The 72,089-nt window shown below is 33.4% G+C and overlaps 1 long non-coding RNA gene across 1 annotated transcript; it reads right to left on the bottom strand.

Moving 5' to 3' along the window:
* Positions 1-42,427: 42,427 nt before the first annotated feature.
* LOC134761124 (uncharacterized) lies at positions 42,428-51,552 on the bottom strand. Its single transcript, XR_010139400.1, has 4 exons — positions 51,505-51,552; positions 49,944-51,141; positions 44,476-44,590; positions 42,428-42,676 (listed from the first exon to the last, which is right to left on the bottom strand). It is a non-coding gene; the product is annotated as an uncharacterized LOC134761124 (long non-coding RNA).
* Between the last annotated feature and the right edge of the window lie 20,537 nt (positions 51,553-72,089).

The raw sequence follows: 72,089 nt of genomic DNA, 5'->3' as shown, positions 1-72,089 counted from the left end.
GGAGATGTCATTGAAGTCATATAGCAGTTTGAGTGGGAGTTCTTTATCAATCAAGGTTTCACAGAATAAAAGATTATGACTGGAGTTTTGGAAGTTTGAGTTAGTCTCAGAGGTGTGATAATTTTGAGATGACTTGGTTCATGGCTTATCATTGACCCTCAGTATAAATGTGATGATGTTAATTAGAGAAAGAATGTAAAAGTGAGAAGAAACTTGGCAGAATTTTGAGCAATTACAACTTAATATTGATGATAGAGGAGAAAATGGAAAAACTTGGAGATACAACACAGAGTAATCTAGACTATTCAAACAAAACTAACAAAGATTTTATATCTACAGAAACTTATAACTATATAATTTATATATATCTATATTAAATATATATACACAAATAAATATATAGTTGTGTTACGATGCAAAACAAGAATAAATAGATTTGGTCAAAGAAAACATGATTAATTATGTCAAATGTAGCCAATCAGACAAGCAGAAGAAGAATTGCAAAAGATAATTTAGATTTATAGCATTGGTTTATGATTAAATATAGTTAGGAGAAAGAAATGTAAGTAACTTATGTGAATAACATAGTTTCTGTAATTTATTAATAAATTAGCTACCATTATTGTGCTAGAAAATATAAACATATCAACTAATACTATATGTGCCATTAAAAAGCTTTAAATCCAGGGTATTACCATAAGGTCATGTAAATTAGTGCAATTGCAAGTTGCTTGTATAAGACAGATTCTGAAGACGTTTGTCTACTTAATTTTTGCTCCAGATATTGCAAAGTCTTAGTGTAAAACATTTGAAACAGTAACTATTTCAATATCTTCGTATTACTCACTAACATGTAACTCTATACCTAATCCTCCCCTTTTCTGCAAATATAATAATTTAATTACTGATATCTACTTAAAATAGATATTCATTAAAGAATACTAGCATATGATTATAAAGCATTTCTATTATTTTAATATACTAATATTTATATAATCTTTTAGTAAAAATTATATGAAATTATTCTGGTTTACACAGTGGAATGTGTTTTTTAAGGACATGTAAGAAATGGAAATATAGTTGGAGTTGTAAATAAAGTATCAGTTTTTTTGTTTACTTAAAAAACAGAGCATTTTCCTCAGTCTGGATTTTTCATCAGGTTACAGTTATTGCTTTTTCTTTTATCACTCATTCTTTTTTACTTTGTGTTTGAAAGTATTTGTTGGTATAAACTGTGTGTTTCTGGAGATGGTTAAGATCAATAAAGGCCAAAGAAAGAAGTGAAGTTTCCCAAGAAAAAGCCAAAGACAATCCTTAGTATTTTGGAGCTTCCCAGGAGGACTGAGAATTAAGACCACTTCAGGTAGCTTTTAAAATCATCTAAAACTTTCATATTATGGCAGTGTGCCAAGAAAAAGTCATAAAAATTCAGTTCATGCTGGAAGCTTTTTTGTTTGCTAATCTTTTGAACATTCAGCCCATTAAAAGAGACTGTGTCACTTTTCATTTAAACAATGTTTAATAACAACCATCTGATAAAAATTCCACATATCATACAGCCTGCAGTAAAAGCAATTTCTCATGTCCTCATCGACAGTGAAACTGTCAAAGAAGTAAATAATCTCACTGAAGAAGGCAATGTATTTACCAGCTCAGTCTTTGTTCAATTTTCACAAGCTATTTAATGCAAACGTCACTGCTTTCTTTGACACAATTGTAGAAAAAAACTAGTGAAAATAAGTTGAAATATTTCTTTTTGTCTTGTGAAAAACTGTAGATGTCACCCACTGTTTGTTATTACTATTTATTATTTAATTTGTATGCTAAACATTTTTCTTCCCTCCTTCCTTCTGGTAGTAGGTAGATATTTTCTTTGAAATTAGATAAAAAATTTAGGCATATGATTCATTAATACTAGGGAACACAGATAGAAAATATATGTTTCAAGTTAGATAAACCTTTCCAAGATATATTTTTCATCAAATAATTCAAATTTTTGACTGTTAGTGACACTGGCCAAGCTGTCCTTTTTATTTCAAGTTCTAAAATGTCATCTGTCATTTCTGTAGATATCATTAATTTCTTAGCAGCCTCTTTCAGCGAAACAAACAAAATAAAAAATGAAATGGTTTTAGTCTTTAATGTAAATTTTTTCTTGTTTTTCTGTCACTTCATTAATCACTCATTTAGTATCATCACCAGAAATGAGTCCCTCTTCTTGACTGTTTTCTGTCTTTATTTGGATTCTGTATTACCTGGCTTATTTTTTGTGTGTTTCTCCCTCTTTGTACAAGTCACCAATTCTCTTCTCTTATAGATTTGAAAATACAATTCAGGTGAATTATTCTTTACTTTTTTCTGTCCTGAATTAGATTATTGTATGTGTGTGCATGTATGCACGCACATCTATTTGCATACTACATCATAATGTCAGGAAATTTTCAAGAATGTAATATATAAATCATTTATCATATACTTAATAGTTGCTTACATAGTCCATGGATATAATAGTGAGAAAGAAAGATACTTTTAGTCCTTATGACAATCTTATATAGGAAAACGTTAGACCTATACATAACGGCAATAAAGTGATACTGAGGAAAATCATAATAAAAGCATTGGAGTCATAAAACACTCACCAAGAACAACACTTACCATCCCAAACTAAATTTCCTTATTCAATTACATTTTAAGATATCAGGCTATTTAAACAATGTTATTCCTGAGAAAATCCAACACACAAAATTTCAAAATGATAGAACAGAATAATTCACTCTATAAAAGGTTCTTATTTTGTCAAAAGACTCTGTTAAAGTATTATTACCCAAACACTATAATTTAAAAATTATTGAATATATATATTCCTGTAATATGTAAGGTAATAAAGCAAAAATTGCCTTAAATAGAAATATTAAATTTTTACTATAATGAAGATTGAATAAAAAAACACTAAGAAAATTAACAGCCAAAGCATATCGGACACTTATAATGTCAATCTGTGAATTCTTTATAACATTAGTTTATACGGTGGTTCTCAAAATGTGGTTTCTAGATTAGCAACATTAGCATCAGTGAGAACTTAGAAATGCAAAGTCTCGGCCGGTTGTGGTGGCTCACACCTGTAATCCCAGAACTTTGGGGGCCGAGGTGGGTGGATCACAAGGTCAGGATATCGAGATCATCCTGGCTAACACAGTGAAACCCCGTCTCCACTAAAAATACAAAAAAATTAGCCGGGCATGGTGGCAGGTGCCTGTAGTCCCAGCTACTCCGGAGGCTGAGGCAGGAGAATGGCGGGAACCCGGGAGGCGGAGCTTGCAGTGAACCGAGATGGCGCCCCTGCACTCCAGCCTGGGCGACAGAGGGAGACTCCGTCTCAGAAAAAAAAAAAAAAGAAAAAAAAAGAAAGAAAAAAGAAATGCAAAATCTCAGACCTTACTTTCCCTATTGCATAAGAACTCAGGCTGACTCTGATGCAAGATAAAGTTTGAGAACCACTAAGCGAAATACAGTTTTCACAACTCTTTTTGATGCATGGACTGACATTATCGCCATTTTACAAAGGAGGAAGGAGTCTTGAGTAGATTATTTATTGCGCTCAGAATGACAGCAAGTGTTGTGTTAGCTTCCAAACCCAGACAACTTGTTTCACTCTACTCCTGTGCTTTACATCACGGTGCTCCTAAAGTACAAATGAAAAGTCTTAAGTCTTTTAAGCATGGCGTTAACAGTAGCATATGCATTACATTTTGGACCATAGACTCAGCTCTCCTGGGTATGAAAATCTGGTTCTCTCTCTCTCTCTCTCTCTCAATTCTCTGTCTCTCTCTTAAAATTTCCTCTATGTAGACATAGTGCTTTGCTGTGAGTTTTAAATCTTAAATTACACACCGTATCTAAAGCACTTGGCTTTTAAATATTAGTTATATTTTCTCTATAAAATAGCATTGTAGATGTTTTGTGGGGAAGACTTACAGAGGAATTTGTGTGTGTCAAACATTTTATTGACCTTCTTTGATTTTTTTTCTTGGTGTGCTTAATTTATTTAGGTAAAATTTACCAGTTCCATGAAACCGACATCAGTCTTAACATCCTATTAAAATAGGGGAAATAGGATCAGAGAGGGTATATTCATCATAATAATTTAGCTATATTTTTTAGATATATTCTAAACAGATAATATATCTTTGGCATTATATTTTGAGAATATAGGGCTCATCTTGTCTCAACATTTTTTTTTTTGCTCTCCCAAACTGCCAGAAATTCTCCACTACAGTTGCAGTATTTTTTGTAGATGTTTCTGTCATAAACTACTGTGCCATCCTGATCATGATATTACAATACTAAGTGGAATCATTTTATTAAACATATTTTCAAATTGACAAGTGGATAAGAGTCATACACACCTGAGAATAACCTGGTTGAAATTTCATTTTGATGTTGTGAAAGATAAAGACCTATGCTTATGTCCCACTGTACTTCAAATATAGAGTTGGTTTATCAGTTCCACCATGCTAAATACAAGTTGAAGATTACTTAAGAGGTGTAATTAGATTACTTAAATGGGTGGTGAAAGTGCTGGACTGAGACAGAAGAGGAACAACAACAACAACAAAATATTTGGAAGAGCACTTGGTTACTTCAGTAAATAAATATAAAAACAAAGTTTTATTTTGTTTTGTTTTAACTTTAGGCTATTCTTAGAGATGTTGAGAAATAGCTCACTGTGCGTTTCTACCCAAGCCCAGTGTTATTTGAAAAGTAGCCAAAGGACTCACATAAATGAAGATCGTAATGCCATCTTATTATCAATAAAGACTATTTTAGGAGAACTTGGCTTGTTTGGGTATGCAGCCACACAACTTGCTAACATTGCCCTGAATTAGTTCTACTTGAAATTTGCAGAAATTAGGAGTAGAGTGTGTTTTTCTAATTTAAATATTACATCAGTGGGTGTTGTCTCTGAGGTAAGTAAATTAATCAAAGGATAATGAGAGTTGAGGCAAGTATATGTGGTTTTGTTTTCCAAACTCACCATTTAGATAAATTACTATTCCTCACATGGAAAGTAGTGGGAAGAAGAGGAGTAAGAGGCCAGAGATGTTATTCTCTTTGCAGTTTTATTATATGAAAACATGATAAATTGCTGATAAACTTTGCACTGTATATTATTTGAGGTAGGCCAAGGGGCTCAACAAAACATTACAGAGTAATTTTTCTTTCTTTTTTTTTTTTTTTTGTCAGGCAGGTTCTGGCTCTCTTGTGCAGACTGGAGTGCAGTGGCACAATCTTGGCTCATGGCAACCTTGACCTCCTGGGATCAAGGCAACCTTCCACTTCAGCCTCCCGAGTAGTTAGGAGTACAGGCACTTGACACCGTGCCTGATTAATTTTTGATATGTTTTAGAGAAGGGTTTCACCACATTGCCCAGACTGATCTTGAACTCCTGAGTTCAAGCACACTGACCACCTCAGCCTCCTAAAGTTCTGGTATTATAGGCATGAGCTACTGAACCCAGCCAGAGTAATTGTCTAGGTTGGGTGTTGATAAGCTATGGGAACAGTTTGAAATGGTTCAGCCAGCTTTATCAATTGTTTTCTATGTTAAATTCCAGCACATTGACAGTGGAAGATAAAAAAGGTATAGAGAGGGCAAGCTCAATAGGTAAAGTCTGACATGGAAAGGGCACTCAAACCTTCTGTTAATATCCTACTGAAGATAAGTTATGGCTACACCTAGATATGAGAGAGACTAGCAGATGTCTCTTAGCCATGAGTCCATGAAGAAGAGAACAGATTTTGGTGGATGTTATCCATCTGTATGTGTTCTCTTTTGATCATGAAATATGTAGGAACAGTCTTTGTCTCACAAAATGAATGCAATGTTTTCTTAACGTTGACAATCCAAAACTCACTCAGTTACTATATTCGGCTAAAAGTTCAGGACTTGTGGGCAACGTTAAGTTCTCTCCACCAGGCCAAGTGGGTGGCCTGTGGCCCAGAGACCTTACAAAAGAAAAGGCACGTTACAATGTTTCTCCCTTCCACCAAACACACAATATACAAAGGCAGAGCAAGGAGAAATCGAACATAATAAAAAGTACCATCAAAAAGGGAAGTCTGGAAAACAGCCCTTCCTCTTTCAGAGCAGTTACTGATGAAACTCACATGGGTCGTATAGTCAAGACACCTTGATCTGAGTAGTTTAGAAATTTTCTTGAATAGACTAAAGTTCTCCTTGGCAGGAATTTTCTTGAACATTGTTTATATGGCTCATGATTTGCCCTCTGCAAAGTTTTTACTTGTCCTATATCCTCAACAATAACATCTGAAATGGGTATTTCAGTTAATAATCTAAATGGGGTGTTGTAACTTTAAAGCCTGCTTCCTCTTGGTGCAACTTTCCAGTACTGGGGTTTGTTTCAAAGACTGATTGGTACCAGAAACTTTCAGTACATTTGTAGTCAGTTTGCAGTATAATTTCCTCAAGAACCTGAAGACTTCTGATCATTTTTGATTTCAGTTATTCCCTTGTGTCAGTAGCCATACAGTCACCAAATTATTTTGGATTTCCTCTATTTTTTCCGATTTCTTCTTGTTAGCCAACCAATTGTTACTGATATTGTTATCATACTTATAACTATTTAACTCTTATAATACTTTGTTTTAAGTGGCAAGGAGTAGCATATACATGCTAATATGTTTGATCTTTTCAATTGATTTGGCTAGACTTTCGGTGTTGGTAAGCATGTGATCTGCCTTCCAAATTAAAACAAGCAGTAGTTTTCCACAGCATAGGGTGAAACACTGGCTTTCCAGCCTGCTACATCTGCTACACCCACCCACTGCCCATAACCTGGCTATGCGCTACTAAGCCAGGACTACATGTGTATACCAATATTTGTTATAGAACCCTACTAAAGTGTACTCATTTTTGTATTGGTTAGGGTACACTAGCTACTGTAAGAAGAAACAAATAACTATGTTACTTGTAAAAAAGCATATCCTAGGGTAGTGGGAAGAGTGGGAAGAGTGGGAAGAGAAGGGTTGGCTGATGGGTACAAAAATACTGTTAAATAGAAGCTATAAGATCTAATGTTTGATAGTACAATAGGGTGACTATAGTTAACAATAACTTATTGTATATTTCAAAATAACTAGAAGAGTGAAACTGCAATGTTCTTAACACACAAACATTTTTCAGATGATGAATATCCCAATTACTCTAATTTTGTCATTACGAATTGTATGCTTTTATCAAAATATCACAGGTACTCCACAAATATGCACAACTATCATGTAGCTATAAAAATTAAAATATATTGGGCTGGGCGTGGTGTCTCCCACCTGTAATCCCAGCATTTTGGGAGGCCGAGGCAGGCAGATCACCTGAGGTTGGCAGTTCAAGACCAGCCTGACCAACATGGAGAAACCCCGTCTCTACTAAAAATACAAAATTAGCTGGGCATGGTGGTGCATGCCTGTAATTCCAGCTACTCTGGAGGCTGAGGCAGGAGAATCACTTGAACCCAGGAGGTGGAGGTTGCAGTGGGCTGAGATCGCGCCATTGCCCTCCAGCCTGAGCAACAAGAGTGAAACTCCATCTCAAAAACAAAACAACAAAAACAAAACAAACAAAAAAAGGCGGGCACGGTGGCTCATGCCTGTAATCCTAGCACTTTGGGAGGCCAAGGCGGGTGGATCACCCGAGGTCAGGAGATTGAGACCAGCCTGGCCAACATGGTGAAACCTCATCTCTACTAAAAATACCAAAACTAGCCAGGCATGGTGTCAGATGCCTGTAGTCCCAGCTACTCGGGAGGCTGAGGCAGGAGAATCACTTGAACCTGGGAGGCAGAAGTTGCAGTGAGCCGAGATCATGCCATCACACTCCAGCCTGAGGGACAAGAGCAAGACTTCATCTCAAAAAACACAAAATAAAATAAAATAAAAAATATATACACATAATTACATAATAGAAGTAATAATTGTTACTTAAAAATAATAATGTCCAGTAGGAAAGTGGCTTTCTTCCATGTCATAATTCATAATGAAGTCCAATTCCTAGAATCAACGTGTTCCAGGTACAGACATTTAAATTTATTTATTTAGCCTGTGGATTTACCACAATTTTACAAGTTTCATTTTGTTTTTATGACACATGATAATTTTCCATATTTATGGGTACAGGGTGATATTTTGACATGTATGGGGTACAGTGTGATGTTTACATACATTGTGTACTGATCAAATCAGGATAATAAAAATAGCCGTGACTTCAAACACTTGTCATTTCTTTGTGGTAAGGACATTCAAAATTCTTTCTTCTAATGATTATGAAGTATACAATATGTTATTATTTACTATAGTCATCCTATTGTGCAATACAACGCTGGAACTTCTGTCTCCTATCTAATTTTGACTTTGTACCAGTTGACCAACGTCTCCACATATCTCTCTACTTTTTCTAGCCTCTGGTAATCACTATTCTACTCTCTACTTCTAAGAGATAAACATTCTTATGTTCTGCCTGCGAGATTATGCCATATTTATCCTTCTGTGCTTGATTTATTTCATTTAACATAATATTTTTTAGGTTCATCCATATTGTCACAATTGACAAAATTTTACTTTTTTTATAGCTAAATAGTATTTCACTGTGTATATATACCACATTTCATTTTCTTTGTTCATTCATTGATAGACACTTAATTTGATCTTGTGTCTTGGCTACTGCTGCAATATTGTGGGGTACAGGTATATCTTCAACATATAGATGTTATATCCTTTGATATATAACCAATAGTGAGATTGTTGGATCATATGATAGTTTTGTTTTTAATTTTCTGAGGAAGCTCCATTTTGTTCTTTATATGGCTGTACTAATTTATATTCTCAACAATATGGTATTAGAGTTACCCTTTCTCTGCATCCTTCCTAGTATTTCTTACTTTTTATCTTTTGATAAAAAAGTAAAAAATCTTTTGACTGCATTTTTTCCAAATTTTATTTTAGGTTCTAGGGTATACAATGTGCAGGTTTGTTACATGGGTAAATTGTGTGTCGCTGAGGTTTGGTATACAAATTATTTTGCTACCTAGATAGCGAGCATAGGACCCAATATGTAGTTTTTCAATCCTCACCTTCCTCCTACTCTGCCCTCAATTAGGCCCCTATGTCTATTGTTCCATCTATGTGACTATATGTACTCAATGTTTAGCTACCATGTGCACCACATGTTAACACTTATAAGTGACAACATGTGTTATATGGTTTTCTGCTTCTGCATTAATTAGCTTAGGGTACTGGCCTTTAGCTGCATCCACATTGCTGCAAAGGATATGATTTTATTCTGTTTTTGACTACAAAGTATTTCATGGTGTATATGTACCACATTTTTTTATCTGGCCCACTGTTGATGGGCATCAATGATGATTCCATGTATTTGCTATTGTGAAAAGTGCTGCAATGAACATACACTATCATGAGTCTTTAGGGAGACTGATTTATATCCTTTTGGATATATACCCAGTAATATGATTCCTGGATTGAATGGCCGTTCTAAGTTCTTTGAGAAATCCTCAAGCAACTTTCTACAGTTGTTTAACTAGTTTACAGTCCCATAAACAGTGTATAAGCATTCTTTTTTTCTCTGCAACCTCACCAATATCTGTTGTTTTTGACCTTTTAATAATAACTCTTCTGACTGGTGTGAGATGATTACTCATTATGGTTTTGATTTACATTTCTCTAATAATTTGTGATGTTGAGCAGTTTCTCATGTTTGCCATCTATATGTATGTCTTCTTTTGAGAAGTGCCTGTTCATGTTCTTTGCACATGTTTTTAATGAAGTTGTTTGTTTTTTGCTTGTTGGTTTGTTTAAATTCCTTATGGATTCTGGATATTAGACCGTTGTTGAATGCATAGTTTGGAAATAAGTATTTTCTTTTATTCTGTACGTTGTCTGTATAATATGTTGATATTTTCTTTCGCTGTGCAGACCTTTTTTAGTTTAATTAGGTCATTGCTTTTGTAATTGTAATTGTAATTGTAATTTTGTAATTGCTTTCGGAGTCTTTATCATGAAATCTTTGCCAAGATCAATGTCCAGAATGGTATTTCACAAGTTTTATTCTAGAGTTTTTATAGTTTCAGGTTTTATATTTATGTATTTAATCCATATTGAGTTGATTTTTGTATGTGGTGAAAGGAAGGGGTCCACTTTCTGCATATGGCTAGCCAGTTTTCCCAGCACTATTTATTGAATAGGGTAGTCTTTTCCTCATTGCTTGCTACTGATTGTTGACTGTGTTGAACATCAGATGGTTGGAGATATATGGCTTAATTTTTGGTTTCTCTAACCTGTTCCATTTGCCTATGTGTCCATTTTTGTACCAGTACCATGTTGTTTTTGTTACTGTAGCTTTAAAGTATAGTTTGAAGTCAGGTACTGTGTTGTGTCCAGCTTTTTTCTCTTTGCTTAGGATTTCTTTGGCGACTTGGGCCCTTTTTTGGTACCACGTGAATTTTAGAATAAATTTTTCTAATTCTGTGAAAAATGATGTTGTTAATTTGATAGAAAAGGCATTCTGTCTATAATTGCTTTGGGCAATATGGCCATTTTTAACAATATTGATTCTTCCTGTACATGGCTGAAATGACAGAGAATTCAGAATCTGGATGGCAATGAAGATTGTCAATATGCAGAACAAAGATTCAAGAGGTGAAAGATGAAATAGCCATTTTAAGAAAGAGCCAAATTTAATCTGATAGAGCTGAAAAACTCACTACAAGAATTTCATAGTATAGTCAGAGGCATCAAAACCAGAATAAACCAAGCTGAGGCAAGAATCTCAGATCCTGAACACCGGTTCTTTGAATCAACTCAGTCAGGCAAAAATAAGGAAAGAATAACTTGAAAAAGTGAAGTAAAGCTCTGAGAATTATAGTATTATGTAAAGAGAACAAACTTGTGACTCACTGGCATCCCTGAAAGAGAGGCAGAAAGAGTAAGCAAGTTAGAAAGCAAATTGTCGACACAAATTCCCCAGCTTCATTACAGAGGTTAGCGTTCAAATTCAAGATCAATCATTTAAATAGTGACAGAGTGTAGGAAGATGTCTCAGTAATTCAGACAGAGATGTTTGTCTTGGGATACCAATATTTCAGTGGGGGATAAGAAAAATTAAAGTTCTATTACGTTTGGGAAGCAATGCTGAGAGGGCTCAAAGATGGATTAAAAGTAATGGCAAAAACAGCAATTACTTTTGTACCAGCCTGATATAAGGGTTAAAGCAAAAGGAATCTTCAAGGAATATTCCCAGTCTAGGGAAATATTTAGGTGAGATAGCTAGGGAAGGAGTGGATTTTGCATGGTGGCACATGAAGTGAATGAGAAGTTTTGTTTCAATCCTGTTAGGTTTGAGATGCATATTAGGGATACAGACTGTGATGCCCAGGTGATAAAATATGAGTCTGAATATCAGGGAATAGCCCTAAACTAGAGAAATATTTTTGAAGATAAACAGCCTATAGATGTTTTTAAAATCATGAGACTTCATTCACCACTCAGAGAAAATATATAAGAAAGAAATCCAGGTTATAGTCATGATATATTATGATGATTATATATGATATATATATGATATATATATATATATGATATATATATGATGATTATGCAGGAGCAGTGAAATCATCCAAGCAAGACCCTTGGGGAAAAGCTGGCAGTGGGGTAATGGGAATATCAGGAAAGTAGAGAGTCTTGGAACCCCAGAGAATTACACGTTTTATCTTGGAGTAAGTGGCAAAATGTATCAAATGCTGCTTAATACAAGGTAAGGACTGGAAATAAATATTGGCTTGTGAAGATGAAAGTCAATAGTCACTTCGATTAAAGTCATTTTAGAGAAGTTGTGTGGGACAACAACCAATGGGAAGAGGTTGGAGAGAGAATAAGAAGTGAGAATGTAAAATTGCAAGTATAAACATGACTTCTGAGAAAATTTTCTGTCTGGACAGAAAAGTGGTCTTGGGGTCAATGTGATTTTCTTTTCCTTTCTTATCTTTGATGGTTTGTACTTACTGTGCCCTGTTCATTATAGCTTACCTATTCAAAGCACAAGAAGTTATGCTCATATGTTTCCTTGCAAAATCTTTACTGTTTTACCTTGGAAAATCAGATATAAAATCCATTTGGAATTAAATTTGTGTACAGAAGGTAAATTTGTGTTTAGAGATTCTTTCGTTGTTTCCACATGTATATATGACTGACTCAGCATTAGTCATTTAAAAGAGTCTATTTTCACCAATGCTCTGCAACGTTTCCATAAATCAAGTGTTCATTTATGTGTGGCTCCATTTTTGGCCATTTTGTTTTTTGTTGTTGTTCAGAGGATGTATTTTCCCATTTTTGCCTTAAGACCACACTGTATTAATTTACAAAGCTTTATAGGAAGTCTCAATAATCAGTATAGAAAGTACTCTCACCTTTTTCAACTTTAGAAATGTCTTTGCAGTTGCCCTGTTGTATCTTCACATGAATGCTCAATTTAATAAATAGCATTCATGGTTAAGATTCTCCCCACACCAATTCTTAACAGATAAATAGTTTTTAAATATTCACATAATTCACTACATGTATTTGGTAGTTAAAAACTTCATAGGAACAGCAGCAATGTCAATTATATACATGTCTCTCCTTTCTCTCTCTCTGTACACACAAACACACATGTCAAATTACACAATCTAAAGCTATGTTAAAGTCTTTGATTTGCTTATATATATTCTTACATTACTTCTGATAAATACACAGTTTAAAATCTGATGGAAGTTAATGAAATTCCTTATTAGAACAATAAACATATGTCTAAAATTATGCATGCAAAATTTGAGGATTTGAGGACTTACCTGAAACTCATCTGACAACCTCTGTTTAAAAAAACCTGTTTGAGATTTGTTTTTATGTGCTTTATTTCCCTTAAGAACTTTCTTTTATTAAATACATAGTTTTATCAACTAAGAATGAAAGAGAAAATTGTGATTAATTTTTAGCTTGTATTTCTAGCTACCAACATCACATTTCAAATAACATGTAACTTCAGACTTGATTATAGGAAGGCTGCCAGGTAGTTTTGATAAATGTACAACAATAGAAAAGCCATATTGTAAGATATTATAGACAAACTGTTGTATGTCAGTCATTCCATTGGAACTGAAGGGTCACTAGCCAGAATGTTCAAGGAAGCTTCTCATCTTTGACAGCTTATATTGAAGACTCCCTGACTCATGATACCGTCAAGCTGTTGTTCATCATATTAGGTGTCAACAGTCCAGTAAAATCCAAAATTATTTGTACTATTATTTTGAAGTCAGGGATACAATTACTTTTCTTATGCCTTTCTGTTAACTTTTAAAAACTCTTAACACAGACATTTTTACTGTTAGTGTTGTATAAATGAAGACAAATATATTTTTCTTTGTTATAAGTTCTATCATTTCGTTGCTTCTTTTACCTTTTAAGATCCAAATGAAATTTATATCTAAGCTCAAAACATCAAACAAACAAAAAAAAGCAAACAAACAAGAAGTATTTTCCGCAATCTGAAGTAAAACTTAATATAGTGCCTTAATGGTCTCCAATTCTTCCTTTAGAGGCAGCAACTGTTAAAAGTTGATGTGAATCCTTCCAGACTCTACATACATAAACTTATGCATAAAATTGTATTGTTCTGAAAGTGCTGAAATTTAACAATGTTCACTTATATTGGAAAACATTACACCACAATTCTAGAGTAATGTGCCTGCTTATATGTAATATGTGTATGTGTAGATACATAGTTTATTGGTATTATAATGTTTTTTCAGAGAAGGATTTTCAGTGTGACTTTTTTCTTGTGATCAACGCATCTTTAATTTTATTGAAAGTCTCTTCAACATTACGAATATCAATTTTAATTTTTAAAACTACTAATACATTAAATGACATTAATTGGATTTCAAATATTAATATATCCTTTAATTCCTACAATAAACCATAATTGGTCAAAATATATTATTATTTATTATACTGCTAAACTTTGCTAGAATTTTCTAGACCTTTTTAGCTTCAATATTCAAAAAAAGATTTTTATGTCATTTGCCTTTGTGTACTTCATCAGATCTTGGTATCTGTGCTATTCAGACTTAATATAAAGGATTTATGTCTGTATGGTTTGTATCAATTTAAACAGCTGTCAAAGACTGCATCCTGTATGTTTGATAGGATTTATATGGGGAACTAGATGGGCAGCTGATTTTGGAAGTGTCAACACTTTGATGATTTTTATTTTTACTGTCATAGTAATTGAATGCTGTGAGTTTCCTGGCTTCCTTGGGATCAAGGTGTTATGTTTTGTATTTCATAAGATCTTCAAATTCATAAGCGTATTATATGTACTTTTTGACCTGTATATTTAAAATATTGTGGCTTATTCCTTGTCTATTTATTTTAATTCAGTTAACTCTCTGCATATGTATTTAGTTTTTAAAGAAACAAATATCTACTTTTAGTTATAATTTAATAATTCCATTTTTATAAATCATTTGGTTACATGTATACTTATGCTTTATCCCAGGATTATTCTGTTGCTTTATTTTTCAGAGTTTTAAATAAAGTAATGTTTTGTCTTTTTATCTGGATTCATATATATAATATAAATATAAATATAAAAATTTATAAGACTATATGTATTCTTAGGATATAAAACATTCAAATTTATATTGAATTAAACATATGATTAGAGATTTTTATTTTTTTATGTTCATAAAAATAAACATAAATGTATGTTTATAAATATATATGTTTATAAATATAAACATAAAAATAAATAAATATAAATATAAATTTATATATACAGATTTATTCTACATATATTTATCTCTCTATATATGTATATGTATAGATACACATATATGTATATGTATAGATACACATATATGTATAGATACACGTATATATGTGTATGTGTATAGATACACATATGTGTATCTATACACATATACACATATGTATATGTATATGTGTATATACATATGTATATGTGTATACACATATGTATATGTATATGTATATGTGTATATACATATATGTATACACACGTGTGTATATACATATATGTCTGTATATGTATATATGTGTATATGTATATATTTGTGTATATGTATATATGTATATATGTACATATACATATATACATATATACATACATATATGTACATATACACATACATACGTATAGGTACATATACACATATATATTAATTTTTCTTTATTACCTATGCAGACAACCTATAAGATGCACATGCAATATTTTTATTATTATTATTTCTTTTACTCACTGCTAATGTTAATTTTCCTTTTTTTCATTTTTCTTCCTCTTCCTCTTCCTCTGTCTCCTCATGCTCTTCTTCTCCTTCTTCTTATTTTTTCCTCCTTCTCCTTTATTTTGGCCCTCAGATGCAGCAATGAGCTAATTCAACCTTAGTGCTCATATATTATTATCATCATTCTCTTCAATTTCTCCTGTTTTACTGATACATTTATTTATTCATTAATTGACTCATTCTCATTTTTCTTTACTTCTCTTGTTCTTTCTTACTGTGGAAGATGTCTATTAATGTTTCTGATGCATATTCTTAAATACTTATTCATATGTACCTTTGCCAAAAGTAGTTTGAACTCAACTTTTCCTGATTTTTGCCACTGAAGCCTATATTGCTTCTAATTCACTGTAACCACCACTGATGTTTTTTACAAGTCCCATTGTTAGAGATAATACTGAGAGAGGAGGCAGGTAGGGGCTGGTTAGGCAAATAGAGAGGGAGGGTTTTGGGAGAGGGACAACGCCTATAAGATTGCACCTGCACCACCCCTGTTATGTAGCTAGCAGGATGAAATGTGGTTAAAAACTTCCTCTTATACCAAGATGCTTTCTCAGAAGGGAATTTCAGGCTGCCTGCACAGGCTCAGACAAAGACCAAGCGCATCCTAAAATGACCCTGAAATTATAATACCATTAGCATTGTGGTTTTGGTGCCCCCATGCATTTTGCTTAGGCAATCAGGGGTAATAACCAAGATAGAGTCACTATGGCCAACCCCAGGCACGTGCAGATGCAACACCCTGGGGGGAATTTCATCCCTCCCATTAAGGCAGAACCCACTGAAGACTTCCTTGTTTCTGCCACATAAAAGTCCCAGAACACAGCACCATTTTTGACAACAATTTTGTGTCCTCTCTTGCTACTGAGAGTTTTCTCTTGCTTAGTAAATCCTTCTCTGCCTTACTCACTCTCTGGTTTCTGGGCATCTTATTCTTCTTTGTCATGGGACAAGAACTTGTACGTTGCTAAATTAAGAAGTAAGGAGACTGGAACAATACTTTATTATTTATAGCTGCTATATTTATTGTCTGATGAGCTAGTTTATCTGAACACATACAGAAAGACAAATAATCATGTAATGTTTTGTAATTGAACATATAAACATTACAAATATGTGCTATTCTCTATACTTTATCACCAAGTATCCTTAGAGATTTTAATATGAGAATGCACATTGTGATTATTCAAAAATATACTCTACAGTATGCCAGAAACCTATTTGAACATACAACTTTTATCTGAGAAGCATCATGTAAGATTTAAATTATATAAAACACTATTTTTAAAATCATTATTCTCAATCTTAATGTTGTGCTTTATTGAATTTTCTTGTTTATCTGGGTAAATACTAGATTTGTTTTTCTGAAGAACTAATTATTGTATCAATGATCTCAACCACATGAAAGTACTTTCTTCAAAGTTCCTTGTCAACAATCTCAAATTATTTCTTTTCCTTTAATTATTTAAATTAGTACGTTCAACTATCCCACCACAAATTTTCCTGCTTGATAATTAATCTGTATAAAAATGCTTGCCTCCATGCATTGAAGTTCTCTTTGACATTATGATTTTTGTTCATGCTGCTTTCTGATAGGAAATTGTTTCTTCATCTTCATTAATTTATTAATTCTTGGTTTCAGCATAGATGTTCCTTATTTTCTAAGTCCTTTCTTGAATATTTGAGGATGTGTTGTATTCTCTTTGATGATCTTCTATGTTAGTCACTACTGAGACATTTATCAATTGTATCATCAATAGTATTAATGTCTATATTCACCCTAGAAGATTAAAATTTAACACATTGCTTTGAAAACCATTATACTTCCAAGATGAGCATTTTAGCTCCCAATAAATATTATTGGATGAATGTCTGAATAAGTGTATAAATTACATATTAAAAATATGCATTCTTGTCTACTAACCAGTAAAGCCCTTTTCATTCTTACATAAAGGTAACTATTATATCAAGATAATTTAATACCCCTACTTGAGATAGGAATATGATATTTACGAGCCATACATAGCATGTTTTTTTCTATTTTATTCTAATGAAATTATATCCTATTATTCTGCTACTTGCTTTTTTACTCAACATTATGTTTTTGAGACTTACTCATATGAAAAATATGACTATTATTAAAACTATTGTGTTATATATATTTTACTATTACAACACAATTGGTGTATCTACTTTATAACATTTGTTTGAATTTTCTTATATACAATGAAGACACAAAAATTGTATATGCATATATATGCATAGTATTTGTATGAATAGAGATGCATACGGGCATAGATTAATTTGCTAAAATTCCCACTCTTAATCATGGTTTGACTATTATTCTGTTCCATTTCTTCTTAATGTTCATTAATTTATAGTAGCATCAAAACAAGTAAATATATTAATGCTAGAACATAAAATATTTTCTATTTAAGAGAAAAGAGATACAAGTATAAAGCCAAACAACTTCAGACAACAATTCTTTACTTTTAATCACAAACACAAAAAGGCCAACATCAATGCTGCTTTTAAAAATATACTGTCTGGAGGGGATTCTGGGAGGATAACAGAGTAGGAAATATCAGACATCTGTTCCTCCACCTAGAAAATAATTGCATTGGCAGAAATTGTTTAATGTGACAATTTTGGAACTCTGGGGCTTACAACTTCTAGGGGAAGGCTTATGTGGTAAATCAAAGTTAGCTTTGGTCAGTTTACATCTTAGCACGTTAACAGGTATACATTCACCACCCCTAAGGCAGACAGAAGTACAAGTGTTCTTCAAATCAAAGGAATGCAGCTTGTGGGAGCCAGGGTGGGCCAAAAGGCACTGTCTTCCCAAGATCAGGGATTTGTATCCTGATTACTGATTGTTGCTTCCAATCACAAAGTTGTGGACAGAAAGGCAAATGGCTATTGTGGTGGTACCTCCTCTCATTGTTGTAAACCCTTCTCCCTCCAACAGAAGTGACTTCCAGAATATTGAAAGAGCTGGTGCTGTAACTTCTCCATTATTTTTCTCCTCCACCCACCCTTTTTGGGATCCTGACATTAAAGCCTAGGACATTTAAAAACAAATGTATACACAGTGAAAATTAGAATGTTACTGAATATGACTAGGGAAAAGCTTAAAAATCTTAAAACCTTTTCAGGAAAATACCTGAAAAATCAAATCCTTGGAAAGGAAGATAATCTTATTTCCAGAGTTACCACATTATTAAATGTCAGTTTTCAACAAAAAATTACAAGTCATACAAAAAAACAGGGAAGCATGACCCATTTCAAGAAAAAGAAATAGATAAGCAGAAAGTGTCCTAAAAAAGATATGATGATGAGTCTACAACACAGACTTTAAAACAACTGCCTTAATGATGCTTTCAAAACTAAAGATATGGAAAGGATAAAATAAGCAATGCAAAAACCAAATACAAATATGAATAAAGAGAAAAGCTAAAATGGAACACCAACAAAAAGAAATTTTGGAGCTGAAAAGGAGAATAACTTAAATAAAAAAATCAATAGAGACACTGAAAGCGAATTTGAGTAGGCAGAAGAATATATCAGTGAACTTGAAGTGGAAATTAGCACGTCTGAGGAACACAAAATTTTAAAAGAATTGAAGAAAAGTGAACAGAGCTAAGGGACCTACGTGACACCATCAAACAGACCAACTTATGGCTTGTGATAGGTCTAGAAGAAGGATAGAGAGAAGGGAGCATAAAGAATATTTGAAGAAAGAATTGCTTAAAACTTCCCCAATTTGATGAAATACATGAATGTAAACACCAAAAAAGCTCAACAAACTCCAAGTAAGATGAAGTCAAAGAGACCTACACCTAGATACATTATAAGCAAACTTTCAAAAGCCTAGCACAAAGAAAGAACATCGACTACAAAAAGCAACATGCAACTTATCATATACAAGCAGTTTTTAATAAAATCAGGAGACTTCTTAGAAAATTTGGGGTCCAGAAGTAGTGGTCTGACAGAGCAAAAGTGGTAAAACAGAAACCTGTCAAACAATGATTCTATACCCAGTAAAATTACCCTTCCAAAGTGATAGAGAAATTAAGACACTCACAGATAAATAAAAGATGATGGAGTTTGTTATTACTAGACCTGACCTACAGAAAATGCTCAGGGAGCTCTGTAGGGTGAAATAAAAGGACATTATACAGTAACTGGAAGCTGCATAAAGAAATAAAGATTTCAGTATAGGTAAACATATGGAAAAGTATAAAAACTAGTATTATTGTAAAAATAACCTGCATTTCCAATTTTATTCTACATGATTTATGAGAAAAATGCATGTACAAATAAAACAATTATTCTTATAAAAGCTACTGTAATTCTTATTTTGGTTTATAACTCTACATTTGGTTTTCTACACAATTTAAAAGACTAATGCATTTAAAAGGTTTATTAATGTTTTTGAACAAAAATATATAAAAATGAATTTTCTGATATTAACAATTTAACGGGGTGAAGATGGAGCTATTAAAGAATAAGAAATTTTGCATGTTATTGAAGTTAAGTTATAAATTCAAATTATAGTATTATAACTTGAGGATGTTCAATTTGAACTTCATGGTAACTACAAATACAATAGTTGTAGGATACACACAAAAGGAAATAAGAAAATTTAAATGCTTTAGTACAAAAAAAATATATAAAAAGAAGACCGTAATGCAGTAATACAGGAACTGAGGGACAAAAAAAAGCTATAAGGAATCTCAAAAACAAATAGCAAAATGACAGAGGCTAAGTCTCCTTTTATCTGGAATCATTTTAAAAGTAAATGAATTAAACTCTTTAATCAAAAGACACAAAAAGGTCAAATTATGTGCTGTTTGTAGGAAATTCACATTAGATATAAACTTGTAAATAGATTGAAAGTAAAAGGTTGGTAAAAAATATTTCATGGAAATAGTTACCAAAAGAGAACAGATATGGCTTTACTAATGTCTGAAGAAAAGAAGACTTTAAATCAATAAAGTTTACAAAAGACAATGTAACATATTAAACAAATAATGTATTATTATATTAATTCAAATTTTAATATTGCAGTAACTATAATAATTATAAACACTGACATAATAAGAAACCATCAAAATATATGAAGCAAAAACTGACAGAATTAAAGAGAGAAATAGACACTTACACAATAATAGTTGGAGATTTCAATACCCCACCCTCCTTACTGGATAGGACAACCAGACTGCAGATAAGTAAGGAAATAGAGGACTGAAACAACATAATCAACCAACTAGATCTATGAGGCATTTATAAAACACTGTACCCAACATCACAACACACACATTCTCATCAAGTGCACATGGAGATTTCAGAGGATTGAGCATGTATTAGGTCTTAATAAATTAAACATAATAAATTAAACTTAATAAAATAAACATAATAGGTCTTAAAAAATAAACAGAACATTCACAAAATGAGTCAGAGAAGAAACATTCACAAGATGAGTCACAGAAGAAAGCACAAGGGGAAATTAGATACACATCAAGATACATAAAAATGAAAACACAACATATCAAAACATATGAGATATAGCCAAGCAGTGCTAAGGGAAAAATTTTTAGCTGTAAATCCTTACACAAAACATAGAAACAGACAAACAAGAAAGATCTCAAATCAACAACCCAACTTTACAATTTAAGGAACTACAAAAAAATATAAATGACTAAACACAAAGATAGAAGGAAGGATATAATAAAGATGGGGAGAGACATAAATTATAAAATGAAGATTAAAAAAATAGAGAAAAACAATGAAACAAAAAGTTATTTCTTTGGAAAGATCAACAAAATTGTCAAACTTTTAGATACATGAACAAACAAAGGCAGGACTCAAACTACTAAAATCATAAGCGAATGTAAGTACTTTATTCCCAGTTCTCCAAATAACAAATTATAAGAAAGAACAATAAATCCAGCAAACTGGATAGCTTAGGTGAAATGCACATATCCCTAAAACACAAAATCTACAAAGATTAAATCATGAAGAAATAGAAAATTTAAATAGATGTATAAATAGTAAAAAGATTGAATCAGTAATTGAAACTCTCCTGTCAAAGAAAAGCCATGGTTCTGATGGCTTCATTGATGAAGTTTACCAATTACTTAAAGAACTAACTCAAATCATTCTTATAATTTTCTAAAAAATTAAAAAAGAACAAACACTTTTTTACTCATTTTGTGAGGTCAACATTTTTCTGAAAGCAAAGCCAGATAAGGAATATATAGATATCTCAACAACAGCAAATGTTTAATATCCTTTATGGTCATTGATGTAAAATCCTAAACAAAATACTACCAAACCAAAATCAGTCATATATTAAGGGATTATACACCCTGACCAAGCGGAACTTATCTATGGAATATAAGAATGTTTCAACACAGGAAAATCAGTCAATGTAATGCACCATATAATGAAGGGGAAATAAACACACCTGAGTCTCTTAATTGACCCAGGAAAGGCATTGGCAAAATGTAGCATTCTCTCATACAAAAAATAAAAACACTCAACAAATTAGGAATAGAAGGAAACTACCTCAATTTGATAAGATGAATATATGAAAAACCTATCATAAACATCATATTCAATGATGAAGATTAAAAAGTTTTCCTCTAAGATTAGGTAAAAAGCAAGGATGTTTGCTGTCTGATAAATCATTTCTATTCAACATAGTACTAGAAATTCTGACAGAGAAACCAGACAAGGAAAAGAAATAACATATATCTAACTCGGAAATGAAGAAGTAAAATGATCTCTGTTCAGAAATAATATAATCTTGTATATTAAAAAAACTAAAGTTTCTGGAAAAAATTATTTGAACTAACAAATGCTACAAAGTAGCAGAAAACAAAGTCATCATGCAAAAAATCAGTTGCATCTCTACACAATAACAATAAAAATCTAAAATAACATTATGAAAACAATGACATTTATAATTGCATAAAAAAGAATAAAATACTTAGGAATTAACTTAAACCAGCACGTGAAAGATTTGTACTATAAAACTATAAAATATTGTTAAAATAAATTTTAAAAATTTTAATTAAATGAAAACTTATCCCATGCTTAAAGAATAAAAAGACAAAATTATGGATTTCAATACTACCCAAAGCAATGTATAGATTCAGTACAATCTCTATCAAAACTTCAATGATAATTTTTGAAGAAATAAAAACTCATCTTAAGTTTATATGGAATCTTACAGGACCCTCAGTAGTCAAAACAATCTTAAAAGGGAATAACAAAACAGGTCAAAACAGTGTGGTTCTGGCATAAAAACAGACATAGAAAGTAATGGAATAAACTGGAAAGCCCCAAAATACCTGCATATATGTTAAAATGATTTTTGGCAAGGGTTAGAAGATTATTCAATGGGGAAAGGACAGTTTTTCAACAAATGGTATTGGGAAAACTGGATATCCACCAATTAAGAGGAAAATTGGATCCTTATCTAACACTATATTCAAAAATTAACTCAAAATGGATGAAATACCTAAATGTAAAACCTAGCACTATAAAACTTTTAGTAAAAAACATAGGACAAAAACTTCATGTTGGATTAATTATTTCTTTGATATGACACCAAGTCACAGGCGACAAAAGAAAAAAAATAGACAAATTGGATTTAATGATTAACAAAATTTGTGCATCAAAAGACACTATCAAGAGAGTAAGAAAACAACCCACACAATGGAAGAAAGTATTTGCAAATTGTATCTGTGATATGGGATTAATAATCAAAATACAGAGAAGATTCCTAACACTTGGCAACAAAAAACAATACAATTTACAAATGAGCAAAGGACTATGTCTTAGTCCATTCAAGATGCTATAACAGATTGGGCACAGTGGTTCATTTCTGTAATTGCAGCACATTGGGAGGCTGAGGTTGATGGATCACCTGAGCCCAGGAGTTCAAGACCAACCCGGACAACATGGCAAAACCCTATCTCTACCAAAAATACAAAAATTAGCTGGGTGTGGTGGTGCATGCCTGTAATCCCAGCTGCTCGGGAGGCTGAAGCACAAGAATCTTTGAACCTGGGAGGTGGAGGTTGCAGTGAGCCACGATTGTGCCACTGGATTCCAGAGCAGACTTTGTTTCAAAAAACAAACAAAAGAAGATCCTATAACAAAAACACCATAAACTTGGTGGATTATAAACAGTAAATACTTATTTCTCACAGATATGAAGGTTAGAAAGTCCCAGATCAAAGCACCAGCAGATTTGGAGTCTGTTGTTAGCCTTCTTGCTGCATCCTTACATAGTGGAAGGGGCAAGGGCAGCATTCTGGGACATCTATTTTTAGGGCATTAATGCCATTCATAAGGGCTTTGCCTTCATGATCTAATCATACCCCAAAGGCCTCACCCCTTAATACCATCACCTTGGGGGTTGCTTTTCAACGTATGTATTTGGGAAAGACACAAACGTTCTGACTGTAACAGAACTGAATATATATTGACCCCTAAAAAAAAAGTTCAGCATCACCAGTGATGAGGAAAATGCAAATCAAAACTACAGGGAGATATCACTTCACAGTCATTAGGATAGCTACTGTTAAAACAACAACAACAACAACGGAAAATAACAAGTGTTGGCAAGGATGTGAAATAATTGGAAACTTTGTATCCTGTTGGTGGGAATGTACAATGGTACCACTGCTGTGGAAAACAAGTATGGCGGTTTCTCAAAAAAAAATAAATAAATTGAATTACTGTATGACACAGGAATTTCACTTCTGGGTCTATAACCAAAACAATTGAAAGAAGAGCTCAAAGAGTTACAAGTGTATATGTGTTTTTAGCAGCATTATCCACAATAACTAAAATGTGTAAATAAGCTAATTGTCCACTGATGGATAATGGAGACGCAAAATGTGGTATATAAATATAACAGAATATTAGATAATCTTAAAAAGGAATGAAATTCTGACATTTGCCACGATACGAATACATCTTGAGGACGTTAGCTAAGGAAAACAAGCCAGTCAAACAAAAAAGTAGTGTATGATTTCACTTACATGAGGTACTTAGTGTAGTCAAAATAATAGAGACAGAAAGTAGAATGGTGGATGCCGGGGCTTGGGGGCCGGGGGGAATGAGAAGGTGTTGTTTATTGTGCACAGAGTTTCAGTTTGACAAGATAAAAAGTGTTATGGAGATAGATGATGTTAATGGCTGTGCATTATGAACGTGTTAGTACCACTGATCTGTATGCTTAACATTGGTTAAGATGGTAAATTATATGTGTATTTTATCACAATAAAACAAATTGGTAAATAATTAAATATCACCTAATTCTTTTTTCAAATGAGACTAAAAACAATGGTACTTAAGTTGAAATGATCATAGCTAGCACCCATATTTTGATTTGGTAATGTCATTCTCAATGAAAAATCCAAGGCTTCTCAGAAAAAAATGGCGGAGTAGATCTGGAGCAGGAAGAGTATGAAGCAACTTTGGAGCACCTTGTGCCAAAAGTAAAGTGTTTAGCATAATGAATGAAGGTGAAACAAGTTGACATAGGCTCTTGGCCCTAGTATGTCAAATGTAATGATGTTTACGTTGACTCGATAAAATTTACAAATTCATTGCATTATTCAAATAAAGAGTTCACAGTTTTATTAGTCATTAGCTGACTCTATACCAACTCTATAATCTGAAAATTGATCCAATTTTTTGGTTCAATGGAGATTAAACAGAATAGTTTCAATAGCAAGGAGCAACGTGGGAAGTAACACTCCAAATATGCACAATGGTATGAGACAACAGGCATATTTAGATCCTACTACTGCAGCTGTAAGTATGATTAGTTATCCAATGCCAATAGGAAATCCACAGCGAACTTTTAGAAGTATACGTAAATGTTTATTTTTCATACCTGCTGTTTACATTGTGTGTTATCAGACAAGTTAGGTATTTAAGAAATGTGGACAATCCCAAAATGACTGCAATACAGGAATATTCTGCTACACTTTCCCACAATTTAAGTTGTGTATTTCTTTGCATTACAGAAACAATTTTTAGGAGTTTGTTTTGTATTGGAGCATGGAAGTAGTTTTTTAAAGTGAACGTAGAGTTACCTAAAATAGAATAAATGAAGGCAATTCACTGCATTTATATGAAAAATGAAGACTATTATTAAGAAAAACAAAGTATATATTATTACACTTTATAAGAAGTTTTTGTCATCCCAGTTGATGAGGAGAATGTCTATTTTATAGAAGAATCTCACATAATGAATGTATAAGGAGGAAGAAAATTAATATATCATCACTTTATAATCTTCAATAGATATATATCCTGTCAAGGGGAACCAATGAAAGCTAAAAATATTAGATATAACATCATGGAAAACAGGATTTTTCATAGTGTCATATTATCACCAAGTAGATGAGTTGCAAATTGCATATGAGATGAAATATCATCAATAATTTTGGACAAATCTCACTTATGTGTGTTAACATGCGATTCAATAAGAAATACATAATATCACTTAATATTATTGGAAAACATACTTGAATTTGATTATCTTTAACTATAATTTTCAGTCTACAGAAAGTTAAATGGATAAAACATTTTTTAGAGTGTATGCCAAGTTTCATATGAAAGTCAATGTATACTTAAAATGATGGGAAACAGTGATGCTTCTAGATTAAAAGTGTTAAAAAGCTATAAGATCGAAAACAATATGAGAGACTTAGTTGGATATTTGATATTTTACAAAAGATATATGACATATTTTGAGAACAATTTAGGGAATTTAAAAAATAATTAAGATGTTACTTAGTGGGGTTTCTTATTTCTTTTTTTAGGTTTGATGAAAATATTGCATTTGCGTAGGAGAAATTAAATGTGCTTATTAAATGCATGCTAAAGTATTTAGGAGTGAAGAGCAATTTTGTGTGCAATTTTTTCCACAAATACTTCAAAAATATGTGCACATTCACACACACAAATATACACTAAAGCACACGTATAGATCTGTGTGTTTATATATGTGTATGTATTATGTATACATGTGTGAATACACACACAAGCATGACAAATTATTAATAATTGTTGAATTTATGTGATTGCTTATGTGAGTGACTTTCTACATTGGCTACTTGAATATTTATAACATAAACATTGAAAAAATTATTTAATTTGTGCTAACGTTATAATCTGACTTTTTAAAGAGAAAACTTGCCTTTGTTAGCATTAGATATTAGATTTCGTTATATATTGCAAATTTGGTTTTGAGTTCACTTTTTGAGTGATTGGGAGATTTTTGTTGTTTCTTTTTGCTTTGTTACTTGAGCTGTTCTTTTATGTCTCTCTTTGTCTGTTTCAGAGGTGTATCATTTTTCATTGGCTCTGCCTGGTTCTAATCTTCTCTCCTGGGCCAGAGGTTGTAATCGCAGGCTGTTGCTTCTGCTTTGAAGTGATACTTGTGCTAGAAATTCATCCATGACTCCAGTGGGAGAACTGAATTTGCTTCTGCTTGCAAGGCTGCTTGTCTTCCACCATCCCTAGGTTCACAAGTTGCTCTAAAGCCATTGCATCAGGCCTAGTGTGACGAGCCTCAATTTTTTAGCATGCTTATAAGATAGAGGAACCGCACATCAGCTGCTGGCATTAAACTTTGGAAGTGGGTCAAGTTGCTTCTCTCACATTAAGTACTTTCCATCTGATAATCAGAGAACTGAGTTCCATCCTGCTACTGTCGTTATGAGTATCTAGACCTCAACAAACCCACAGAATTTTTTTCTCACAGCTTTGTTTTTTGTTTCTTATTAGATAATAAAGATGTTTATTTTGTTTTGAGTCTTGTGTTTTTGCTTGTACATTTACATATTTATATATTTTTGCTCTGTGTGCTTGCTTTATTAAGTATTCAATCAAAACTAGCATTGTTGTCACATGATAGGTTATTAGAATTAAAGACTCTTAGGCCTCAACCCAGGGCTACTGGATTAGAATTTGCATTTAACATGTTTCCTAAGTTATTCAACTGTCTATTAATTTTTTTTTTTTTTTTTTGAGACGGAGTTTTGCTCTTGTTGCCCAGCTGGAGTACAGTAGCTCAATCTCGGCTCACTGCAACCTCCGCCTCCCAGGTTCAAGCAATTCTCCTGCTCAGCCTCCCAAGTAGCTGGGAATACAGGTGCCCATCAGGACACCCAGCTAATTTTTTGTATGTTTAGTACAGGTGGGTTTCACCATGTTGTCCAGACTGGTCTTGAACTCCTGACTTCAGGTGATCCACCTGCCTTGGCCTGCCAAAGTACTGGGATTACAGGGGCGAGCCACCGTGCCAGGCCGCATATTAATTTTTAAGAAGTACCAGTTTGGAGCCGAAGGATGTACTGAAGTGGAATTTCACTATCTCCTCCTGACCAAAAATATGGAAACATATCATAGAGGAGACAAAGATTGTAAATATTCTGAGTAGCTAGAACAGATTTTATTCTGCAACACATAATTTTGATTGTTACAGTTCTTGAGATACAAAGAGATGATACTAAAACTTGAAATCCATATATCTATTCTTTTATTGAATCTAGTTTTAAATGCTACAGAGAATAGCTGTAAAACTACTTAGCGTTGTTTTTTTTGTTTAATTATTTTCCTTAATGATATTTCTCTTTTTATCCTTGGCATTAAAAAGTTTTCTATTCTTATGATTTTTGCCTACATTAAAGTGAACATTTTCAATCTATTGGTTTGCATATTTTTAAGTATATAAATATATTTATTTCATTAATTATAGTTTTTATGTTTGTTCCAAATGTATCATTTAGGAATTCAAATGTCTTTTGTGTTGTTATGTTTCATGAGATGAATTATATTATAAATCAAGCATATTATAGCAGCTGCAAACTCCTCTATGAATTTTTTTAAAAAGTCAATCAGGACATACATATTCTCTCTGTAGATGTTGGCTAATTAATATATGGATTATTTGAAGAATTGTGCCATACAGTCAATTTATCTTTGAGAGAAAATTACGTACTGCAGATGATAGACAAGGCCATGTTTATTCAACTATATTTGAGTGTACAGGCTCTAGATTGTAACACATAGATATGATGCAACATTAGGTAAATGGATTAAAATGAAAACTGGCTGGAAGGGGCATATTGTCAAAGATCTGGTCAAGAGCAACCTTGCATAGAAATTGAAACAGTGCTGTGATGAGGAAGCAGAGCTTGTTGTGCGTGCATTCATTTATGCCTGTGATCATCAAATAATTTCTCAGCATCACTCTAGGCTAGGCAATGTTGTAGGTGTTGTGGATACAGCAGTGAATAAAATGTTGAACAGTCTTTACACTTAAGAAGACTACATTTTAATAGAACATAAAGAATTAAGGAGACAAATATATCCTTTCCAAAAGGGAGGTAAATGCTGTGGAGAATAAAACATGAAAGAGGAATAGAGAGGAATACTGTAAATAAATGGTCAAAAAAGTCATCACTGATAAAGTGACATTTAGGTGACCTGCAGAAAGTACGAGAGTGGGGTGTTCAGATATGGAGAGCTACATGGGAAAGGTTGTTCCAGGCACATAGAATTGCAAGTCAGAGATGTTAAAGGAGGATAGTCTTGCCATTTGTAGAGGCAGTAAAGACTCCATGGTAGATGTGAATAGTTGAAGGTGAAATATTGAGGTGTCAAATGATGTAAGGCTTTTAGACCATTTTAAGATCATTGGGTTTTACTATAGGTAAAGTAGCAATCCATTTGAAGATTTTGAGCAAGGTACATACTATTATTAACATCTTAAAAGATTCCACTTTGGCTGATGTGTTCAGAGTAAAGTTTAGGTAAACAAGAGTGGTAGTAAAGAGACTATTTCAGAGTCTACTAAAGTCTGCAGGGAAGAGATTATCATGGCTTTGAGAGGAGTGAAAGCAGAGGATTGCTAGTTCGGGGGAGAGAGAGAGAGAGAGAGAGAGAGAGAGAGAGAGAATAACAGCTTCCTAAATATATCCACACTCTATTCCCAAGAATCTGTGAATATGCTACCTTACATGACACAGAGATTCTAAGGAATTTGAGATGGAGAGATTACACTGGATTATACGACTATGCCCAATGGCATAACGAAGGCAACCACAATGTAATCACAATTTAATCACAAAGTGAATAAGGAAGACAGGGAAAAGAGTCAGAGGAGATGTCACCATAGAAAGATGACACCAAGATATACATCAGTGTTGGCTTTAAAGATGGTGACAAAACACCACTGGAATATGGAAGAGGCAAGTAGTAGGATGTGTTGGCTCTTTTTCAATTACTAGGCACTATATCTATATTAAGAAGAATAGTGTTTTGCTGCTGTAGAAACAGAAATATATTTTCCAGCTTGACATCTCTTTTAATATTGCTTATGGTATTTTCTGCCATGAAGCAGTTTTTATTTGTATATATTAAAATTTATCATTTTAGGCTTCTAGGTGCCAACTATTTTCATAGTTTGAGAGAAGTTTTGTTCTTTCACTTCGCAAGACTGTTTGCTCGTATTTCCTTCTAGTACTTTAATGATATGATTCTTTTATGGTTTAATTTTCTTCTCTTTCACTTGGAATATACAAAAGCAATATAATATGAAATTCAACCAAATCATAAGAAAAAGCCATAACAGTATAAAAGTGTACATAATTGTAGTGTTCTGAGCCTATTATAGTCCTGATCTTACAATGTAACTGGGTAAACTAAATTTGAAAGCATGGCATGCCCCTCTAAGAACAGACAAGACTCGAGAAAGATGTGCTGTCATGTAGTCAGGTACGAGAAAAACGATGAAGCATAAATAGACACATTTTAGCAGAGACATGAAAACTATAGAAAACTGGCAAATACAAGTCTAGAAATAAAAATCCAAAATATCAGAGATGAAAAATATTTTGATAGGCCTAAAAAAGAACTGAAAACAAAAGCAACACAAAAGAATCCATGAAAATAATAAGTCAATAGTAATTACCCAAACTAAAACACAGACATAGAAAACAAACACCAAATTATTAAAGATCTGTTGAACAATATCAAACAGTCTAGCATTGATGTATATTTGGACTTTAACAATAAAAAGAAAAAAACAGAATAGAATCCTAGAAGAACTTTCAGAATCCTAGAAGCACTTTCTTTTTCCACACTGAAATGATGCTACCTTGTCATATACATATCTCCAAAATGTATTTGCATCTGTCTTTGAGTTTTTTTGTTTTCTTTCACTTATCTGTTCATGTTCAGTGTGACCAAGAATTTACGATACGTTTAATATATCATATGAATGTCCCTTACCTATTTCTCTTTTTCTGGGTTGCTTTTCTTTAATATTGGTCTAAAATTATTTCTTCATATCATAAGAATTAACTAGTTTTAGAAAATATGTAACATTGATATATGCATTGGAGTCATATTATTTTCATAAATTAGCTTAGGAAGACTTGATATATTTGACAGAAATTTGCTTTCCTGCAAATCCTTTATCTTCTCATTTTTGAGACTATTTTGGTATATTAGGTAATATTTTAAAGTTTTCCTCTCTGTGGGTGTGCACAATATTTTTGTTAATTGGGGATAGTCCCACAAATATCTAGTGATCCTCTCCTGTATGTGCATATTAAGATTCAGATTATGAAATTCTGGTTCACTTTTTGGTGATTGTGTGGAAACCAGAAGTTTGGTTGGGAATCCTCAGAAGCCTGTCTTTTATTCTTGGCTATATGCATTCCCTAGAAAGAAACAGTTTAATGTCCTGTCACGTATATAATACTGACTGCAAACATGATTGTTGAGTAAAAGAAAAAAAAATCCTGTATATCTAATGGTTAAGTTCTAGACGTTCGTTTAAAATCTTCTGCACTGAACTTTCATTCCATCCCTCAGTTGTTCATTCTGAGTCCAGAGACATTTACCTTCCACTTGAGTAGGAAGTGATCTGGGGCTTTAACTACTTCTTGTAAGTGCTTTTAAACAGCACTTTTCTTTTCAGACCTATTCCACACCCACTGTTAGAGGTTGCTGAAGTCTTCAATTCTTATGCTTTGGTGGGCTTCTGCAATATGAATACACCCTCGCTTCTCACATTTCTTCCATGCTTAGTTTTCCATCCTTCACCAACTTCCAGCTTTATCACTTCTCCTTTACTTACATATTATTCATTCCTTCTTACTCTCTATTGGTGTTTTAGTACGATTTCAGGAAATAAAGCTAAGTGTGTATCTTAAATGCATTGTATTTAAGTGATTAAAATTATCATGCTTTCTGGAACACAGAGAAATTTTTAAATTTTGTGTTGAGTTTTAAAAATGCAGACATAAATAGGTGCTAGCAAATAGAAAGATGCATGTGAATTAAAAATGATAGCAACAAATGTACTTGTCATGGAAGCACATTTAAGATAATTTATTAAATGCAATAAAGTGAATTTTTGTAAGACAATGAAGGAAAACAGTGGTTAGGTAAAGGGAAAAATATTACACTTGAACAACATTGATAATGATGGTGTACCAAAAAAGAAAGAAATTAGAAAAAGCAGTGCTTATGTTTTTCTTACTTTTATGTAAACATAGTTGCCTAGTTATTATAAGAAAAGTATAATATTGGATATGGCAATAGTTAGTTTTAAATAAAACTGCATTTATATGTATTCATTACTTAGTACTTAAAATGTAGTAAATATAATGCCACGCTTAAAGTTATATATGGCGTATCTGTCCTTGCCTCTTTCAGTTAGGCCTTAGAAATCACTCAAAATATGATTTTATTTTCTCTATTTTTTCTCTCATGTTTTTAAACATTCTCAGGTGATAAAACAGTGCTTGACATTAACCTATTTATTTATATAGTACAAATAAATATGGTAACACTTGGTACTAAAGTGCATGTTTATGAAAATATTTCCTTCAGTCATTTTTCTTACATGATGGTGCATACACATCTCTAAATCTTATACTAATTAGGGTCAATACACTAAGGTTACAAAAATAATTTAGATAAACCTGAGATAATGCCTTTAAACTGCCCTCTGAGGTCTTTTTGTTAAAATATTTTGCAGATGGTGTTCTGATTCAATTATATTTTGGGATATCCGTATATTAACTGCTGATTTGTTTCCCAGAATATGACCCGATCAGTTTTCCAATTATTGGTTTATGTTTCTATGCCAGTTCTCAAAACTCTTTGTGTGTTTTATTTAATTGACATACAATTATACATATTTATGTGACATACAGTGATATTTTGATACATATAATGTATAGTGGTCAGATCAAGGTAATTATCATATCCATCATCTCAGACATTTATTATTTCTTTGTGCTGGGAATATTCAATATCATTCTTATAGCTATTTGAAGCTATATGTTATTGTTCAATATAGCCACTATCCTTGTTAGTATAATGGTATCTCTACATGTCATGACTATATACCTTTATATTTTACATAAAAATATTTTTTTACTTAAATATTTAGCCACATCAAATTTGAATTAACAAGTAGAAAGTAACAGATATTTCTCCAATTATATTACTTTAAGTCACCAAAAAGAAAGAAATGACAATCATGATTTCTCTGATATTTGTTGGTTGGGGTATTGTTGACCTTATAGAAATAGAAATTGTTCTATTTTATTATTAAAGCATGCTTATCTCCTAGGATCATTAATCAATGTGATATAGGAAAGAACCTCATAAAAAATGAAGTACTACATAATTACATTTCCACAACATTCCTCTTCAAAATAAACTATTGAGTTCGGGGTCAAACATAGACAAACTCACAAATACAGGACATGTTTGGTGGATATCTTGCAAGTTTTGGAAATAAATTACAACTGATGTAGTGACAAATGTCATCAATTTACATGATATAAGACTTGACTAGAACCTAGAGATCATAAACAAGAGTTCTGTTAATTATAGAGTTGTGAGATAATAGTTGCAATATTCTGTTATTGATGTTTGTTTAGTGGAAATTATATGACAATTAATTTAATGTTTGATGTGGCAATGAACATTCCAATGGAAAGATATCATTCATTATCCAATCAATTTGAAGGTTTTTTTTTGTTTTTCATTTAGACTGGAAAAAAATCTATGGCAATATAGGAAAAATATTCTTTATACTATGTACATAGAAAACACTACTTTTCTGTTTTTTTGTTTTTTTTTTTTTGAGATGGAGTCTTGCTCACTCTGTCACCCAGGCTGGAGTGCAGTGGTGCAATCTTGGCTCACCGCAACCTCTGCCTCCTGGGTTCAAAAGATTATCCTGCCTCAGCCTCCCGAGTAGATGAAACTACAGGCACACACCAACATGCCCGGCTAATTTTTGTATTTTTAGTAGAGATGGAGTCTCTCCATGTTGACCAGGCTTGTCTTGAACTCCTGACCTCAAGTGATCCACTCCCTTTGGCCTATTATTTCTAGTAAAGGTAATAAGGATTACTTTTATATGTTAGACCCAAAAGAGTATTCGTTCACAAAATAAATTTAAAATGTGTTTATTTACTCTCCATATTGTATACTGTTTGGAAAAGCATAAGAGCAATTATTCTTTTAAGCATATTTTTATTATAGGGCATAATTTGGCAGTCACCAAGTTATATTTTTGAGAGAGAAATTATTTATTCTTGAACTACGTAGTATGTATTCAGCAAGATGGTGGAATAGGAGGTATCTCAGCTCACATCTCTTCTACACAAACAATGATCTGGCAGTCACTCTCCACCAAAAATGCCTTCTCAGTAGTAGCTCTGACATTTAGCTAGAATGCTGTGAAATACCAGAGAAGCCCAAGATAGAGGAGGACTGCTTTGAGTATGCAGGACTATGCCTTGGTGGCAGGCTCACTGAATGTGGTCTTAGCCGCAGACTGAAAGCAGCTCTGTCTCCCTATGGACTTGGCTCCAACCCTACTTTGCCATTGTCCTGCAACTAGCTTCCTCTTCTAAGAGACCAAGAAAAAAACACATTCATCTGCAACCCCAATAACAGGCCTTCTGACTCCATTTTTGGCTGTGGACTTGGCAGCAGCTATGTAATCCTGTTGTAGCCCTTCTCTACCACAGTCTAGTGGCTGTTCTACATACCCAGGGAGCCGGTGGGAGAGAAGCCTATCTGTATCCCCAGTAACAGGCTCACTGACTCCAGTCCCAGCTGTGGATTCTGAAGGAGCTCTGTGACCCAGCTCCAGTCCTGCTCTATAATGAGTTATAGAGTAAGCCCTGCCCACCCAGGGATCCAGCAACACCTGTCTGTGTCCGTGGTAGCAGGCTCACAGTCCTGGCTGTGGACCATAAAGCATTCCTGAGACTTGACTCTAGACTTGTTCTGCTGCTGTCTTGGGACAGCCCTGCGCACTCAGGGCCTGGTGGGAGACATACCTGTCCATGTCCTCAGTAACAGGTCCACCAACCTTGATCTGACTGCAGATCCTAAATCAGCCTGTGGTCCTGTTCAACTACAGTCTGGGAGCAGACCAACCTGTCCAGGGACCCAACAGGAAACACTCCTGTCCATGCTCCTGGTAACATGTCCGTTAATCTCAAACTTGACTGTGGTAGGGCTGTTGAAGCAGCCTTTTGACCTGGCTTCAGTCCCATTCTATCATGGTCTGTAGGTAATCCTTTCTGATCAGGGACTTGGTGAGATCTATGCCAATCAGGACCCTCAGTAACAGGCTTACCAACCTTGGATCCAACTGCAGACCCTGAAGCAGCCCTGTTACTCAGCCCCAACCACACCCCATCACAGTTCCAGTGGCAGTCCTGTTTGCTTGTCCTGGGACCTTTCCATTGATCCAACAAGAGCCTGCTTAGGGTTCTGACAGGAGTCTTCTGAACTGTATGCACCACTAGCAACAGGCCCATTCTGGGAGGACCTCATAGTAAACATGTAATAGGCCTAATAATCTGCCTCTAGTCTTACCCAACTGTGGTCCAAGAGGTAGTCCTATCCACCTGGTGATTTGGCAGGAACCATACCTGACCATGTGCTTGATAACAGGCCTGCCAAATGTAAACTCAACTGCAGGTCCAACAACAGATCTGTGACTTACTCCAGCTCCATTCAACTGTGATCCTCTAGGCAGTCCCATTAGGCTGAGCATCTGGCTGGAGAGGGTCTTTACCTGCCAAGACCGGTCTAAAAACAGGAAGAGGTATTTACTCTACCAATGCACAAACAACAAAGCAAGGCTACACAGATCATGAAAAGTCATGGAAACATGACATCCCTAAAGGAAACTAATAAAGATCTAGTAACCAAACATCAAAAAGTGGAGATGTATACATTATCTGACATTGAATTAAAAACAGACATTTTAAGGAAGTGCAGCAAGGCACAAGAGAACACAAATATATAAATTGATAAAATTAGGAAAACAATACATAAAACTAGAAGTTAAATGTAGAGATACAAATTATAAAAAAGAACTGAACAGATTCTGAAGATGAAAGATAAACAAATGAAATGAAAAATACAATAGAGAGCTTCTACAACAGATTAAGCAAAGAAAGAAGTTGTAAACTCAAAGACAGGTTTTTTGAAATTATCTAATCAGAGAAGAAAAAAGAATACAAAAGAGTGAAGAAAGTATGCAACTTATGGGACACAATAAAGCAAATCAATATATGCATTATGGAATTTTTACAAAGAGAAGAGACAGAAAGGGACAGAAAAACAAATATTGATGAAAAACATTAAACACACAAATACATGGAAAGTAATCTCCTGCTCATGGATTAAAAGAATTAATAGTGTTAAGATAAACATATTGTCCAAAGTGACCTACAGATTCAATGCAATTTGTGTCAGAATGCCAATGATATTCTTTATAGATATAAAACAATACCAAAATACATAATGAACCACAAAAGACTCCAGGTAGACAAAGCCACACTGAACAAGAAGGACAAAGCTGGAGGCATCACACCCTCTGAATTCAAAATATATTGCAAAGCTACAGTGTTCAAAACAGAAGGACCCCTAAAAATCATTATATAAATGAATGGAACAGAAAAAATGCCAAGAAATAAATCCACACATCTGTAGTCAAATGAGCTTTGACAAGTGTGCCAAGAACACACAATGAAGACAGTCTCTTTAATAAATATCATTGGGAAAACAACTTTCACATGCAGAAAATTCAGTTGTATTGTATTTTGTATTTCATTTGTTTGTTTTTCAGCTCCAGAATTTGCCTGGCTCTTTTTTTAAATAATTTTTATCTCTATGTTTAACTTCTAGTTTTGTTCATGTATTATTTTCCTGATTGTATTGAATTATTTATCCATGTTCTCTTGTGCCTTGCTGCACTTCCTTAAAATGTGTTTTTAATTCAATGTCAGGTAATGTATACATCTCCACTTTTTGGTGTTTGGTTACTAGAGCTTTATTAGTTTCCTCTAGGGATATCATGTTTCCATGACTTTTCATGATCCGTGTAGCCTTGCTTTGTTGTCTGTGCATTGGTAGAGTAAATACCTCTTTCTGTTTCTACAGACTGGTTTTAGCAGGTAAATACATGTATCCCTCACCAACCATATGCAAAAATAAACTCAAAGTGGATTAAAGACTTAAACATAAGATCTGAAACTGTAGAACTTAAAAGACATCTGGAAAGAGCTTCTTGACAGTGGTACGGTCGATGATTTTTGAAAATTATGCCAAAAGCACAATCTCAAGTGAAAAATAGACAAGTGACATTACATCAAACTTAAAACCTTCTGCATAAGAAAGCAAGCAATTAACAGAATAAAAAGTCAGCCTTGGAATGGGAGAAAATATCTCCAAACCATATATCTGATAAGGTGTTAATATGCAAAATGTATAAGGAGTTCAAATCACTTAATAGTGTAAAACAACCAGATTTTTAAAATGGGCTAAGGACCTGAATAAACATTTCTCAAGAGAAGTCACACACATTGCTCACAAGTATAGATAAATCAGGGGCACCACATTGCTACTGGGAAATGGAAATCAAAACTACAATGAGATTGCTTTGTGTCTTACAACATTTTAACAATATTGACTCTTCCAACCCAGAAACATAAAATATTTTTTCATTTTTAGTGTCTTCCCCAATTTCTTTAATTTATCAACAGAAGAAGGGATAAAGAAAATGTGCTACATATACACAATGGAGTAGTATTCAGCCATAAAAAGGAATAAAATCCTGTCATTTGCAACAACATAAATGGAACTAGATATCATTATGTTAACTGAAATAAGCCAGTCACAGAAAGACAAACATTGCATGTTCTCACTTATATGCGGGTTCTAAAAATGAAAACAATTGAACTCATGGACATAGAGAGTAAAAGAATGGTTACCACAGGCTTGGAAGGGTAGTGAGAAGATGGGGATGGTTAATGCGTCAAAAAAATAGAATGTGTAAGACTATTATTTGATAGCCTGGCAGAGTGACTATAGTCCATAAGAACTTAATTATACATTTTAAAATAACTAAGAGTGTAACTGAATTGTTTGTAACTCAAAGGAAGGATGCTTGAGTGGAGGTTACCCTATTCTCCACGATGTGCTTATTTCACATTCCATGCATGTATCAAAACACCTCATGTACTCCATATATATATATATATACATATATATACTATTTACCCATAAAAATTAAAAATAAGAATACATAGAAAAGAAAAAAATGAGATGTTACCTTACATGTGTTAAAATAGTTATTATCAAAAAGACAGCAAATATAATAAGTTTTGGCAAAGATGCGAAGAAAAAGGGGACTCTTGTACACTTCTGGTGAGAATGTAAATAAGTACAGCCTTTATGGAGAACTCTGTGGAGGTTTCTCAGAATATAGAACTACCATATGCTCTAGCAATCCCATTTCTGGGGCATATATCCAAAGAAAACGAAATCAGTATTTCAAAGGAATATATGCACTCCCAAATTCATTGTGGAATTATTCACAATAGCCAACACATAGAAAAAAACCTAAATGTTCAATGACAGATAAATGGAGACACACACACATATACACACTCAAAATGGAATATCATTCAACCTTAAAAAAAGAAAATTCTGCCATTTGCAACAACATAGATGACCTTGAGGACATTATGTTCAGTGAAATAAGCCAGACACAGAAAGACAAATACTGCATGATCTCATTCATATGTGGAATCTTAAAAACTCAAAAGTGTAAAAGCAGCAAATAGTATAGTGGGTTCAGGGATTGGGAAGTAGGAAAATGGGGAGACATTGGTTAAGGATAAAGAGGTTCACTTATTTGGGAGGAATACATTCTAGAGATCTAATTTACCGCAGGACGGCTACTATGATATGAATATGGTTTGCTTCTCTCCATTAAGGTTATGTTAACATCTGATCCCAAGTGTGGCAGTACTGGGTGATGAGACCTAGTGGGAGATATTTGTGTTATGGAATTAGATCCCTCATGAATGGCTTGCTGCTGTTCTCCTGGTAGTGAGTGAGTTCTTGCCACTATGAGAGTGGATTAGTTCTCATGGGAACAGGTTCCGCGAGGATGCCCCTCTGATTTCCTTCTCTTTGCATGTCCCTGATTTCCCCTTGACCTGCTCTGCTATGTTTTGATGCGGCACCAGAGGTCTAAGAAATGATGGCCATGTTTATAAAAACCAAGTTTCAGATATTCTGTTAAAGCAACAAAATCAGCTTAAGACAGTGACTGTAGGAGGCTGCAAAGGAGACGGTGACTATAGGAGACAGTGACTATAAAGGAGAGGGAAATGGAAGAGGGAAACTTACCCTGATACCATTTTTGGAGTCCCTGTAGCTAGATCAGGCCTAGAGACCAAAACTATATTAAAAGTAATGGTTAAAAAACCCAATTATTTTTGCACTAATCAAATATACTAGAAATTTGGTGAGTGAGTGATCTTGAGTGTTCTCACCACAAAAAAATCATAACTATGTGAGGTGACAGATATGTTAACTAGTTTGATTGATAGTCATTTTACAATGTATACATATATGAAAACATTATGTTTTACACCTTAAATATAGACAGTTTTTATCTGTCAAGTATACCTCAATATAACTGAAAAAATGTATATAATATGCCATTGACTTTTCCCTATGTTCATTTTCATTTTTTTCCACCTTAAATTCTTAATAATTTGAACAATTGATATTTGTTTGCTTTTAAGAGTTGATGGTATCCATGTGTAATTATTTTGACTTATTAATATTTTTCAGAATCAAAATTATTAGTTCCTATTCATTGTTGTGATGTAGTTGATTTCTCATTGCCATTTAGTAAGCTAAATTTTTTGCTGATTAGCTTATTAGTTACCTACTTTGTCTTTCTCTAATAATTCCTCTTGAGATAGCCCAAAAGGTAATACTAACCAGTTACCTTAATCCATATGCTTTTTAGTTACAGTATTATAACTAGCAAATTTTAAAGAAAAAACACATATGATATGTATGTCTAGGGGGAAAATTGCTATTTTATATTTTTCTTGTAATTTTAATGTAACAAGTTGAAACGTTATTGAATGAAGATTCATTTGATCTTTGGCTCACCAACATCCATATTTTTCTCATAAGAAAATCCTGTTATTTCCTTTCAGGAGTTATGTTTCAGCTCAGGTTAGACATGGTAACTTAGACCTATGTCTTCTGCTTCCTGGCTACTCTTCATATATGGGCCTACACACTACCAGAGTCAGTCTCTTTTGCTCTACATGCAACTGCTGTTGTCTAAAAGAAGATATTCCATCTGTGAATAAAGACAGCAAAAATAAAAGACAGGGGAGTGGAAGAGGGAAACTTGTCCTGATGTCATTTTTGGAGTCCCTGTAGCTAGGTCAGACCTAGAATCCAAAACTGCAACAATATATGTGAACAAATGTATTTATTTTAGATTTAAACTAGATTTCCTCTCACTTTTAACTATGAAGTCTGAGCAAATTGACTATCATCATGATTCTTCAGTTAAAATTAAAGTTTGTTTCAATTAAAGTTGAAGATGCTAAAATATATGTTAAATTTTAGTAGTTTATGATAGAAAAAATATCACTGGACTCACTGAAATTCTACATTTATTTTAGTTGAAACAATATGATTGAAAAAAGTTTACCGAAATACAGATACTGTTGAACTAAAGACATATCTTCCACTATTTCTTTCAAAAAAGAAATATGTTATCTGTGAAACTGTTTTAGGGAATTTGAGCCGACACATCTTAGAGAAGAAAAGAAAAACAGATGATTTGAGTTGACATTTTTGGCATGTTTCCATCTAAAATATTGAATAGAGCATTTGAATGTTTTAAACTTTATTGAATAGATTCTGGTTTAATTATCCTTTAAAGGTCATTTGTGTATTAAATTGTAGATTAAAAGTACATTTTTATATTAATTATGTTCTCCTTTAGAATGTAAAAGAAATGCTTGATGAAAAGCTGGACTTTAAGTAATTTTATTGAGATTTACCGTTAGTAAATTTCAGTTTTATAATTTTTTAAATATTTTGTATTTTATGCAAACTTTGGTGATGTAACACCATCATATATTTAATAGTACATGTGATGCTACTTTCTTGTTCTTGTTCTTAGGCATTGATAGATATCATTACAAAATAAAGCATTTTGAATCTGTAACCAATCTGTAAAAATAAATAACAGTTATTTCAAAAGTGGATATTGCTTTTGAGGTTGAAATCATCTCTCTCTGAGCATCATCAACTATAATTTATAAAATGTTCAAATCTCCTTTGAAAATATTTTTTATGATTTTCAGATGATAGTACATAACTTCAACCATTGTTATCTCAAGTAATCTTATCTACAGAAACAACTCACATCTCTAGTATTTTGTACTGTAAAGTAGTTCAAAAGTAACTGACACACAGGCATTTCAGGAATGAACTATGAGCCAGACCAAAAATTGGCAAACATACTCTGTAAAGGGCCAGGAAGTAAATATTTCAGTCTTCCTGGGCCATCTGGCCTCTGAGACAACTAGCTCTGTTATTTTAGCACGGAAATATTTGTAGACAGTATACAGATAAATAGCCGTGTCTTTGTTGAAACAAAACTTTATTTACACAAATACGTAATGGGCCAATTTTGGCTCATGGGCCATAGTTTGTAGACCAGTGAGCTACATCTATGCACCACCCCCTCCAAAAAAAATCCTAAAATACACACAAAAGTCCATATTCTAAAAAAAAAAAAAACAGTTTAAAGAATACCATGAAAAGAATAAATATTATCTGAGGATTTTAACTGAATATCAACCATTTATGCTTGCCTAAGCATATTTTTATTTTTTTAAATGTAATTCGTTTCAAAGCAAGATGCCTAATTCCTCTTATGCCTTGTCTCTCAAACCATATTTACAGTTTATATTTTCTACACTCATTATTATCTTCATTGTATCTTCATTGTATTTTATTTTTTCTCATTTAGTTTCTCACTTTGTTTAATCTTTTTTTTTTTTTTTTTTTTTTTTTCTTTGAGACAGGGTCTTGCTCTGTCGCCCAAGCTGGAGTGCAGTGGTGCAATCTTGGCTCACTGCAACCTCCGCCTCCTGGGTTTGAGCGCTTCTCCTGCCTCAGCCTCCTGAGTAGCTGGGACTACTCAGGCAGGTACGTGCCACCATGCCTGGCTAATTTTTTGTATTTTTAGTAGAGACGGGGTTTCACCGTGTTAGCCAGGATGGTGCCGATCTCCTGACCTCGTAATCCGCCCGCCTTGGCCTCCCAAAGTGCTGGGATAACAGGTGTGAGCCATGGCGCCTGGCCACTTTGTTTGCTTTTTATCAGAGGGTAAGTTAAAGTTAAAAAAATGAGGAAAAAAACTAAATGATGGAAGTAATACGGATGACTACAAAACGTTTGTCTTATTTTAAGTTTTCTTTTCATCTTTTCATATTTCTGTCTAGTATCTCAAATAAAGCATCAAGGAAGACAGGACTTCAAATCATGGACTAAGGTATAGGAAAGACAGTTTCAGAGACAACACACTTTATATTCCAAGTGGGGATGACATGGAGACCTGTTGGTCAGACCAAGATGAAATGATACATGTGTGAAAATGACCTGGAGAATAAGATGACAAACTTATCCATAAAGCACTTCTGGCATTTCTGGAGGTCACGTACCTTGTCTCACTGTAAATGATGTCTTTGAAATGGTGTTGTACAGCATGTTTCTACATCAGCGCAGGAATAATTCAGAGAAATCTATTAGCTTCAAAGGACCTGTATCATAAATGCATATTTCAAAGGACTTGGTGTTCAGGTCAAAATGGCATAGACAATTGAAAGCTGTCAAATAATCTTTCAGGAGTGTATAGAAATCCAAGCATCAATCTTACTCAGTTCCTGGGATTCTAAATCAATTCTTGAAAACAGGTTACTGATCCACTTTCAGAAAAAAAACTCACAAACGTATTACATTGATTTTTATGCCCCTATAAACTTTTAAAATCTATATATTGCACATATTTTTGAGGTATTAATAATGTTGTATGTATATAGAACCCATTCTAATGAATTCCAGGTAATTTATAGATTTCATCTTATTAAATATGGGCTAAACATTTTTAATTGCATGACATTAGGCTATATTTTACTCAGCTTTTAATAACTGATATCCACAAATAAATCCAAGAAAATAGACAAATGTACAAAATCAGGCATATTAATATTATGAAGTTTGTACATATATGTGTGTATGTGTCTGTTTATCTGATTTCCAGTAATACAATAGTGTCACAATCAGCCAGTATGGCTTTAGAATAATTATTTAAAGAAAATTAAATGCAATCTTTTAATATTCAGTTAATTTTGTTTCTATAATTTGTCAATATTTTTCTACATGAATACATGGAAATAATAAAATAATTTATTTTCTTGAAATATCAGTTTATAATAAGCTAATCTATTTGATTTCAGGGTGCATTCTGAAACAGATTCTCAGATTTCAAAACAACAACAATAACATAGAAACTAGTGCAACAACTTTTTCGTGGGCATTATTATTTTTCAAAAATTAAAATGCATTACCTCATGGATGGCTTTACACAAAATAAATAAATATTTGAACAATTGAAGCTAATTCTTTCTCATGTTTTTCTTTTATTTGTATTGGGTGTCCTTGCTTTTACCTGTTCAGTGTCTATTCAACCTTCCCATTTCACTTTGGAAAATGTCCTTTCTTTTCTTTTGTTGTTTACTTGGGGCTCCTAACCAATGTGCCCTTTCCAGGCAAGTGTGGTCTCTGCATCTGAGTTATGTCATTTGAACTCTTTAGGCTAAAACTTGCACTTATGAGTTAAGAATCACAAGATCAACTTTAAATTGGAACTGATTTATCCAGACGGTGCTGTCTCACATACATCATCTATTAGAACATGAATCTACATCTCTGTAATGCCAGGTTTCTATCCCTTTTTAAACTTGCATTTCAGTATCTTCTTTAGCTGCACTGCCCATATTTCTCCAAAATATTACTTTTTAATTAAGCCAAAATTTAAATTTTGTTGCTTGCAATCACAGAATCCTAGTGGTGGAAATAATGAATACAAGTATTTTTATGCTATTTAGACATACTTAAAATATACTTTCTTCCTATTTATTAAAAATTAGTATCTTTAATGGACTACATGCATTCTCTAATTTCTTGAGTTAGTCTGTAGTAAAAATAGTAACTACATATGCTCTTGGCATATATATTTGAATTGAAATGCATTGTAATTGGCTTTTTTTAGTTATTGAAATAAATGACATTTCATATTCTTATTTAGTAATTTGGTGAATTCTGGGTTCACTGTTCTACATAGTAACTGAGAAGGGTGAAATTCTCTACACTGAATATACTATACTATACTGGATTATCCAATGACATGTGCAAATAATGTGCTCCGAGTTGTCATTAAAATAATTATTTTAAATACTGATTATTTTGTATTTCCAAACATATGCCTTGGATTCAGAAAATCACAGCAGTGGTTCAGATTCCTCTTCATCTTTAAAATGGCAATGATTAAAGTACCTACCTCATATTTAAAATACAGTTGAATTCCTTTGGTTTTGTTCATCTTCCATTGTAGATTTTCTCATTCCTCAGTCTTTTTAAAGAACCTTTTTCTGACTTAATAAATATTGACATGGCTCCAAAGTGAAAAATGCAAAAAAAAAAAAATGTATATTTAGAAATGTATCACTTTCCCATATTAATTCTACCTCATTCCTACTATTCATTCTTTTATTACATTCTCAACCATCCCTGTTAGGTAATCACTCACAGTAGTTTCTGGCTTATATTTTCTTTTTCTTTTTTTTTTTTTTTGAGATGGAGTCTCGCTCTGTCGCCCGGGCTGGAGTGCGGTGGCGCCGTCTTGGCTCCCTGCAAGCTCCGCCTCCCGGGTTCCCGCCATTCTCCTGCCTCAGCCTCCCGCGTAGCTGGGACTACAGGCGCCGCCACCACGCCCGGCTAATTTTCTGTATTTTTAGTAGAGACGGGGTTTCACCGTGTTAGCCAGGATGGTCTCGATCTCCTGACCTTGTGATCCGCCCACCTCGGCCTCCTGAAGTGCTGGGATTACAGGCGTGAGCCACCGCGCCCGGCCTTTTTAAATTTTTTTTTTTTAATAAAAGATAAGTAGATACCGCTTTTGTATTTATTTCTTATGCAATAGGTAGTGATATGATAGTTTAGCAATCTTATAAATTTTGTTATCCTTCCTTAAAATTACATTTTGGGAATAATTCCCTTTGGCTTCAATTCATACGATATTTTGTATGTTTTTTCAACAGTTGCATGATAAAAGTCTGTAGTACATCTATCTTCTCCGTTGTAAAGATAGCAGAATTACAGCTTAATAATTTCCCCATATTTAAAAATTTGAGTTATTTCCAACATATTGCATTTGCAAACAATATAATAAACCTGTTAATGTATATTTGGTATTGGAGGGTTAAAGTCAAGGAAATATTGAGAATTGTAGTTACTGGATCAGAAAGTAAGCACTCCTATCATTTTATTATACATTACCAAATTCTTCCTTGCATGTATTGTACTCATTTCATTTTCCACAGGGAATATATCGAGTGATTCTTTCCCTACACACTCACCAACAAAATGTACTGTGAAGCTTTGTAATTTCCCAGTCTGATAGTTGAGAAAGTGTTTCAGGGTAATTCTATTGTATTGACATTTTTATTGAGATAATTATAGATTTACTCACAGTTGTAAGAAATACCACAGAGACATGTCATGTACTCTTTCTCAGTTTTCCTAACAGGGGGAAGCACATTGAAAAACTATACTGAAATATTTCAGTCAGAATATTGACATTGATACAATTCACCAACCTCATACACATTATTTCCTGAGTTATATTTGTATTCATTTGGGGAGTGTGTGTGTGTGTGTGAGAGAGTGTGTGTGTTTAGTTCTTCACAATTGTATCAAATAGTAGGTTCATGGATTCACCACCACAGTGTCTGTACAGAACAGTTTTATCACCAAAGGACTACTGGCAGTGCCCTCTTACAGCAAGATCAACCTCCAATGCTTGCTCCGTCCCCGCACTAACCACTACTATATTACCTGCACTCCATTTTTAAATGTTCTCATTTCTAAGATGTTATAAAAATGGAATCATACAGTATGGATTGGACATCTTTGCTGAGCCAAGTTGTATGCAAGACCAATTTGTTTCTTTATATTGTTGAATTACATTCCATGGCATGGAGGTATCACTGTTTGTTTATCCATTCCCGAACTGAAGAACATCAGGTTTGTTTTCAGTTTTTAGCTATTACAATTACAGCTTATATAAACATTCATAGAGAAGGTTTTGTCTAAACATAATCTATTTAAAATTGAAGTTAAATGTAAAGAGTGGGATTTCTGGGAAATTGAATGTTTCATTTTATATAAAATTTCCAAATTGTTTTAGAGAATATCTGTACCATTTTTACTAAATTTTTACATTTCTACCGGTAATGTATGATTGATCTTATTTTTCAGTGCCATGACCACCATTTGGTGTTGCAACTATTTTTTGTTTTATTTATTTTAATAGGATGTGGGAATATATCACTGTGGTTTTCATTTGAATTTACCTGATAGATAATTTTTTTAAATCCATTTACTTATGTTAGCCAACTACGTATCCTCTTCAGTGAAATGTCTGTACATAATTTTTGCCTATTTTCTGATTAAATTGTTTTTTTTCTACTCTTGAGGTTTAAAACTTTTATCTATATCTATACCTGTCTCTATATCTATATCTATATATACTAAGTACTAGTCTTTTGCCATATAAGTGGTTTTCAAATATTTTCTGCCTGTCTGCAGCTGGTCTTTAAATCCTCTTCACATTAATTTGCACAATGCAAGAGGTTTTCATTTGGATTAGGTAAAATGTATCTTTTGTTTTATTTTATAGATTGAACATTTTTAGTGCTATTTCTACAAATTATTTGCATAGCTATAGATCCCAAAGACTTTATCTTGTGTTTTTTTTTTTTTTTGAAAGATGTTATAGTGGTTTTTGTTTGCTTGTTTGCCTATCGTTGTCAAATTGTGCCATTTGTTGAAAAGGCTATCCTTCCTCCATTGAATTACCTTTAAAACCTTGTCAAAAATTAATTGAATGTATTTGTGTCAGTAGATTTAAGATTTTCTCTTCTATTCCCTTGATGTATGTGTTTATTATGCTGCCAGTACACTGTCTTGAATAATCTAGTTACGTGGTAAGCCATAATATCAGATAGTGATTTGTACCACTTTTTCTCCTTTCTCAAGACTACTTTAGCTAAACTATGGCCTATGACTTTCCATATCACTATTAGAATAAGCTAGTTTATGCCTACTGGAAACCTTGCTAAGTTTCTGATAGAAATTGCCTTGAGTCTATAAATTGATTTTGCAGGGAGGGGATTGACATCATTACCAATGTGAGTCTTTCAATCTATGAACACAGTATTAATCTGCTTTGATTACTTTGATCAGTGTGGTGTAGTTTCCAACATACATAAAGTTTTTTTTTTTTTCCATTCAGTGGCTAGAATTCCAATACTATTTTGGGTTAAATTGGTGGAAGTGGATATCCTGCCTTGTTCCTGATCAAAACATTTACTCTTTTACAATTTGGTAGGTTTCATTGTCATTTTCTCATTTATCTTCTTTTGCCTATAATTGGCCTTTAAAATTTTTCATGGTCATCTTAATATTATCTTTGGAAAATGGTCTTTTTATGTGTTTTGCTCAATTATGGTGTGAGTGTTTGCTATTTCTCCCACCCTTAACATTTCAGTTCTCCATATATTAGGGTTATTAGCCTTTACCTCTGATATGCTTTGTAATACTTTTATTTAAAGTGACATTTGTTTTACCCTTTTATAATGATTTGTGGCATTTGTTGAAATGCACAGATTTGAGAAATAATTTATGTGATCAAATGTATCAGTCTTTTACTTAATTGAATTTAGATTTTATTATATTTATTTAGGTTTATAGAAATTTACTCTATTACTTGTGTGTTTTTAACTTTTATATTTGTATCTCTTTTTTAGTTGTATATAATACATAGTATGGATCTACTTTTGTTCTTTCACATAATTTTCCATTAATTTAAATTTTCATTAATTTAAGTATTTATCTTTGGTTCACTGGTGTATAATGAAATATGTTTCCATATATATTTTGTATAGTTGAAACTTCATTTGTTTGCCTATTCATGCCCAATACCACACTATTTTGATTAAAAATACTGTATAGTATATTTTATATGGTATATTTTTAATATATGTATATTTTATAACACACCTACTTTAATGTATGTTAATGGCACTTTTTAATATCTTGTAGAAATAGACCCCTCATTGTTTTTATTTTTCAGTGTTTTTATCTAGTTACTCTCTTATGATATTTTATAAAAGCTTTAGTGTCACCTTTACCTCCACCAAAAAGGTTTGTGGTGTGTTTATTAGGATTATTTTAAATTTATACATTAAATGGAAGGAACTGATATCTGTATGAACAAGAAAAATTATTTTCTTTCCATTAGTGCAAATGTACTTACGTGTTTCCAGGGTTATTTTAAAGTTTTTAAATTTTTTATGTATAGATTTTCCAAAGTTTTTGTTAAGCTCAGCTCCAAGTACTTTGCCTTTCTTTTATATTTAAAGGCATTTTTTATTACTGCACCTTTATCAGATTTATGTTTGTTAGAATTATTAATTTTTGTGTATTTGAGTTTATTTTGTACTGAATTAATTTTTATTTATGTTAATGAGTTATGCTATTAAAATTGTAAAGGCTTATAGAAATAATAAAAATGTGACACCTATAAGAGAACAAAAGGATGAAAATTTACAGACAGATAGATAAATATAAATTCAGTTATCAAGGAAATGATAATATATTTTGGGTACAAAATTGAACCCAAAATAATAATTTTGGAAATAACTATATCGCTTTATATGCTAAGGGTATTTTTATGTAAGTGTCTCCTATACCCCTCTCATTATATAAATAAAAGTTTGTCTAACATTTTTGGAAAAAACATTTCCCAGATACACATATAAGTAATTAAAAACTTGAAATAAGAGATAGCTATGCCACAAAAATATAAAGAAAATAATACAAATGAAATAAATCTGGTAAAATAGAAAAGCCTTTTAAAACTAGAATTATATCAAAGCCAAAATTAGATTTTTGAAAATAATAAGTAATTAACGTGAATAGAAGACAATAAAAAGAGGGAGGGAGAGAAGTCATAAAATGCAAAATAAACTGACAACAGAGATTCTATATGTCCTAAAAATATATCAAGAATTTATAAACAATTTTATGTTGCTAAATGAAATATTTTAATAAAATGGATACATTTTATAAAAATACAATTTAGCAAAACTGTAATGAGAAAAAAACAGTAAATATAAACATTGCTTAGTAAAAAATAGTAAAAACTGAAAGAGTACATATATACTGCTGATAAATATGCAGTCAATTCAAATAGAAAATGAACTTTATGTTATTTGAATATCATTTAATAAATAAAATATATAACATAGACATAAATGTGCTGAAGGATTTGCAAGACCTCTACACTGAGGAGCATAACATATGCAAAATTAAAGAAGGCCTAAATAAATGGAAATTCCAGTTTCAAGGATTGGAAGACTCAATATTGTAAAAAAGGCAATTAAACACAAATGGATTTAGAGATTCATTGAAATCCCAACCAAATCTTAACAGGGAACCGAGCTTTAAGGAATTTGCAATTTGGTTGCAATCCCAACTAAGTCCCAAATGGAGCAGTATTTTCTGTATGGAAATTCAAATGTTAATAGTAGTCAAGATAATACTGATGAAAAACAAATCAGAAGGATGTACAGTAATAAATAATGACCATTTGTTCCAAAGATACAACAAAGACATTATTCCATTCGCTAGAATAGGCCAATATAGCACAATTGAAATTTGCAACATAAATCCATACATGCTCACCTGATTTATGACTAAGTTGCTGGTTTTGTTAGTGATATCACTCTGTAATCTTTCACTGAGGTTCATAGTTGAGTCATATCTCTTTCTTCATAGATGTTTTTTGGGTCCCTTAGTTTCTCCTACTTTTTTCTCTGTTCCTCACCATTCTGTGACTTGCCCAGCTGCATGTGTTCCCCTGCAAGCTTGAACCTTAGGCTGGGGCCTTGAACGTTCCCAGTCCTGTTAAAGGTGTTTAGGCTGTCCTTCCTTCTTCCCTCCTTCCCTTCCCTCAAAACACTGAAAGGAACCTGCCTTATTTTAAGCCAAATTCCTTCAACCCTCATATAAACTCCATAACTTGACCTGTCATTGTAGACATAACTAGGAAGAACAGCTCTTTCTCTCACTGTCCATTGTGAGGACAGTCTGCAGGCCCCTCCATACGTAAATTGCCGAGTAACAGTGCTTTGGACTGATCATTCTGGCAACTAGTGCTGCTTTCCTTGAAATTCCAACTGACCCCATCTTGGGGTGATTTGGGGCATTCCCCTGTGGAAATTAACCTGCTGCCACTTTTGAGATGACTTCAGATGGATGGAACAACGTTTTACTTCAATAAAATGTATTTTTTTTTCCGCTGGTGTAAATTATCTCCATATCCTTAATCTTCATTTCTTTCAAAATATTCATTGTTGGTGAGAATCAAATCCACTAGTTAATTAACTGTAAGGAACTTCCCCTATCATTCTGAAGCTCATAGAAATAAGCTTAAAATGAACAGAGGGCAATTTTTACTTAACGTAATTGTTGGAAAATAAAATGAGATAACATTAATGAAACTACATGGCACACATCAGGTGCTCAATAAATATTAGATTTCTTTTTTTTTCACTTTGTTACTCAATTACTAAATAATATATTTTCTATTTTTATTCCTGTCAGCTGCCAGAGTTGAAACACAGGTGCGCCACCCTTTATCTGCAATAACGTTTTTCCTTTCCTTCCTTCTTTCTTCCTTCCCTCCTTTCTTCGTCAATTCCTCTCTTCTTCCTTTCCTCCCTTTCTTTCTTGCTTCCCTCCCTTTCTTTCCTTCTTTCTCTTTTCTTTTCTTTCTTCCTTTTTGTCAAATTGAAAATAGGAATATTTTTGTGGTCTCTTAAGTTTACGTTTAATAACTTAGCTCTCTTTCATATTGTAAGTCATGCTTGTTATAAAATATCTGTGAAAACATTAAAAGTGTACATCTTTTTAGTAAGATATTGGTTTACATTAAATTAATATGTTGTTCTCCAACTTAAGTCACTAGGATATGCTCTGTTTAAAGCAGAAAACTGTGCCAAAAATGATTTTCAGAAATACTGTAACTCCAATGGAGGCCATTTTTTAAAATTCACATATCAAGATTTAGGAAAAGTTAGCTTTTTTTTTTTAATGCAATGGTGGTGAAAAGCCATATTGGAAAGATTGTTAAAGGAAATATATTTTGTTAATCAATTCATCTATCACTAAACTCATGAAAAAAAGTATTTAGTTACATATGCCTCACATACTACCTTCATTTTCTAGGTTATATTTGTTTTACCTTGTTGTTTTATAACTGGTATTGTTGCAGCTACAGCTGTTTGTTGTTACTCCTTTGCTGTTGTTATTGGCTACTGTTCTCTGTTTACTTTTTAAAATAAAAGTCCCTTAAGTATATGAGATATAGAATCATAGAATGTGCTTTTTTCTATGCAGATAGAATTGCTCTAAGCATTGAGTTGGTGCTAATAAGCAGAAAATTATACAAATCCAAAATAAAAATAGTGGCATCACTAATCTTTTTCAAAGATATTTAAATTTTCAGAAATATTTTTTACTTATTTGATACTTAACACATAATGTCTATGTGAATATGAATGGATAATATATTTATTTTCAAATTGTAAAGATTTTAAATCTAGAAAGTTTCAAATTTCTTTATGTCTAACATCAATATAGTGAATAATTTGAACTGTAAATTTTTGTCTTTATTCCCAAACTATACCTGTCAAGCTACACAGGACTATCGGAAAACTAGTGGAGTCATTATTTTAATGAAAATTTACATAGCCTAAGAACTCAGTGTTATGACTTTTTTATTAATTTCACATTTCAGAAATATTTATTAAAAGATGTTTTTAGTGACCAAGTTAATATTTTTAGAGATGAGGAGATCCATTAACTGTAAATAGACAGTACTTTTCAGGGAATTAAAAACTATACTAATATGATGAATTAAAATAGTCTGTTACATTATTTGTTAACAGGCTGTACATTTAAGGACTAATTCACTTATTTAGCCATATTTATATGACTGAGGACTGTTTGAAATACTGAATTCTATGAAATGCTTTAAAACAGTAGAATTAGGTATTATTTACACTCCTTCAAGTAGAACTAAATATAAAGTAGAATTAAATATATACGATATTGACCTTTCCATCTAGCTTGCTATATATGCTTTTACATGTGCCTATGAGAAACTGGTTAGTAGTGGTAACCTTTAGAGATGGGTCAATAGGAGTCTATAAGAAACTTAAATAGTTCAACAAGCAAAACATATACAATGACATTAATAAGCAAGCAAAGGACATGAACTGACACTTTTTAAAAGAAGACAGCTTTCAAATTTGTATTTGAGGAAACCGATAGTGCTAACAAGTGTGTGGGTACGAGCATACTCTATTTTCAGTCATATATATGCATTAAGCTGCACATCTCTTACAAAAGTATGTCTTTATTTCTGAGTACTAAAATTTTACTCTGTATTTAATAAAAAACATCAAATGTCTGCTTCTCAGGTACATAAATTAAAGGATATGTAGTCAATATCATGAGTTCCCCCTTTATACACACATACACAAAACATCCTTTGAGGATTATTTTAAAATATAATGTTTCAAGTTTGCTAAATTAGTGTTTATTAACCCAAATGCTTTCAAGAGTCACATAGGAAATACAGATTGGTAAAGAAGGCTAAGTCCAGGATAATGAATTGCAAATGGATATCTTTTAAGTGGGAACATATGTGCGCCAACTAAATGAGAGTTTCAAATAGATGTTTCCTATTACAGGTAATCAAAATCTGACTCAAATGACATAAGTAATATGTTTTGTATGACTGGAAGTCCCGATAAAGAGTCAGTATCAGTATTATTGTTGTCAAGGCTCTCTTCAATTTTTTTCATTGACACAGAGAAAAAGAGAGAGAGAGAGAGAGAGAGAGAGAAAGAGTTAGTTTTTCTACGAGGCTTGAATAAAAAGTCTTTCCTTCTTTGGCTTGGCTCACTTCAGTCCATATGCTCACTTTCTGGCTAAAACAATCTCCAGGTGTCTCAGTCCCTTCGGGCCTCTATAATAAGATAGTATAGGCTGGGTGGCTTATTAAACAACAGACACTTATTTCTTACATTTCTAGAAGCTAGAAAGTCTAAGATCAATGAAATGGCAGATTTGGTACTGAGAAAGAGCTTGCTTCTTTATGAAGAGTGTTTTCTTGCTTTGTTCTCACAGTGCAGAAGAGCAAGGAAGCTTTCTGGAGCTTCTTTTATGAGGGCACTAATCCTGTTCATAAAGGCTCTGCCTTTATGACCTAATTACTTCCTTAAAGTCCACATTTCTTAATACCATCACCTTGGGAGTTAGGATTTTAAGATTTTAATTTCGGGGTACATAAACATATGGACCATAGCACCAGCTAAATATTATCTGTTGATGGGTAAAGCTGAATTTTCTGAGTCAATCACCTACAAAATAGATCTGATTGTCATGACTGACCAAAGCTAATTAGGACCCAGTCATGAACATGAATAAAGGGTCAATTTCTCTTGAGTACCATACATTGCATAGACAAAGTTTCATTTTATAATTTAAAATAAAATTCAGTTATAAATAAACAAACAAAAAAGATGCTGGTGATCAAAGTAGACTGCCTACAAATGGGGTATTTGACATTTTTTTCAGGATTTGCAGAACCACAGACTCAACGTGGTTGAATCTTTCTTACATTTTGAGTGAAGCTGAAAATCTCAGTTATTATGTAAAGTGTTTCCATCGCAGAAATAAATGACATTTGAAGTATTGTGCAGGGCAAACAAAATTAACTTACAGACCAATTAAGCATGTGGAGCAATCAGTTTTCAGCTTGTATTCTAACTATCACAAATGCTATTTTTGGATAATTTCAGACCATGTACTGCATCAACAGTAATTTTTTAGGCCCACTTCCTGAAGGTTTATAGAAATTAGAGGTCATGGTTATAAATGTAAGTGAGACATTGAGTGAATATATCTTCCATTAAATTTTTCTTATGTGTGACTGTGGGGAAGGGTGGGTAATTTTATGGAGGACTGTGGTAAGAGTAGAGCTAGGGATACAAAATCAATATTTGAAGTATTTTCCAGACATCCAAGCAAATAAGTAAAAGTAAAAGGAGGAAATGAAATAGTAAGGTAAAAGAATACATATAACTGTATGAATTATAAATAATTCAAATAGATAATATGGGTCATATGCAAGAAAATATATGTAAACAAATGGAAAAAAAGTCCTCTGTAAACAATCAAAATATTACATGTTTATTGTCAAAAATGTGAAAAAAAGAAAGAAAACACAAGTCAGAAATAATGGCATCACTCATCTATTATGCTAGTAATTTTCAAGTGTTTCTTCCAGGAATATATTTGTGTATTTTTTTTACATATGATTATATATCACTATGAATACAAATCAAATTAGATGTAATATTTTTAAGCTTAAACATAAATGGATTATTAAATATTATTCCAAACATTTTTAATGGTAAAAATATTTAAGAAGAGTCTATGGACTTCAATTTAATAATTTCAGTTAGACATTTAAAAGGTTTTAAATATATTGACGTTATACATCGTTCAACATTTTTGCTAAACACTTCCATTTTTATCCTGTATCATCTCCTCATTATATTTGTGTGAAAATTAAAATACAGGATAACAAACAGGTAGGACATTTTAATATGCTTTAATAAATATTGCCAATTATTTGAGAAATATATATAAATCTATATTCCAAATAAAAAACCATATACATCTCCCTTATACTCTACTTTCACAACAATGTTGCAGTTTTATTTTTAATCAAGTCTAATTTGATAAATTTTAAAGTGTCATCACATTTTAAGTAGCAGCTGTTTGATATGTGCTATGTGGGGTTAACTGATTTCCATATGTTTATTGGGTAATTATACATTGTGTTATTTTTCACTTGATGTCCTCTATTCATTTTTCTCATAGATAATTTATATTTTTAATGTTTCAACATTTACATATTTTACATATCAAACTTCTGCATTATTACTACAAATATGTATCCAATGGCTAAAATCAAGTGAAGATTAGCACCTAATATTTCCAAAGATGTAGAAAAACTAAAATGTTCATACCTTACTGGTGGAAATGAAAAGTGAAACCCCCAACTTTGGGAAACAGTTTGACAGGTTCTTTTAATGTCAATCTACCCTTTGATAGAGACTTTCCACTCTTAGGTTTACCAAAAACAGATGAAAATGTGTATTCATCAAACATCTTGTACAAAAATGTTAAGATTTTTAAGTCATGTTAAGGAACCTTTTTCATAATAGTCAAAAACTAGAAGCCTCCCAAATGTTCATCCACCTGAGAGTATAAATACATATTGTGGTATATCCATACAATAAAGTACTATCCAGCAATTAAAAAGCACTGATAATTACAGTAGAATGAATGGATTTCTTAGATGTTATTTTTAGCCAAAAATGTTTGATACAGGATAGTATATCTACGTGATTCCATTTACATAATGTTCCTGGAGAAACAAAACTAATATATAGTTTTGAAACCACTACTGTGGATTTCTCTCATTTGCGGTACCTGACTTCCACAGGGGCATAAGGAAATTTCTGAGGTGAGGGAGATGGTCTAATATTGACTTCAGTGTGGGTTATGTGGACATATTTACTTGTCAGAAGACATAAAAATGTACCTTAAGATCTATACATTTTATTGCATAATTTAACTTATAATTATAAATAATAAAATATAAATAATATAAATTCAAATTAAAATTTTAAAAAATAAATTAATAACCAGGAATATAAAAAAATATGGGAGAAAGGAGGATTCTTTCAAATTCTTGAATTTAGAAAATCAATTTTAGAAAGCTTTTTGGCTCTTTATAACATTTACAGTTAATGTTTTTTAAATGACTCTTCTTGAAAGAGGCTGATAAGTCTTGGCTCTATGTCCTCATCAAATCTCATCTCGACTTGTAATCTCCACATGTCAGCCATGCAGAACTGTGAGTCAATTAAACCTCTTTTTTTAAAATATAAATTATGCAGTCTTAGGCAATTCTTAATAGCAGTGTCAAAACAGACTAATACAGAGGCATATTAAGAGAATCTTTTATCTTAAAAGAGAGACATATAGATAAAGTGCTGTGAGGCACATCTCAATACATTCATATTATCTCTTTCTACATTTATTTAACTATTTATAATTAACAAGGTACATTCTCGATGAGTAGAATGAAATACATCCAAGGAATCATATTGGTCATCTCGGTTTTGTTTGAATTAATATTATATTTTACAAACTATAATCATTTTACTTCTATTTTTAGATCAGTTATGCAATCATTTTTAGCAGACTCATGACTGATCATATAATTTCAAACTTTCCTAACTCATTTCTAACATCATTAAAGCACAGAAATATAAATTTACTTTATACTAAACATGCCTCTGTTAAAAATTGACAAGTGGACCTGATTAGACTAAAGAGTAAACAAAAATCCTAAAGAATGGGAGAAAATATTTGCAACTATGTATATGACAAAGTTCAAAAATCAAGAAGCTATAAGTGCTTAATTCAACAAGGAAGAAATAACCTAGTTAAAAAGTGGTCAAAAGACGTGAATAGACACCTCTCAAAGACATACAAGTGACCAACAAACATGAAGAAATGCTGAACATCACTAATCATCAGAGAAATGCAAATCAAAACCACTATGCTATAGAATCTCACACCAGTCAGAATGGTTATTATTAAAATGTCAAAAAATAACAGATACTGGTAAGGCTGTGGAGTAAAGGAAACATTATACACTGTTGGTTAGAATGTAAATTAGTTCAGCTACTGTGGAAAGAAGTTCATAAATTTCTCAAAGAACGTGAAACAGAACTACCGTTTGACCCAGAAATCTCATTACTGGGTATATAGCCAAAGGAAAATAAATTGTTACTAAAAAGACATGCCCTTGTGTGTTCATTGCAGCACTGTTCATTATGGGAAAGACATGAAATCCACCTGTCTGTGAATGGTGGATTGGATAAAGAAAATTTGGTACATGTACACCATGGAATATTACACAGCTAAAACAAAAATGAAATCACGTCTTTGAAGCAACATGGATGCAGTTGGAAGCCATTACTCTAAGCAAATTAATGCAGAAACACAAAACCAAATACCTCATTTTTTCAACTATATGTGAGAGCTAAACATTAGGTACATAAGGACATAAAGTTGGGAGCAATAAACACTGGGGACTCCCAAAGGGAGGAGCGGGTGACAGGGCAAACTTAAAAAACTACCTATCAGGTACTATGCTCACTGGGTAATGGGATCATTCATACCCTAGACCTCAGCATCACATAATATACCATGAAAAAAACTTGCATGTGTATCCCCTGAATCTAAATAAAAGTCAAAATTTACAAAAACGAACAAAAAAAAACCTACTGTGGAAAATATTTTTAAACTTAAAAATAAATTACTTGATAAAGGAGCATACTATTTTTAATCTCTTTTTTCATTTGAGATATCCAAATTTTGATGCTTTTGATAGCAAATTTTAACTTGTGTTTTTTGCAGTTTGTATTTTTTCAATATTAATATATATACTCAAATTATCTTGGAATTTTTTTCCTGCTATGAATTTCTTGTGTTTGGTTGTCATTGTCTAATTAATTAAGAGTCTATTGTATTTAGACACCCACACATTAGTACATATAACTCATATAAATGCTGGGGGGGTTGTTAATTATAATGAAATATTTATATTTATATTTGCAAGTAGATACAGTCACATTTGTCAAATACAAGAAAAAGAAAAGAATAGGCACACTTGAATAATTGTGCTATTTCTGTCAGGTTTCTAACAGAAAAGACAGATACCCTCAAGCTGTCAACAATTTAGTAACAGACTGCTTTCAACTGTGGAGACAAAATCTGGCTAATCCAGCAGGGAGAATGCAGTAGGATTGAGGGAAGATGATCATCAAGGTCCTAAAGGAGCAAAGAAATCATGCAGCTACCAGAGCCTAGAGAGTGCCTGAATGGAGAGTGTTGCCTGAACAGGGTTGTTAATTCCCTGGATGCGGACCAATCTCCAGCAGCCTGCTTGGTAGAGATCCCTGGGATTCAACATCCAAGTTTCAACCTCTGTACTCTGCACACTCCAATACAGCAAATGCAACCGGAATCTAGAGAGCAAGGAGCCCTTTGATGTTGCCTATAAGATTTAGCATGCTAAGACACAGAACAAGGTAGGGAAAGATGGAGAGTGAATAAAATCCAGCAAATAGAAGATAACTAATCCTTTTGTTTTCTTAAATAAATATTAGTTCCGTTTCATCCAAAATATCTTCTCAAATCAAATTAATTTATAGTACCTAAATTTCATATGAAAATAGGGAACTCTTTTCATTAATGTAACTCTGTTTACTTGAATTTCTACTTACATGACACTTGAGAATCTATTTTGTCTTTTGAAGAAGTATTTCAATATTACTTAAAACAGCATATATACAAACACCCTTGATATAGAACGTGCAAACTTTATCATTTTTTTCTTATAATTTAGGGTCCCAAAATTCAATAGCCTATAATAAAGAGTCAAATTTCTTGGGGTTGATGAAAAATAATATTTTTGTTAGATAATACTGTCACAAAACAACTCAAAATAAACATAATGGATCTTCTATGGTAGACAACTAACTATGCGATGTAATTTTTGGACCAAAAGATCCAGCAGTAGTCACCTTCTAATACCTCTGCAAGAAAAATAACCTTACCACCTTTGTTTGAGAAAGAGAGAATGAATGTCTGACAGGAGCTAATCATCATTCACTTTATATCAATTTACTATAGATTTTTACTGTACTTTTAATTCAAGATGTTTCTGCCTTTTTCCTTTTATATATTAACTCATAACTGAAATGTGCTTAAAATAATGAGAAAAGTTTATCTTGTATTTTTATAATTGCTTTATGAACCTACAAGGGATTGAAAAAGTACAAATAACGTAATATAAAAAAGCATAAAAAGTTTTAGGAAAATTATGAATTCTCATTTTTCTTATAGGATTTTTACCAGTGATTTACATATTAATATTTAATGTCTTAAATTTTCAAAATAGCTTTTCAAATTTTCCATATAAAAGTAATGTTATTTTCACATGGAAATAAATCATTGTCTCTGATGAGTTTTCTGAGATGTAGTTTAGCAGATATATAATATAGTAAAAATTTTCCAGACTATAAACACACATTGGAAATATATGAATGGTATCACGAACTACCTAGTTGGCACATAGAAACAGTAAATAAACATAAAATTATCTATAAGAATCTAGCAAAATATATAAAAGTGAAATGTACAAAAGCAATTCAGAAATGTAATAAATATTGACTTGAGCAAGTCCTTGGTATACATTAAATAAACATTTTAGCAATATCTATAAATATTCATTTCTCTTGTATCCTTGTACACATAGTGTGTATGTATATATCCATGTACACACATAGAGTTTGGGGATCCTTAGGATGTCACTATTCCAGCTGAAACTTCTGTAGTGGTGGCGTCTTTTCCCGAGTTTTTGCCCACTCAGCTCATTCCACCCACACTGCCTGGCAGGCTGTGCTCGGCTAGCGTTACAATTCCAGATCCTATGCCAGCCAAGGGTGAGCCAGGCACGGAGCGGAGTGAGCATGGAGTCCAGTCACTGCACCCAGCCAAGCACGCCAGCTGCTGTAGTGGGGTGGGCAGTTCCAGGCGCCAGGACAGGCGCCAGCTCCAGGCAAAGCTGCAGCTGGATCAGGTGGCTGCAGCCACCGCAAGTGACTTCCACTGCGGGCACCTGCATCTGGATAAGGGTAGTGCAGTGGTGCCTGGAAGCTTGGAAACGCCAGGAACCTCAGAGACCCAAAGAGGGTGTCATTGCCCTGGATCGGGGAGCCCCCTAGGTCTGGGGTCCCTGAAGAGCCGTAGTTCATTTCTCCTTCTCGTCGGCCGCAAGGTGACCAGCAGGCCGTGCATTTCAGCCCTGTTTGTGTTACAGCTTTCCGTCCCGCCACTCGGCGGCCAGAGTTCTTGTTCCACGTCCAGGAAGAACGAGGTGGGTGGGCAACGTGGGGAGGAGTTTCATTGAGCGACAGAACAGCTCTCGGGAGACCTAAAGAGGGTGGCTCCTTCCCACAGCTGATAGTCCCAGTGTCTGTGTGAGTCTGGCTTGGTCTGGGTTTTTTTACGGGCTCAGAAGGGAGGAAGTGCATGTTGATTGGTCCACGGGCAGCCATGGGTGGGCACTGAAAAAGCGCCATAAATTCTCACTCCAGGCCGTGGACTCCACCCAGAACTGACATCCTGGCTTCCAGGCTTCAGGCCTTCCTTGGCTTGAAGGTGGGGCATTACCAGGGACCCGCACCTTTCTGCCCAGGAGACTATCTGCCTCCTGGGCTGACCTGTCACCCAGGGCACCCAGGATGTTTGTGCTGAGGGACACCTGCAGACCCATGCGGAGCTGCCCTCAGGCCCCACTCAGCCTCCCTCCCGTAGTCGTTGACGTCCAAAGTCTGGAGGGGACCGAGGCTTCAGGGCGCTGACATGCCAGTGCCACCCCAAGCATGCACACACCTGGCCGGGTTGCAAGAGCTCCCAGGCTAGGCCACAACTTTGCTCCCACCCGGAGTGGGTGCCAGGAGCCGGGAGAGGCCAGGCAGTGGGAGCAGGAACTTTCAAGCCTGCAGAGACAAGGAGCTTCCTGGGCCCCCGAGAGTGCAGAGATGACTGGGTCCTGGGCCATGGCTGCGTGGTTGCAGCTGCACCCTGGAGTGTGGGGCTCCGGGAGTGTCCGTCTCCTGCCCCATTGACTCGGTATGGTGCGGGGCTCCCACCTGTTGCCGGCCCGGGCCAGCTCTGGGAAGTATGCAGCCCTGGCCACACCTACCCCACTGCAGTGGACGTCTTTGCAGCAGCCCCTCCAGATGGGCCGCCGCTGCCATCAGTAGTATTTGGGTATGTATCCAAGTACACATTCACACACACAGCATACTATATTTATTTATTTGTATATTCGTTATAGTACCTAATGGTTAGATGAGTACTACTTTATGCTCTCAACCTAAAAATGTTATTGCCATCTTGCTGTACTGCACTTTTTAAAATCTATCTTCTCAGTTGCCGTCTCTCTTACTGCCACTAACTTGTATTATGTTGAACAGTGACTGGTGAAAGTGATAGTGTTCTGTCTGCTAAAATATTGCCAAGAAAGGTCAGGCGCGGTGGCTCGCACCTGTAATCCCAGCACTTTGGGAGGCTGAGGTGGGTGGATCACCTGAGGTCAGGAGCTTCCTGGGCCCCCGAGAGCACAGAGACGCCTGGCCAACATGGTAAAATCCCGTCTCTACTAAAAATAAGTAAATAAATTAAATAAATATATATATACACACAAAAAAAAAATTAGCCGGGCGTGAAGGCGAGTGCCTGTAATCCCAGCTACTCGGGAGGCTGAGGCAGGAGAATCACTTGAACCCTAAAGGCGGAGTTTGCAGTGAACCTAGATGGCGCCACTGCACTCCCGCCTGGGCGACAGAACGAGACTCCATCAAACAGAAAAAAAAAAAAAAAAAAAAAATTGAGGAGAAAAAGTACCACACTATACATTAAAAATGAGAACTTTATGGTGGCTTGAAATGGGTTAGCACTTATAAGATAAGCCAGAGTAAATATATGATAAGTCTTAAAAATTGGTGACAGTTTTTGAAAAATTGATCTATGAAAGTTAGAAACTATGCCTGTAAATATACCATCATTCCGGGAATTAAGTTGCTAAAGGATAGTAGCAATTTGTTTTGTTAGGAACACATCACCATGAGTACTGTGCTGGAATTTCACTTATAACTGAATTTAATTAACATGTATTTTAAGTCAGGTGATTTAGTGACTTTACAGAGAAAGGGTTCTGTTTCATAACACAGACACATTGTTTTGAGAGCAATACAGTTATATTCAAAACAAATCATTATTTGTCATATTGAATGAAATATTTGTAAATATTTTTCAAAATATATGTAGTATATTAATACCACCGTTTTCTGGAAAGAATGATCTTTGTTATCTTCACAACTAGAATATTCATTTTAATTTAAACATTATTTACACTTCGTTCTCCTTATTAAGTTAGTTTTAATCTCTTCTCTTCTTTTGATAATCCTCTTCCCAATGACAGCATTTAGATACACTATTAAAATTTATCGGCTAAATAAAACCCACTTTCTTCCTGATGTTTTTTTACATCACTTCATTATTAGTATCTTAAATCATTAATGACTTAAATTCAGGAAATATATTTCCACCCTTAGTATTATTATACTAAAACCAAAAAGTACCTTCCCAATAATGTATTATAGTATCCATTTTATGTTTTTATCTCATCCTCCTTCAGTGACCTCTTCTAAGTTCCTCAGACCACATGCTGAGAAATCTGCATAATTTATTACTTATTGTATAGTTCTATGCACACAATGTACACTCATAAGTATTTCGCTCAACAATAATTTATAGTACTTTGGGCAGTAGTCAATTGAAGGATTTGGAGTTGGAGATAATTTAGATAATTTAAATAATGGCCAAGTGAGAAGCTGAAAAGAGTGGGAGTGGTGGTTCAGTATACTGAAAATTAAAGCTATCAGTAAGCTTTTAATCTTCAAATTCTTTACGAGTGTATTATTTAGCTTCTTCTGCTTTGTAGAGAAAAACTGAAATTACATTAATTTAAAATGAGAAGGAAAAATAAGTAAAACCCTGATATAAAATAGCCTTTTGAATCTAGCCTTGAAGAGCAATCTCTGAAAATTCAGTAAAATGTTAGAATAAATGGTTTTTTTCTCACCAGTCCACATTTGTTGATAAAAATTTACTGCACTTCTAGATTATCCTGTTAATCGTTACCAATGAACAATTCATTAATATTGTGATTCAAGAATTGTCTTCACTACCAAGTTCTCAACTTATTTGCAAAGGAAAAATAACGATGCTCTCAAAGACGTAAGAAGAAAACAAGAACCCCAAAAGCAACTAAACTTTATGGCCTAAAATTCCTTCTTAAAACATAGTACTGTAATTCAGAAGAAAGTAAATTAAGAAATAAAGACTGATATAACATTAGATGAACGTTGATGTAAGGACACATGTATCTTATACATTTGAATATAAAATTGAATAAAATGCTAAATATATAGATTATGATATAATAACAGTGTCATAAAATAATCTGGACTCAATATGTATTAATATTATTTAACTTTGAAGGGATTCCAATTTAATAATTTGCTGTATTAGTGACACAAGTTTTGCTATGATAAGGACATGGAATGTAATTTCCCTCTCTGTGAGAATTTTATGTCACACCTTATCAAACCATATATGTGAGATATTGGCCTCAACTACTGGACTCCAAAACATACATAAACCCAAGACTTTGACAGACACATTGAGAGCTTAGGCTGTGGCAGGACTACTCTCTGGCAGCCTTCAACTGACAGCTTAGGCTGTAGCAGGGCTACTATCTGACAGCCTTCAATGCATTCTCCCAAGCCTCATTCACCAACATCAGCACCACTCCTGTGTCTGACGACCTTGCCTGTGAACATGAACTTATGCTGTGCTGGTCAAATTATCCCTCCTGAAAACTTCTGATGGAAAGATATGCCTCAAACTTCAATTAGACTTTACATCCACAGAGGCCTACTTCCATTTTAATTGATCAACTAGATTTGCATAATTGAACTCTAAACAAAATTGGAACTCACTCATCATGTGATTAATGTACTTTGTCACAGTGCATTCCTGTAAGATGGGTTCTCCATATTCTTTTTCTCTTTGAGCATTGTTAGAAAAAAAAAAGGACATAGAAAATCTCTATGTGTGGCAATAAACCACGTAATTCATATAATCACACTGAGGCCATCTTCTCATTTGAACCATACCAAACAATATGCATGGATTATTTTTTATTGAAAATGTGAAATTATATATATATTTATATATATATATATATATATATATAGGGTTGCACTCTGTCACCCAGGCTGGAGTGAAATGGCATAATCACAGCTACTGCAGCCTTTCCTGGGCTCAAGCGATTCTCCTGCCTCGACCGCCCAAAATCTTGGGATTATAGACATGAGCCACTGTTCCTAGTTTGAAACAGTATTAAAACAGATAATTAGTTTTTTTAAAAAGATTTTACAAACTAATTTTCCACATCAAATTATCAGCAAATTATCCGAAATAGTTAAAAGTGAGAGTTTTCACAATGCTTGGATGACGGGAATTTTTACACAACGTGGTTGGAGTTCTAATAGGCTGAAATGGTATGGGAAATGAGTTTTAAAAGATATATAGCTTTTTAATTTTTAATTCTGCTTTACAAAATACTCAGAAATGCACTCCTTCTTGACAGTTTTGTCACAGATTGAACACTATCACTTTCACCAGTCAGTGTTCAACACAATACAAATTAATGGGAGTCAGAGAGACCATGATTCAGAGTGTAGATGGACCTGAAGTTTTCAAACTGAAAAAAAAAAAAATTCAGTACAGCAAGATGGCAGAATTTTTAATTCTGCTTTACAAAGTACTCATAGATGGAAGTAAATAATAAATTTAGTTAGTTATCTTATTTTTGAAAGAAATCTTTGTGTGTATGTTTGTTTTCACTCTACCTCCATTCCCAATGTCCTGAATCAGAAAACTCCCTATGTGTAGTTATGTCTATGCCACATATATTTACAACAATGTATTTAATTATATTTAGAAATGCATAGTAAGTAACATTTTCTAAGAATCATCACCCCAAAAACAATGACAAATTAGATCATGACCTGATGGTAGAGGTAATCACAGGGAAATACAGCAATTACCATAAAGTGTTAGAATGGCCTTATCTAAGCATAGCATAAAATTGGTAATTTTACAAAAAATTAAAACAGGAACATAGAAAATTATAGGCTTATGAAAATAGGAAATTTTTATTTTTAATATTAAATATTTGTTTCAGAGGGTGTTTTATATTTGTTACTAAATATCTGTAATAGAGTTACTGATCTATACTTGTGTTAGCTGACTCAACAATAGAAATATGTCAGCAAAAGTTACATAAGGAAGGGCAACATGCCCTGATAAATATATTTTTAAATAACCTAGATTTGGAAGAAATTATATTTAGTAGTATCTATACTTTTTCCTCAATCTCTAAAATACCCCCATTAAAGCATAACTCATTTAAAGGTATCTTCTGAGAAAAATGGAAGAAAAGTAAATATAGTTGTAGCTTTCATTGGAGAATTGAGCCAACTCAAGCAGTTTTCTATAGAGATATGTTTGTGTTCAGTTTATTTCTTACCTTAACCTCTGGGGAGTAGCTGTAGAAAAGTTTACTCTGAAATTATTCTCTAAGGATAAATTTTCTTCTTATCTTCTACTTGGATTGAAATGTTGTCAGGTAAAAGGCCACCTCACTTTACTGGCTTATACTAACACCTTTAAATGGGTGCTTTTGGAGATAAGTATAAGATAGAATTTTAGGAGCCAAAGGATAGTTTCTTTTATTTCATTTTGTTTGTGAATAAATATTCTAGTGTTAAAACCACAGAAAAGAAAAGTGAAACACTTAACAACCAGAAAAGCCCACAAACTTTTAGCACACTTTCCACAAACCTTTTCAAAGTTTTCTCATCATTACAAGGTTTAAAACTTTGTGTTTACTTTATCCAAAACTTAATGTTTTTGAGAACTTTGATATATAGCACAACTAATAGAATGATACTTAATCTCAGAGAGTCATTATAATTACCTACAAAAGGAAATTTTCCTTTCAAATAGAAAAGAACACCTAGAAAGTTAAAATCATGAGGCCTAATTCTCATAGTCTGCGTTTGTACTAAAAATTAAAATTAATTCATAGTGGGTTTCTTTCCTCTATGAGCTTTTGATATGATTTTGAGTTATATTTCAGTTCTCTACAAATTGGGCCAAAAATATTATGACTTCTATGGGAAATAGCCTTTTATTCTCACTTCATTAGTCTCATGTATAAATTCCCTTATTGTCAAAAGGAAGGAGTTACTTTTGTAAATATTATGCATTGTAAGAAAAAGAATAAGCACTTTAAATTCAGCAAAAATATTGTGGACATATCACATGCAAGGCAACCTGTAATGTGCTGAGAGTAGGAAGATAAACAGAGCCAAGCTCCAGTCCCAGAGAATTTTACAGTCAAACTGTAATACAAGGGCGTACATCAATACAAATCAAGAATGATGAGTCGGCCAGGCACAGTGGCTCACGCCTGTAATCCCAACACTTTGGGAGGCCAAGGCAGCGGATCACAAGGTCAGGAGTTCAAGACCTGCCTGACCAACATGGTGAAATCCGTCTCTACTAAAAATACAAAAAATTAGCAGGTCATGGTGGTATGTGCCTGTAATCACAGCTACTTGGGAGGCTGAGGCAGGAGAATCGCTTGAACCCGGGAGGCGGATGTTGCAGTGAGCTGAGATTGTGTCATTGCACTTCAGCCTAGGCGACAGAATGAGACTCAGTCTAAAAAAAAAAAAAAAAAAAAAAGAATGATGAGTCTACCACCTGTGAGAAAGCTCAAATAGTCCTTAATGAGTAAGGCATAAAAGGATAACTAAGGTGATGTTTAACATAAAAAGACACATTTAGATGTTTGAGCAGAACTATTGAGGATGTGTGAAATTTCACCATGTCTTGATATAGAGAATGAGCATTCTGTAGGAAGGCAACAGGGATCAAATACACTTAGTAGTGTTAGTGCATAGCATATATGATTCTTCTTTGAAATATCTACTGGGTTCATGGAATGGGCAAAACTCCTGAGTTACAAATGTAAGTTATCTTTACTCAAAAGCTTATTTTCAAGTGAGGGAATATAGAAAACTATGACAACCCAAGACAATAGAGCTTTAATATGGGCTTATTGGAGGTGAGTATGCCAATCTCTTAGAAAAAGATATCTAATCATGTCTGAGTTATTAACAGGAGGTTTGTAAAATAGAGCACCTCCGCTGTATATCAAATAAATTCAAAATTAATCAAAGTATACAAAAAACTGAAAATAAGCATTTCAATGCAAAGAAGTCTGTTTAAAGACCTGACTACGTGTGACAACGTAGCAACTCTGGGAAACTAAAATTGGTTGATTACCACCATTGCAGTGACAGAGGGACACCATGGAGGGACTCACAGGGGCCTGTGGTGATGGCAAAGGAAAAACAACATTGAGACATGACAGATCTGAATATAAAGTTCAACATGGCTAGTTATGAGGTATATTTCTGGGGCTGTTATCTGTAAAATAACCCTTTCAGGTGCTTAAAGATGATAAATGTAGTGCACTTAATCCAGGTATCTGAGAATATTTCTTCATTATAAAAATATTTATTGCCTTGCTACTATGTATAAGGTTCTATGGTCAATGTTTGGGATACAATAAATAATATTTTTCCCCTCCTTCCTCAAGGACTTTACTAACACATTGGAGAGAGAACCAAATACTCAGAAAGGTACAATTTAGGGTGATAATTAAACTAGTCTTTAGGTGTGGGAAAAGTTAACGTAAAGGAGATGGTTTATTTATATCTGTAGAACATAGCAACAGAGTGTAGGGGTTGGACCAAGGAAAAGAAACAGAAGTGGAGATTATTTTGCACGAAGAAACAGTAGCTAAGAAAATGTGAAACTTTCAAGGAACTACAAGGTGTTTAGTATGGCTGGAAAATAATATAAACAGGGAGCTAGCACATAACAAAAGAGATCCCAGAAAATCTTGTGAATTCTGATAAGGAGTCTGAATTTCATTCTAAGAACAGCTGGGAGCTATTGAATGTCATGAATTGCAAAAACATTGTCATCATATCTGGCTGCTAGAAAAGGCACTTTTCTGCAGTGTGGATAAATGTGATCAATAAGAGGAAGTGGGATTGTAAATTATTGCACCAATGAAAAGAAGAAAATATGGCGGTATGAACTAGGGTAATGGAGTTTGGAATACAGATTTACCCGAAAATTGCTGATAATGTTATTTGCTCAGTTGTTTACAGAGGAAGATAAACATAAACAGTCACTATGTTTGGGACAACTGTGTAGAATGGGTTCACTAAGTACATACGTGAAACTTGGGGAAGAACAAGTAGGCTGTAAAAAATAATAGCTTTACTTTGGATATGTTTGAGAAACATTAAGCACAAGAAGGAAATATGAGAAATTGGAAATACAATAGTTTTCAGGAGTACAGTGATATGATCATAATAGTATTTTAGATTGATACCCCTTGAAAATGAAAAGAATGGATTTGGAGAAGAACAGCGATCCAAACAAGAAGTTTTAAGGTGTTAGATAAAGGCAGCAATGGAATAGTTGACTACATATATAAAGATTGTTAATGAGGAACCAATGATACCATTTTGTGATGGGCTGAATATGATTCATAAGAGAGAAGAACAGATAAGGCTAAATATCACATTTTGATCTTGAGAAAACAAAGAGATGAAATGGATGAAGGGAAAGCTTGAGACAGAAGATGAGACTTTCCCCTTTGGCTCTCATAGGTGATACATACCCATGGGGCAGTAGGTAGTGGATGATTGTGATTGCCAAGGAGAACCCTGGGTAGAGATATACTGTGTTTAGTTACCATACTCTGTCAAAGCACATGCATAGATGGAGGGTCAAGAAAACAACCTCAGACAGGATCAATATTTGAGCCTCAAGTCATCCTGATACTTAATGGTCAGTTAAAGGAGAAAACTGGTTGGTTGCACTGTGCCTTAGAAAACAAAGGTTCAGTGCATTTCCAAAACAAATTAAAGGGGCAAATGCAGAGAAAAATAATCAAAATGATGAATAAACACACAAAAAAAGATCATTGCATTGGGTAAATTAGAAGTCATTGGTGACCTTAGCAACACAATTGCACTGGACTAGTGGAAGGAGAATTTACATTGAAGCTTAGTAATACATTCAGCTATGAAGAGAGAGAATAAGGATAAAGAAGGCAGGAAAAGGTAGGGGAGAACAGGGAGAAGAGAGACAATGACAGACTTCTAAGTGACTAGAGTAATTGAACTTGTCTATTTGATAAAACAAAAAATCAACATACAACATCAATGGGGTTAATTCAGTATGATATCTGAAATTCTGTAGTGAAAAAATTCCCACTTGTTTTACTTTGACATTTTTGCTACAGCAAATTGTGTTTGAGATAATTTTTTAACAAAATAATTATTCATAATTATTCAGGTAGAAGTTAAGCCACTTTAACATATATAATTAATACAATTTAATTGGTGAAATCATCTAACAAGACTACTTATTATATTAACAAGTAATTGCAACATAATTTGTCCTGTAATTTTCCCCTCTAAATGAAAACACGTTTTATATGGTCAGTATGAAGGATAATCTATAGAAGATGTTTTAAGTAATTTAATACCGGCTACAGAATTTTACAGGCAGTGATAACTTTTGGGATACAACTGAGTATAGGTGGTTAAAAGTGATCATTTTGAAGGTAATAAACTCATGAGGAAACGTCTTGCAGGACAGGAAAAAGAAAATATGATAGAGCTGTATAAATACTTCTGGTATTATGGCAAAAAAGCTTTTATATGTAAATATATGATGATATAAATTAATTAACTAATTACCTACATAAATAGGTGTTTACTCAGTCCTTTATTTCAAAACATTTTCCTTTTATCCAAAAACTTACAGAATAAGATTCTACCTTGAGAAACACACATTTAAAACTAGATTTACACAAGATATGTATTACAACAGTTTCATATTTTTTCTTCAAGGGAAAGAATATGAGCTCCAATATTACAAATGTTGATTTTTATTTTGAAGTAAATGAAAATTGAAAATATGAATACATCTTTATTTTCTTCTTTAAATAATTACTAAATTTCTTGTATTTCAAATCTTGCTTAATTTGCTTTGATACTAATATCCATGCACTTTCATCTAAAGAGCTATAAAAATCAGTTTCTCAAAGCTATATTCCAGGTACTGAAACAAATTAACATTAAAAAAAATCTTTCTTTGAAATACAAAAGTGAATGACTATTGGCTAAATATTACATTTGAAATCCAGAAAATCTAAATGTGGCTTAAAAACCTAAAAATCTGTATGTAAAGAAATCAAATAAATAAAACCAACAAGATGTCAGGCCTCTGAGCCCAGGCTAATCCATCATATCCCCTGTGACCTAAACGTATACATGCAGATGGCCTGAAGCAACTGAAGAACCACAAAAGAGGTGAAAATAGCCAGTTCCTGCCTTCACTGATGACATTCCACCTTTGTGATTTGTTCCTGCCCCATCCTAACTGATCAATTGACCTTGTGACATTCCTTCTCCTGGACAATAACTGTCAGGAGCTCCCCACCGAGCACCTTGTGACCCCCTCCCCTGCCCACAAGAGAACAACCCCTTTGACTGTAATTTTCCACTACCTACCCAAATCCTATAAAACTGCCCCATCCTTAACTCCCTTTGTGGACTCCTTTTCCGGACTCAGTCCACCTGCACCCAGGTGATTAAAAAGCTTTATTGCTCATGCAAAGGCTGTTTGGTGGTCTCTTAATGTGGACACACATAACACAAGGCTGCATACTTACTTGCTATATAACCTTGGAAAATTCGTTAATATTTCTGTGCTTCAGCTTTCTCATCTATAAAATAGACATAAAAGTAGTGCTGACTTCATATAATTGTTTTAACAAATTACTCTCTTTCTTTCTCTTTCTGTTCCTTTCCTCCTCTCTCCCTCCTTCACTCTCTTCCCCTCTCCCTCTCTCTTTCTTAAAAATTCCCTGGAAAATGGCATTTTGTCTAAGTAATAACTGTAATATACTATAAATCAACTATTATTATAATTTAATTTGGCTTTAAGCACATTTCTATTACTTAGTCTGCATTATATTCAGTTTTATTCATGTTAACATTAAATTACTCTTTCAATTTAAATGTGTTTTTTTTTCTGTTTTACATAATTATAATCTCTTCAGTAATACCTTTATTTTAGCATTACAAATGGAAAGCAAAAACTATATGAAATCAGTCTACCTTAAATAAATAGCCATTAATTCTGTCATTTTAATACTTTAAAATAATTTTGAATGCCTTTTTTTGATAAAGCAAGCAAGAATTTTAAAATATAAAAAGAATTGTATGCAAAATTGTAATATTATGATAATATTTCATAATTTAAAGATGTTGGCTGGGCACAGTGGCTCACACCTGTAATCCCAGCACTTTGGGAGGCCGAGGCGGGGGGATCACTTGAGGGCTGGAGTTTGACAGCAGCCTAACCAACATGGTGAAATCCAGTCTCTACTAAAAATACAAAAATTAGCTCAGTGTGGTGGCATTTGCCCATAATCCCAGCTATTCAGGATGCTGAGGCACAAGAACTGCTTGATCCCAGGAGGCAGAGGTTGCAGTGAGCCAAGAACAAGCCTCGTCAACAGAGCGAGACTCTGTCTCAAAAAAATAAAAATAAAGATTTAAAAAAAAATTTTTAAAAATTTCAGTACCAAAATTAAATTAAACTTAAATTTAAATTTTAGTTTACATAAATTTAAATTTTAGTTTACATAAATTTAAAATACAGTGTCAACTTACTGCATTTTAAATGACTGTAAATGTTCTTTGTAATCAAAATAGTAAAGTAAAATGATACAGAAAATAACAATATAGTTCTTCATTGTTTCGCCATCTTTAATGAGTAATGAGAGCTCATTAAATTGTGTATATC

This window comes from Pongo abelii, chromosome 2, assembly GCF_028885655.2.
Source record: "Pongo abelii isolate AG06213 chromosome 2, NHGRI_mPonAbe1-v2.0_pri, whole genome shotgun sequence".
In the NCBI taxonomy this organism is placed as follows: Eukaryota; Metazoa; Chordata; class Mammalia; order Primates; family Hominidae; genus Pongo; species Pongo abelii.
Note: the sequence above shows the minus strand (reverse complement) of the source record. Positions and strands in the feature narration are given on the sequence as shown.